This window comes from Uranotaenia lowii, chromosome 2, assembly GCF_029784155.1.
Source record: "Uranotaenia lowii strain MFRU-FL chromosome 2, ASM2978415v1, whole genome shotgun sequence".
Lineage (NCBI taxonomy): Eukaryota > Metazoa > Arthropoda > Insecta > Diptera > Culicidae > Uranotaenia > Uranotaenia lowii.
The window spans coordinates 43,950,025-44,013,278 of record NC_073692.1 but is presented as its reverse complement, the minus strand read 5'-3'; the positions used below and the strand labels follow the sequence as shown (position 1 = coordinate 44,013,278).

Here is a 63,254-nt window from a genome sequence, read left to right as displayed (position 1 = left end):
TGAACCACGAGCTCGCGCGACTTTACGGCGAATCCAGTATCCAGAACGTGGTGAAGGCTGGCCGGATACGCTGGGCAGGACATGTTGCGAGAATGCCGGACGACTGTCCTGCAAAACAGGTGTTCGCTACGAATCCGGTAGGAACAAGACGAGCGGGGGCGCAACGAGCGAGGTGGTTAGACCAAGTGGAGCGTGATCTGGCGAACGTGGGGTGCCCGAGAAATTGGAGAACGGTTGCCATGAATGGAATGGGAATGGAATGGGAATGGAATGGGAATGGAATGGGAATGGAATGGGAATGGAATGGGAATGGAATGGGAATGGAATGGGAATGGAATGGGAGTGGAATGGGAATGGAATGGGAATGGAATGGGAATGGAATGGGAATGGAATGGGAATGGAATGGGAATGGAATGGGAATGGAATGGGAATGGAATGGGAATGGAATGGGATTGGAATGGGAATGGAATGGGAATGGAATGGGAATGGAATGGGAATGGAATGGGAATGGAATGGGAATGGAATGGGAATGGAATGGGAATGGAATGGGAATGGAATGGGAATGGAATGGGAATGGAATGGGAATGGAATGGGAATGGAATGGGAATGGAATGGGAATGGAATGGGAATGGAATGGGAATGGAATGGGAATGGAATGGGAATGGAATGGGAATGGAATGGGAATGGAATGGGAATGGAATGGGAATGGAATGGGAATGGAATGGGAATGGAATGGGAATGGAATGGGAATGGAATGGGAATGGAATGGGAATGGAATGGGAATGGAATGGGAATGGAATGGGAATGGAATGGGAATGGAATGGGAATGGAATGGGAATGGAATGGGAATGGAATGGGAATGGAATGGGAATGGAATGGGAATGGAATGGGAATGGAATGGGAATGGAATGGGAATGGAATGGGAATGGAATGGGAATGGAATGGGAATGGAATGGGAATGGAATGGGAATGGAATGGGAATGGAATGGGAATGGAATGGGAATGGAATGGGAATGGAATGGGAATGGAATGGGAATGGAATGGGAATGGAATGGGAATGGAATGGGAATGGAATGGGAATGGAATGGGAATGGAATGGGAATGGAATGGGAATGGAATGGGAATGGAATGGGAATGGAATGGGAATGGAATGGGAATGGAATGGGAATGGAATGGGAATGGAATGGGAATGGGAATGGAATGGTATGGGAATGAGAAACGAGAAATTGTCCGCAGTCCAATTTAGTGCGGTGCTCATAAGATCATTTTAATTGAATTGAAGCATGACTCCGATTTCAAAATTTTATAAAAAGAAACTAAACTGTCAAAAGTTTCCCGGTTCCCACCGCTAGAAGCTTTATTAATAACCTATACTGAAAAAACATGAAAAGACATTTTTCTCCACAAAACACTATCACCATACTGAAAGAAGTGGACACTTTTTGTAGATACAAAAAAAAAATACACAAAGTTTGCGCTTGATGTAAAAAGTTAAACTGATTTAGATTATATTCTTGGATTGTTTGCAAATCGGTTAATATTACCAGATGCCAAAAACTGAAATGTAAGATCTTATAAACGTATATGGGAAATACTGGATAAGTCGCCTCTAACGGCATGGATCAGTATCCCAGTGGCAGTATTTTCCATGCCGCAGCCACACAGCATGGTGTGGTACAGCTAACATCATAAGAATTGAATTGAAGTTCAAGTTGTAGGAGAAAGATTCAGTGTTCAGAATTCTATCAAAAGAAACTTAACTGTTAAAAGTTTACGACTACCACCACTAGGAGCGCTTCGTTTTTTTCCTAACGCGCACACCGATTGAAAAATGTTTTTTAAAAAATGTTCTTTACTCTCGAATATTCTTCCACTGTTCCCTAATCGACAGATTACTGAGAGCGCTCCATCAACAGTAGTAATAGCTAAGTGTATATTTTTTAATATTCGTACAGCTCGGCCAGGCGAAGCCAAACCCTGCCACACCGGCCGTGCGCCACCTCTAAGTCCAAACAGCACAAACCGGCAGGGGCTTATTACTACAAATTGTTCGGCTGACTAAAATGCACGGTGGCGGCATGGAAGGTGGAACGGTCATTCGGTCTGTCGGTCGGTAGGTCGGTCGGTGAGTTGACCATTGTTGGCGTCGCCGTCATCGCCTCTGCTGCCGCCTGCCGGCCAATTTCGGGCAATCATCGGCGTCCGTCCCGTCGCCCGGTGTAAAACTCTACACACTTGTGTGCGGCGTGGCTTGGCTTGATTTTTCTGATAGAGGTAGACGTACATTCTATAACTCTCCTATCTGCTGAGCTGCCTGCTACTGCTGTTCTGTTCTTGTTGTTGTGTTAGGATTTCTGGTCGGATTTCGACTCGTCATAGTATAAAATTTCTCCGCTGAACTGCTGCTGTCCTGTCCTGAGTCTGAGACTGAACTGCGCGACACGCTACGCCTGACGAACGCGCTCGCGATTGCACTGATGAACTTGGCTTGGCTGGTGTGGTGGTGCTTTTATTTTTTTTAAACACAAATTTTCCAATCTAGCTCTGGTCAGTCTGCGAACAACGCTCGATCGGTACGCATCGGTGCCTTCCCTATTCCTCGGAATCGAATCCGAAGGAACATTTCTGCTGCCTGAGTGAGAGAGAGACAGAGAGGCAGTTTGAATCGAGTATTTTTTTTTCGGGGGTCCTACGAAATCAGTGCCTCCATTCCCCCAAAAAACCGAAAACCTCTCTCCGGGAAAAAGAAATAACAAATAAGTCGGTCGTTGTTTTTCTCTCGGTCGGAAAAATTACGTACCCAAGTGCCATAACGTGAAACGCAAGGATTAATATTACTGTGTTGAAATTACGGTAGCTGTTTTGTTTTTGTTGTTGCTGTTGTTACTTATTTACTTTTCACGAGTGTGCTGGGGAAAATGTGGAAAACGAACGTGGAAAGGACGACGAACGAGTGAACGAACGAAGGATGTCCTTCAGATCGGTGGGGCGAAAGTGAAGAAGAAAAATCCGTCGTCCCGTCCGACGATTTGTGAAGTGAAGCAAGCATCAAAATAAAAACAATGACCAAACATCAACCAACCAAACCAATGAGTCTGGCTTCATCGATCGGTCCACAACGATTTATCATCTGAGAAGAGTGGGGGGAAAAATCACTCTCAGTTTCACCGAGCGGGATGTTTTGATGCGGATAGTTAAGGACATGAGTTGTCTTACTTATTCGAATGACTTGAACTAAAAACGGCGGTAGGATATTGGATGTCAGGACGAAAATTGAACCAACAAGTGGTTGTTCGTTAGTGGGTTTGAAAATTCTAGAGACTTTTCTCATTATGGAATAAAATAAAAATTGGTTGCATCAAGTAAAATGGCTGTTCAAAAACTAAACAAACAGGAAACAGAGAATAAAACATTAAATTGAAAACAATGTTACTGCTGTTTTTTCACAACAAACATTACGAATGAGAGGAATGCAATACACGTTTTGTACATTGATAATCAGAACATGAATGCAATTTAGAAATTGCAATTTTTTTACGCATTTCTTCTCTTACACTATTTAACGAGCTGTCAGGCTAAATTTTTGGAAACATTTTTCCGTTCCTTAAACCTACATCAATGAGTTAGAGTTGATCCAGCAAATTTGAAGGTCGCTGTCCTGATATCTCTTAACATAGACATTTGCTTAAACACATAGTTACATATATTGATTTCCAGCTTAGCTGAAAAAAAATTGGATTTCTAGTTGGAAGAGTCCATACGCCAGATTAAGCTTGCTACATTGCTCGGGTTTACTCGGACTTGCCCAGATACTTGATACAAAATAGAAACAAGTCCGGATAAAACCCGTATTTTACCTGTATTTATTCACTTCCGAAGTTATTCAAGAAAAACAAGCGTGACGTGAAGACGAGCGAGATAAATGATTTTTTATAAAAAAAAATTGCAGGAGTCAAAGTTCTCGTCTTCTTTACATTTTAGCAAAATATTATGTTCTAAAAATTTGTAGCAAATGAATTTTCTCACAAACTTTTCTTATCTTTCTTCTTCTTTTCTACAGAGAAATCAAAAACTAGATTGAAAACGTGGCGTGATGACGCAGGAATGTTTGAAAACAGGGTTTCCGATCCGTCGTCACGTCACGTTTTCATGGCGCTGCCACAGCATGACGAATTGTCAGCTTCCAAAGCCAAAAAAAAATTTTTTTCAACAGTGAATAGTCACGAGGCACTTTCAAAAAAGTTTTGGACTTTTAAATTTTGTGTCTAAATACCATATATATATCCACATAGGCTAATGTCACAAACTTGGCTTATTTTGATTAAAATAGCTATTAAAACCGTTAAGAATTACACTAAATACTTCCTATAGTTCTTCAGAAATTTTAAAATAACTACTAGGCGTTTGTAGATCTTGGCTTGTTCCAACATTGTGTCCAAGACTGTTTGTAGTCGTTTTGTATTTTTTACAACGTTTCAGGTTTTACAAAAAAAGTTTGTTAAGGGGCGTTTTTTTTTTAAATTTTAATATATCTCCTTAGGATGAAGTTGTATAACTTTAACATGTTCAGAAAAGTTGTGTATTTTGTTGAGATTAACAACTTTGTAGAAGATTTTAAAGTTCTAAAATGCTTAACAAAAAAAGTTAGCATTTTGAAAACGGTCTTGTTGGACCCCTACACTTTATATTTTATATCCAAATATGGTTTTTTACTGAACTCAGTACAATAGTTCAACCAAGAAGGCTAACAACACATATTATAACCCAATTTGGAATTATGAGGAGAATCTGAAGACCTCCGGCGCAAACCCAACAAATAATAAAAAAAAATCCCCCTACCTCCTTCTACCCTTAATTACTTTTTGTCAGAACTGGCGATCTTCAAAGGAAATGTGTTAGAGCCAAGTTTCGCAGTTTCGCTAGAACAAATTTTAATGTAGTCAATATTCCATATAAACTTATGGCTCGTTGAGTGACCCTTTAGTGTTAACCTAAGGTTGCCAGAATTTTTCCATCACGTACCCGGGCCGGACAAATCCAGGCTATCTTATATATAAAAATGGAGGCGTTTTCTTTGTAACACCATCACGTATGAATGGTCGATCGTAATGAAGTTAAATTTGGTATTCGAGGGTTTTTCGGGTCAGAGTTAGTTTGTATAATAGTTTCAAGAATCTCACTTTCTATGGAAGGCGGGCTCCTATACAAAAACAACTAGAAACGGGACAAAACTGGAACAGCTTGAAGATGATTTTCACGAAAACAGATTCACGAGCACGAAGTAGTTGAAGAACTGTAAACATTTTCCAACGGTTTATTAAGGAACGGGTAAAACGAAGTTTACCGGGTCAGCTAGTTTTTGTTTCTAAAAACCTGGCAAAATCCGGGCATTTGATTCCAAATTGTCGACTAAAAATCCAGGCAAATTTGGTCAAAACCCAGGGATTACTCAACACAAATCAAGGAAAAAGCTTGAACATTTTTATTTTTCTTCAGCTCTTTCTAAATCGTATATTAGGGTTACAAAAAACTATTCATGATTATTTTTATAAAGCTTGCTCATAAAATTTCGTTTTGGACGCAAAAATAATAAAAAAAACTACAACACAATTAGTTTTATGTTGTCTGAATAAATCCGGGCAATCTGGAAACCTTTAGTTCACCAAATGGACTAAAATTTGGCTTGCGGTCTCCTGCCAGGCTTTCGAACGACTTTAGTTCCAAACATTTTGGTTCCTATGTTTTAGTTACTAATTTTAAAGGATTTTGACATTCTGAATTATAATCAGATGGCGTGTGGAAATTCTTAAATTCATCAGTTTTGAGTAAAATAGTCCTTTGAGAACTGATACACTTATTAGCCTACAAGAAAACTAAGAACAGATTCTGAATTTGGTTATTATGCTTTATTTAATCAAGAGTTAAGAATCATGGGTGGCCAACATTTCCAACAAGCGGACCAATTTTTGGATATGAGATTTGCATGCGGGCCAAACAAGAAATTTTTCTTTGATATTCAAGGAAAAATAGAAAATGTGCTATTAATACTAAAACAGATTCCTCTTAGTAAGACATTTTTGTTCCATGACTTTTTACGAATTCTTTGAAGTGATTTAAAACCTTATTTATTCCATAAATTTCAAATTGCCGCCGATTTCCTTAGTTTCTAAGTTTACCGGTCTCCCTGAAATATTCTGTGGGTGTTTCGAACAAAAATTAAAAACATTACATGGAGTGCAATTGTTAAAAATTGTACCGTTCATGAGCTTTCGGCATTCAAATGGTTATTTACTTAAAGCACTTATAAACACGGACTTCCTGAACTTTTTCGCGATGAATCACAAATTTTTGCATCAAAATTTCTAATTTTCCGAGGTGCAAAGACTTTAAGTGCTAACTATCACTAATATGATTCCAATGCAATTAGTTTTTTTTCTATCAACTCTTGTTTTTAAGATAACTCTTTAAAATAGGTAAAAAATTATTAAATAAATGTGTGCACTTTTCGGCAAAACATAGATCTACTTAAAGATTTTGAAAAACAAATTTTCAATTCAATGAACAACTTTTCAAAAGTCCGTATATAATTTTGTCATCTGAGAAGAAAGTTACAGAAGTTTTCTGTTTGTCAATTTTTCCTATTTCTGCGAATATTCGGTAAACTTGACGGAATTTTAAAAATGATTCAAGTTAATTTGAATCTTTGATATTTTTTTAAGCATTAGTCGAACCGTGTCACAGTCTGCAAAAAGGTTGTTAAATGAGTTAAAATCGTCAATAGAAAATACATACTCAAAAACTTGATGCTGTGATGTTAATCTATTCCAAGTTCTAAAAATAGTTAGATTACATTTTTTAAGCGTGTCTTTGAATCAAAGAGCTAAACAAGATATGAATCCATGATTGAATAAAGCATAATAAACAGCTTCAATATCTGATTTCAGTTCAAGATTTATGTAATTTTTAATAAAATTATATAAACCAAGAAAAACATTCAATTCTGAGGATGGTAATTGAAGAAAAAGCTTCCCGGGCAACAAGAAGCTAGCCGCGAGCCAAATGTGGCCCGAGAGCCATGGTTTGGCCACCCATGGTTTAGATCTTACTTCCTACGTATTCCGTTTTCAGAAATAAATTAAAGAAATAATTAAAGAAATTTGAATAGATAACATTTCATCTGTTTCTGGCATCAATCGAGAAAGTCTTAGAGTATTCATTGTTGAAGATTTTAACCCACTTAACAACTTTGTTGAAGGCGGCAAAACGAGTTGGTTTATGCTTTCAGAAATATTAAAGATTCTTGAAATAAATTATTTAAAAAAAATAGAAAAATTCCAAATTTTGCAAAAAAATCCCGTATTTTGCATAATCCGGAAAAAATGGTGAGAAAAACTGCTAAGTAACTTTTTTCTCAGAATTGAAAATTCTCGCGCTTTTCATTGCATTAAACCTTTATTTCCAAAATCTTTGTAGTTTTCAATAGTTCTGTTAAAAAAGTGCACAACTTTATTTAATGAATTCTCAAACCTATTATCAAAAGTTATCTCGAAAAAAAGGAGCTGAAATCTGAAAGAAATAATTATATATTTGGAATCACCTGCACTACTCAAAAATGTGAATTTTGTTGCCTTATGGTATTAACCGTTAGACTGAGTCGATGTGGGGTCATTTTTTTAATTTCTCAAACCCTGAGGTCTGAAAGCTTTGTCTTGGTTCAAAACTCACCCATGGTTTTTTGCAAAATTTTCAAGTAACGTTTACATGAGTAAATTTTAACTTTTAGGTTTGTATGGGAAAATTAATTTTTTTGTACTTAAAAATCTTTATCATTTTTGCTTCTTCTGTGGAACCTAGCCTGTTCATGAAAAACAATAAATTCAATTCAATCGCTGCTGGTTGCCTAGCGAGGAATTGTATGACTACTATTCTAGCAACACTTCGCAAGGAACCAACAGTGATTTCAATTGAATTAATTGTTTTTCTATGCCAAAAGATACCGCTGTCTAACAGCTTCAAATTTCTAACAGCCTCAAATTTTTTGCCTGATAAGATACGAAATTACTATCTTGGACAAAGTTGTTCAGTGAAAAATTTCCTTTAAAAAATTTATATATTGACACAAAAACCATGAACAGGCCAGGCTTCACAGAAGAAACAAAAATGATGTTGATTTTTCAGTATACATTTTTCCCATACAAACCTCAAAGTTTAATTTTCCTAATGTAAACTTTAAAATACTGCACTCCTGGATGAGTTTTGAACCAAGACGAAGTTTCTAAGACCCCAGAGTTTGAGAAATTAAAAAATGACCCCAAATCGATTCAATCTGTTGACCATTCCTTTAACATTATAAATTAAAGGAGATAGTGAAAAAAAAATTTCCGTTAAGTTAAGTTTAAGTCAACCTAAATACTGTCAAATAGGTCTTTTTCTACAGGGAAATTGTTTGAAAATACGTTTTAAGTGAAGCAACAGCACGAAAAATATGCATAAGGCAACAAAGCATAAGAGATCAAACCAGTACAGGAAGAAAATGGAAGTCTACAGCTAGTAATAATCACCGAATTTCTCAAAAAAAAGGAGTAAAATCGGTTTTAATATCAGCCGAAAGATCCTTCTAATGCTGAATTGTCTATTTTCGAACGTATTACATGAGCTGAGGCTTGTAGAATTTGAGGTAATAGAGTGGATATACCCAACGATGGCCATTTTTTAGGAACGTTCACAGGTTTATTTACTCTGCATTCTGCAAACAACTTAGTTGATGTTGTTTCTGCAACACTTAAAACCTCGAACTTGGTAGGTCCTACATAATCAGTTTGACCTGCCTGGTCTACAAGGTCTAATAATTCACATGGTTGGTTCCTTCATACCACAATATTAAAATAGACCTCACATTTTGTTCGATCAGTATCAACTTCTAAGACATATGTGACATAATGTAAGGTTGAATCAACAATGCAAGATTATTGACTGTTCAATATAATAAAACAGAGTACTGCGAGGTTGATTTAGACATTCGATTTAGAATGATTCAAACAGTTGGATCAGCCATCATGTGAGGTTAAATCAATAATGCCATGTTTCTCAGCTGCTGGGATGCCAGGTGCCCTGATTTGTCGTTCAAACAGAGACTTTTGACCCTTCGTCCAGATATTGCTCAGACACAGATTTTGGGGTACGAACAATCAATCTTAACAGATGCAGATAACTTTTGAGTCCAATACGTGAGCTTTTCCCAGTCAAAATTTGGCGCACAACCCAACGATTCCCGACTTCAATAATCGCCCTACATATGTATGTTGGATTCACATGTCATCATCAATTTTGAAAATTATATAAACATGTTAGATTACCAAGAAATAGTTACCATTAGATATTACTTACCAAAACGACTCTATCTAACAAATTTCTTCTGTATTTTATGATTGATCGGAGTTTTCCGCCCATGTTTTTTATGTTTCGATTAGAAATCGGAAATTCAGATATCGCCATCCGATTTTAATCCAATTTTCTATCCACTTCTTTACACTTTCAAAACGGACTTTTGTTTTGAATAAGTTAAGGGAAAGTAAACAAATATAACACAATAAACATGGCTACCATGATGGAAAATTGAGATTTTAGAAAAAGGGAAGCAGAGCTATCTGGTGGTGACCTTAACTAGCTTCACAGCTAGTTTTGCGAAGATTGAAAAAAAGGGTGTCCTGTCTGTTTGTCTGTGGTAGTAGTTTACTGGGTTTAGGTATTATATTCATGAAGTTCCAAGGTGGCCCAAAGTTTTTGGGCTGCCAAGTATTACAAATTTCTTGAGATAATTTTGAACATGACACATAAATCTCGGAAAAATTCTGACGTAGAAAGGAAGACGCTATCAAGAAAATTAACTCAAAGCGTATTGATTTGCGATGTCACTTTTCACAATCAGCAACTTTTATTATCGACGGGTCTTCCCCCTTTAACAGTTTCAAATGTACGGCACTGTTTTGTCTGCCGTGAATAAACTTTTCACGTTTGGGATTTTCTTTTTGTCTCTCAACCGTCTTTATTTTGTTCGAACAAACCACCAATACTAGCGTCACTGTTCTGCAGACGGCGATTTTCCTTTTATTTTTAGGGGTCATACCAAATTAGACCGAACTTCTGCCGTGCTTCATCGCACGAAGTCACGAAAATTAAAATTGAACAATGAAATACAAAAAAAAAAGAAAAAAAAACTGTCCACTCGACACACTCGGCATTTGAATGGGCAGTATCACTCGTTCGACCTTCCGTTTTTACGATTTGCGAAGATTTTCATCAATTTTACTGGTCGTTTGGTTTCCTGCAACCGTTTTACAACTTCTGAGACTGTTTGTTTTTTATTGCAAATTGCGTCTGGCGTCTAAGAAAGGTGCGTTGATTTGAAATCTTTCAATTATCATCATTGCATTATCAGATGTCGTCAGACGTACGATACATTATTTGATCAAGAAGAGAAGATGTTTTTAATCATGCAAATTTAACACCAATAGATAATCTCTCTATCGAAGTATTTCGCTTCTGGCCAATTCGAGATTGTGGTTCAAATCTCCAAGAAAGTGGTTTTGAGAAATTAAGTAAAGGAACATTTTTCTATTGTTGGTAAGCTTCAGATAGCTCGTTGTATTAAATTTTGGATAAGTAGGTCCTCAAAATCTCAAAAACTCCCCTATGAAAATTTATAATTTTCGGAATGCATGTAGGTATCGGATGTTTAATTCAAGACAACATTTTTCAATGCCAATGGCACCTTTCTTTGACTGTTCTCAGTATCGTAGAAAGTACTCGTACACTTTCTACGACTCAATTCTATCAGCTGACGACGACGCAACCAATGACTGCCAAATGGCTTTACTAGAGCCAATATTATGACAAATGAACTAAAACGTAGAATTTTCGCATTGTCCAAGAGACCGGGACAATGGCGAATCTAGCCAGTCACAATTGGAGCTTTTCTTCCGAACTCACTGAGCAACGACAATAACATTGCCAGTTGTCTAAGATGAGGCGGATTCGGGAGGGAAACTGGTATGTCGTAGAAAAGTTTCTTATGCAGCTACTTCTAGTTTTTGAAGGTTCGTCCCGCTCGTTTTATTATGAAGTAGTTTAGAGCTAGAGCAACAGTTTTGCTTCCAGATCCCGGAGTGTGCCACAATTAGGAGACACAATGACGGCTCGTGTTACCTACTCAAGTAGCTAGAAGAAACAGGTTTAATGGCGAGTTTATTCAAATAGCTAGTCTCTTTACTTACATTAATTATCCAAATTCAGAGCATCTACCTGCATTTGAATTGATTTATTCTGCAATCACTTTAGTTTAGTCTTATTCTTATTCAGTTTAAAGTTTGATTAAAAATATAGTTGAATCAACAATTCGTATGCTTCTTTTTGACATCCGCTTTGTCCGCAATGACATCAATAGAAGAACCCCCTTTTCGAAATCTTTCCCAGACGACATCAATCAAAGCTGATTGATTAAGCGCGTGGCGTTTCAATTTGAGCAGTTTTTTTCAGCTTCATTTCTCTCTGCCCTCAGACAGGTGTATTTAGGAGTAATTAGAAATCTTGTCAATCTACTTTTGATTACGGACACACCTTCATATCGAACTGGGGGGGGTTTAATTGGAATTCACTGTTGTTGCTATCGGGTTCAGGTAGAATCGAACTGTACTGTTATTATTATTATTATTATTTACAGTTCACATGTGGGTAGCTCAGATTTGCTCGCTAATGCAGATAAGATCGATTGATAAAATCAACAAAGAATGTTGTTTGAGAGGCTAAGATTTTAATTCAAACAAAGATCTTAGATTAAAAATTTGAAGTTCAGCTTCATTATACCGATTTGGAATTCATATTGTTGCTGAATCCTCAAACCGGAGTTTTCGTCAACAAAAGACGGAATGGCTTTGGAAGCGCAAGTTTTTAGAACTATTGCAGCTGATTGTTTGATTTGATTTGGCCATCCGGTGTAAAAAGACAAAATTGGCTAAGGAAGTGCAAACTTTTAAGGCTGCTGCTACAGATTGTTCGTTTTGATTTGTCCTTCCGGTGGAAAAAGACGGAATGGCTTAGGAAGCGCAGATCTGCTGATTGTTTGTTTTGATTTTGCCTCCCAGTGAAAAAAGATGGAATTGGCTTAGGAAGTGCAGACTCTTAAGGCTGCTGCTGCTGATTGTTTGTTTTGATTTGTCCTTCCAGTGGAATGGCTAAGGAAGTGCAGATTTTTAAGGCTGCTGCTGACTGTGTATTATGGTTCGGCTATTCAGTGGAAATAAGAACGAAATTGGCTAAGAAAGCGCAGATTTTTACAGCTGCTGCTGCTGATTGTTTGTCATGATTTGCCCTTTCAGTGGAAAAAGACGGAATGGCTTTGGAAGCGCAGATTTTTAGGACTGTTGCAGCTGATTGTTTGATTTTACTTGGCCATCCGGTGTAAAAAGTCAGAAGTGGCCTAGGAAGCGTAGACTTTTAAGGCTGCTGCTGCTGATTGTTTGTTTTGATTTGTTCTCCCGGTGGAAAAAGACGGAGTGGCTTAGGAAGACTGCTGCTGACTGTTTTTTTGTTTGGCCATTCGGTGGAAAAAAAACGGAATTGGCTGAGGAAATGTTTATTTTTAAGGCTGTTTCTGATGATCGTTTGGTTTAATTTGTCTTTCCGGTGGAAATAGACGGAGTTGGCTAAGGAAGCGCAGATTTTAGGGCTACTACCGCTGATTGATTGTTTTAATTTGGCCTTCCGGTGTAAAAAGACGGAATTGGCTTAAGAAGCACAGATTTTTTAGTCAACTTTTGCTGATTGTTTGTTTTAATTTGGCCTCATGGTGGAAAAATACGGGATTGGCTAAGGAAGCGCAGATTTTGAAGGCTGATTGTTTGTTTTGATTTTGCCTTCCAGTGAAAAAAGATGGAATTGGCTTAAGAACTGCAGACTTTTAAGGCTTCTGCTGCTGATTGTTTGTTTTGATTTGTCCTTCCGGAGGCAAAAGACGTAATAGCTTAGGAAGCGCAGATTTTTAAGGCTGCTGCTGATTGTTTTTTATGGTTCGTCCGTTCGGTAGAAAAAAACGGAATTGGCTTAGGAAGCGCTGATTTTTGAAAGACGGAATTGGCTTAGGAAGTGCAGACTTTTTAGGCTATTGCCGCTGATTGTTTGTTTTAATGTGACCTTCTGGTGAAAAAAGACGGAATTAGCAAAGGAAGCGAAGATTTTTGAAGGAACTTTTGCTGATTGTTTCTTTTAATTTGGCCTAAGGGTGGAAAAAGACGGGATTGGCTAACGAAGCGCAGATTTTTAGGGCTGCTACCGCTGATTGTTTGGTTTAATTTGGTCTTCCGGTGGAAATAGACGGAATTGGTTTAAGAGTCACAGATTTTTTAGTCAACTTTTGCTGATTGTTTGTTTTAATTTGGCCTTATGGTGGAAAAAGACGGAATTGGCTAAGGAAGCGCAGATTTTTAGGACTGTTGCAGCTGATGGTTTGATTTGATTTGGCCATCCGGTGAAAAAAGACAAAATTGGCTTAGGAAGTGCAGACTTTAAGGCTGCTGCTGCAGATCGTTTGGTTTAATTTGGCTTTCTGGTAGAAAAAGACGGAATTGGCTTAGGAAGCGCAGATTTTTAGGGCTGCTACCGCTGATTGTTTGTTTTAATTTGGCCTTCCGATGGAAAAAGACGGAGTTGGCTTTAGAAGCACAGATTTTTTAGTCAACTTTTGCTGATTGTTTGTTTTAATTTGGCCTCACGGTGGAAAAAGACGGAATTGGCTAAGGAAGCGCAGATTTTGAAGGCAGCTTCTGCTGATTGTTTGTTTTCATTTTGCCTATCAGTGGAAAAAAGATGGAATTGGCTTAAGAAGTACAGACTTTTAAAGCTGCTGCATCTGATTGTTTGTTGTCATTCCGGTGGAAAAAGACGGAATGGCTTAGTAAGCGCAGATTTTTAAGACTGCTGCTGACTTTTTTTTTTTGTTTCGATTATAGTCGTTTTACCATCTTTATGGCATTCGCGACTGCTGCTGACTGTTTATTTTGGTTCGTCCGTTCGGTGGAATAAAAACGGAATTGGCTTAGGAAGCGCAGATTTTTGAAAGACGGAATTGGCTTAGAAAGTGCAGATTTTTAAGGCTGCTACCACTGATTGTTTGTTTTAATGTGGCCTTTCAGTGAAAAAAGACGGGATTAGCTAAGGAAGCGCAGATTTTAAAGAAACTTTTGCTGATTGCTTGTTTTAATTTGGCCTTCCGGTGTAAAAAGACGGAATTGGCTTAAGAAGCACAGATTTTTTAGTCAACTTTTGCTGATTGTTTGTTTTAATTTGGCCTCATGGTGGAAAAATACGGGATTGGCTAAGGAAGCGCAGATTTTGAAGGCTGATTGTTTTGATTTTGCCTTCCAGTGAAAAAAGATGGAATTGGCTTAAGAACTGCAGACTTTTAAGGCTTCTGCTGCTGATTGTTTGTTTTGATTTGTCCTTCCGGTGGCAAAAGACGGAATAGCTTAGGAAGCGCAGATTTTTAAGGCTGCTGCTGACTGTTGTTATGGTTCGTCCGTTCGGTAGAAAAAAAAAACGGAATTGGCTTAGGAAGCGTAGATTTTTGAAAGACGGAATTGGCTTAGGAAGTGCAGACTTTTTAGGCTATTGCCGCTGATTGTTTGTTTTAATGTGGCCTTCTGGTGAAAAAAGACGGAATTAACGAAAGAAGCGCAGATTTTTGAAGGAACTTTTGCTGATTGTTTCTTTTAATTTGGCCTAAGGGTGGAAAAAGACGGGATTGACTTAGGAAGCGCAGATTTTTAAGGCAGCTTCTGCTGATTGTTGGTTTTGATTTTGCCTCCCAGTGGAAAAGACAGAATTGGCTAAGGAAGCGCAGATTTTGAGGGAACTTTTGCTGATTTTATTATTTTGGCTTAAGGGTGGAAAAAGACGGGATTGGCTTAGGAAGCGCAGATTTTTAAGGCAGCTTCTTCTTATTGTTTATTTTTATTTTGCCTCCCAGTGGATAAGACGGAATTGGCTAAGGAAGCGCAGATTTATGAAGCTGATTGTTTGTTTTGATTTGGCCTTCCGGTGGAAAAAGACGGAATAGCATAGAAAACGCAGATTTTTAAGGCTGCTGCTGACTGTTTATTATGGTTCGACCATTCGGTGGAAAAAATGGAATTGGCTGGAGAAGCGCAGATTTTCGAAAGACGGAATTGGCTTAGGAAGTGCAGATTTTTAAGAATGCTGCCGCTGATTGTTTGTTTTGTTTTGGCCTTCCGGTGGAAAAAGATGGAATTGGCTTAGGAAGCGCAGATTTTTTAGGTAACTTTTGCTGATTGTTTGTTTTAATTTGGCCTTACGGTAGAAAAAGACGGAAATGGCTAAGGAAACGCAGCTTTTTAAGGCAGCTTCTGCTGATTGTTTATTTTGATTTGGCCTTCCGGTGGAAAAGGGCGGAATCGGCTTAGAAAGCGCGGATTTTTAAAGCTACTGTTGCTGATTGTTTGTTTTGATTTTTCCTTCTGGTTGGGAAGGCTGTTTCTAAGAATGCTTCGGGAATTGTTCCGGATCTCGTGAAACAGAGACAAGAAAAGCATAGTTTGGGAAAGCTGATGCCAAGAATGATTTTTGATCCGGCTCAGGTAAACAATAACAGAACGACAGAAAAAACACAGATTGGGAATGCTGTTTTGAAGAATATTTTTGGATTGGATATGCAGAAAACAAAAAAAAATCATATTTGAAAAGCTTTTGCTAAGAATGGAATGTAGAAATAAGATGAGGAATATTTTAAAAATCAAATTTTATATTTGAGAAATACAAAAATAATTAAATTGAAGATTCTATTGGGAATAGAGGTGAGAAGGAATTTAGAGATGAGATAAAGGATTTGCAAAAATTAAATCAAATTTAATAAAAAATAAAATGAAATAACACTTGTATTCGGCAACACTGAAGATAAATAAAATAAAATAAATGCATATGGCAACGTTTGTTATTTTGGCAACACTAGGCAAAAAAAAACAAAACAAAGTCAGTCATTGATCTATTCTTGTGAGAGACAGACGGTCTGAGTGAAACTCTGAATTGGTATTCAGGAACTCATGAAGCTTTTTAAAAACAGATTGAAATAGTCAGATATTGAAAAACAAGTTCAGATATCAGGTTTAAGTCAATTAGATTGTTTGTATTGCAATTCGAAACTCCAGCTGCAGCTTTTATTTCAAAGTAGTTGCTTCTGAATTATTGGAAATTTAATTGAATTTAATTAAAATGATGTCTACAAAAAAATCTAAATTCAAATAATTTTTACAAATTTCATTTATTTTTGAAAGCACACCGGGTCAGCTAGTTTCTAATAGTCAATCACTTTCCTAAACAAACAGAATTGACCTACCGATTTTTATGTTTTTAGATAACCAGTTTATTTTTTGTGAATGGTTTAACAATTCCAAAATAATTCACAACCTCTGTTAAAATTCTTCAAATATTTTAACTTTTGGTAGAAAAAAACCGGGATAAGCCCTCAAAACTCTGAATACCCAACCTCCTTAAAAATTCTATACTAGTTCCGCTGTATCAAATTATCTTCTCATAATCTCTTGGACCAGTGAAGTGAACGTTTAAATATGTTAGCGCGAATGCAAAATATTATTATGTGACAGACAGCACAAGAAATCGTGCTGCGTGAGACCAGATTGCAAATCAACAACACTTAGCATATTTTCCCCAGTTACACAGCACATCGTATAAGAAATTTTCGCGAACAGCTCAACCAACAAGTTTCTCAACATTACTGTTGAAGAAGATTGAATGAATGAATGAATGAAACGAGAAATTGACGCGGCAGTGAAGATAAAACTCTGCGGTGGAAATTTGCCCCAGTTGAATCTCGACCGAAAAATAAAATAAAAAGGAAAAATCGGCGACAGATATTTCCAATGGTGTGATATTTTTTTGTTTTGTTTTTCGGTCTCAAGTTTCTCAGTGTTTCTGTGTGTGGGTTCCAAATAAATTTTTTATCTCAAAATATTTTGTCTGTAGCCTTTGTAAACAGTGTTCTCATAGTGACTTACCAACTTACCGTACCAAAATTGCCAGCCAACTAAAAGATGGATCCGAGGTGATGATCGTATTTTTACTCCCTCACTGAAATTTGCATCTTGAAGTTTGATGTCTACATGTGTGTGTATGCAGTGCATGGTTTGACTACCAACTATTTACATATATCTACCTCTCGATGTGTGATTTTGCTTCTCGCTCTCTCATTTTTCCAACGATCTCGATCTTTTCGGAAAACATTTGTAATCTTTTTTTCTCGTGTGTTTTACAGCCTCTATCACTCTATTCTTACGTTGCATGATCCTGTGATATAACTAACTGTGATTTGACTTGTGTAAAATGAACTAATCCGTTTTGAGCAAATATTCGGAACCGAACGTTTCATTGAATTTAAGACAATCAGTATTACCCGAAACCAATCAAAAAGATTCCTAAATCGAAACAACGATGCTCAATCAGTGAAAATTTAAACGCGATAAAACAAAAAAAAATCTAACGCACAACCGACCAACGCACTCGCCTGACGGATGCAACTCGCAGTACAAAAAACATACCTTCTTGTTTGATTGTCTCGAATCGGCTATCTTACTTAGAAAATAACAAAAAAAAAAGTATCACCCGCTACTGCCGCTGGTGGGATTCGAACTCACGGCGACCGGGCACCATTCACCAGCACCATCAAACAACACCAACCCCCCCAAACAAACGCGAGCCATGTCGTCCGCCAAGTACAGCGACAGCGAACATGGAGGTGGAGGCCTAACGACCAAGTCCTCCTCCAAGAAAGGCCTCAAGCATAAAAATGTCGTGTTCAAACTGCTCAAATTCAATGAAGACGAGGAGAAGAAAGATTTGCATCACCAAGACCAGCAAGGTTACTGCAAGTCGACCCTTTCGCCTAACCACTCTGTTATCTCTCTCAGTCAGGTGACGGAAGCCTCGCTCGAGATATGGCGCACATTGCCGGCGGCCATCCGGCAGGATCCCAGCCTGGCCTCGTTCCGGCAGGAGCACGAGCGGTTACATGGTAAGTCGATTTTCTTTTTTTTTCTGGAATTTTTACTTTATCCCTATAGATATCAGCAAGAGTCTTCACAAATGTTGTTACCCACTTTATACTATTTATATTGAATCAAAAATAATACCTTATATGAAATGCCATCAAAAGCCAGAAAAAGCTGATTTTCTCGCATGCTTGTTTTTGCATATGGGACTGTTATGAAAGTAGGGGCAGCATAGTACTTAGAAATATACAAAGTAGGCTATTCCGCGCCCTATGAACGTATTGGTAACAGGGCCCATAAAAATAATTTTTGAGCTTGCATTCAACTACGGACCATTTACGGCCCCTTCTGGCCAATGGCATAATGGTTGCACTCCGTGATTGGTTCGAAATAATCAACATTGCACAATGAATCAAATGAAAGAGCAATACAATCTCACTGTACAATTTTGAGAATTTCAGACTTTAATAAGAACCAATAACGAAGCCGGCTAAGTCCGTGTTATCGATAGAGGAAAGGGAAGTGCAGCACATGTGGAGATTTGTTTTGCGGAGACTGGCTGTACGCCATACTGGGTTGCCAAGTGCCAAGATTTTTGACCCTTTGTCCAGATATTGATCAGACACAGATTTTGCCCAGATTTTTGCTCAGAGTGCCCAGACTTTACAGACTTTCAAAATTGGGTGATGGAATCAGTATTCATGTATCGGATATGATTCGTAAGAGCCAGATTATACTAGAAAACTTGCTTGTATGAATTGGCATTTCACCAATCATTCATTAAAACTTTTTTTTTTTCAATAAGATCGGCATGGTTCCTGGTAGCACAGTGTTTGGTGTTTGTTATATTTATAGTTCTCAGCTCAAAAATAAGGCAAATACAAAACCACAGCAACATGGCGACATTTCTCATCGTAAATTCCAAGTATGGAGTAGAATTTACGTTCTCTCGCTTTATGAGTGCCAGTTATAAGTCCTTTAAACTTAAATAGGCCAATTTAAAAGGCCTTCAAAATGAAAAACAGTTATAAAAACACATAATTGAGACTAGACTAAATGAACACGATGATAATTCAATTCAGGTTTTGTAGAATGCAACCGTTTAAAAAATAGCATTCATAACTAATGAAGTCAATGAAATTAAATATTTCATCAAAATAAATCGAAACGGACTCACGAATGCAGAATAACAGGCATTAAAATCCAGAAGCCATAAGTCGGAAATGTAAAAGTTCCTTGACCAAATTCATCGAAGGCCCCTACAAGTACTTTTTTTGAAGGTGTGTATTCATAACTTTTTCAATTTTGAAGCCGTTACGTGGTTTGAACAGTTGAATTTAAAATTTAACAAAATCTAACGAGAAAATTTGGCTAGGTACAAAATTTTCTTCTCCAGAAACACGTCCGTCACTTACAGGCACGGCCTACCGAGACCTGGTAAAAGGCCCCGAAAAATAGTTATGGATAAACCTGACATATTTAAGGAATTTTCAGAAGACCACATTTGCATTTCATCATTTCTAATGGTCCAGATCCAAAAATTCAATGGAAAGAATTGTTTTCGATGAATTCAAAGAATCAATGTTTATTCTAATGTGCGTTTCAAAATAATCAAATGGCGAGGGGTAGAGTGGTCTGGAAATTCCTAATTCGTTTTCATCTAATTATTGAACGGATGCAAAGATGAAAAGTACTCATGCAATACCTCGCTAGGCATCCAGCAGTGATGTCAATTGAATTTATTGTTTTTTTTGGCAAAATACATGCCCCCATTCAACACCTAATAAGGTTTTTGTCTAATAAGATACGAAGTTACGGTCTTCAACCAAGTTGGTGAGTAAAAAAAATCCTTTAAAGTGGCACAAAAATCATTAGCAGCCTCGGTTCCACAGAAGAAACAAAAAAATTTTTTTTTTTTCAGTACAAAAATTCAATTTTTCCATACAAACTTAAAAGTTTAAATTTGCTCTTGTAAACGTTACTTAAAATTTCTACAAAAAATCATGGATGAGTTTTGGACCAAAACGAAGCTTTTTAGATCCCAGGGTTTGAGAAATTCAAAATTGACCCCAAATCGACTCAGACTATAGTACACTGATGAGCAATATACTGTTCGAAAGATCTAGAATCTAGATTCCTGACCATGAGTGGCCAAAATATGGCCCGCAGGCCACATGAGGTTCGCGATCGTCTTTTTGTAGCCTGGGAAGCTCTTTCCGAAATAAACATGTTCAATTGAATGTTTGTCTTGGTCTAAAATCGTTTGTACAAAAAACGTACCTACTCCGGCTGCATTTGAAAAACAAATCTGCGCTGAATCAAGATGCAATTAGAATTACAATTTTTAAATTCTTAGAATTGAGGATTTTTTTTTCACACATCATGTGTATTTTCCATTTCATTCTTCATACCATTATTGGTATCGCATGGCACACGTTTGTCGTCAAGCGTCACCCACGTGCAATTTTGAAAAGCCAAAACATTAATTGGAGATATCATTTGGGCATCAAATTTGTGCTAGTGAACATTGCGAGATTTGATAAAAATCTGAGATAATTTTGAATGAACACGATAACTTTGTAGATATTGTTGTTTTGGTTTTGCGAAGTGAGACGTATTATGTCGTGGGTGACGCTTGGTGACGAACGTTTTAAAATCGTTTTACATCGTTGTGGGAGCTTTGAAAGCTTTCAAGCGGACTCTAGTTTTCATTTTGAGGAATATGGAAGGTGTCATGAAGACAGTAAGATCATATATAGCTATCGATTTCAAATCGTAAAAAAAAATCATCGAACCACGTAATAATAAAAATCATATTTTTACAGTTTTACACTTCTATACAAAATATATTGGAATTTCAAACTGTATCAATGTGAGATAAATCACAAATCAAATAGGAGACACAGTAAGCCCTGCTCGAGAACGGACGCGTTTTTTTTTCCGACGTCGCGTTTTTCTTGTTTGTTTTTTCGTTCGTCAATCATTTCATCTGTTTCGGAACTTTCGGTCGATACATATTACAAATGAAAAAAAATGCATCCAAATCACTAGCATTAAAATTTTAAAGTAACTCTCTAAATCTATTTTTGGGTTTTTGTTATACACTGAGGTTTTTTTTTACGCGGTATTTCGTCCCGCGTAAAAAAAACCGCGTAAAAAAAACCGCGTAAATTCGAAAATCCGCGTAAAAAAAACCGCGTTAATTCGAAAATCCGCGTAAAAAAAACCGCGTTAATTCGAAAATCCGCGTAAAAAAAACCGCGTCAATTCGAAAATCCGCGTAAAAAAACCGCGTTAATTCGAAAATCCGCGTAAAAAAAACCTCGTTAATTCGAAAATCCACGTAAAAAAAAACCCGAAATTCGAAAATCCACGTAAAAAATCCATTTGAACTAAAAAATTCGCGCAAAAAAGCACGTTACTAAGAAAACGCGTAAGAACCATGATTATTTAAAAATTTGCGTACAATGATAGTTTATTTTTAAGATAAAAATCAAAATCAATTAGATTAACAGAATAGTAGAATATAGTGAGGCTGATTTGACAGTGTGGAATTCAGATCGTCTCATGTATCAGGTCTCATGTTCCATGTCTCAGGTCTTAGGTCTCATGTCTCAGGTCTCATGTTCCATGTCTCAGGTCTCAGGTCTCATGTCTCATGTCTCAGGTCTGATGTCTCATGTCTCGTGTCTCATGTCTCATGTCTCAGGTCTCATGTCTCATGTCTCATGGCTCATGTCTCATGTCTCATGTCTCAGGTCTCATGTCTCAGGCCTCATGTCTTAGGTCTTATGTCTCATGTCTCATGTCTCAGGTCTCAGGTCTCATGTCTCATGTCTCATGTCTCATGTCTCAGGTCTCAAGTCTCAGGTCTCATGTCTCATGTCTCGTGTCTCAGATCTCGAGTCTTATATTTCAGGTCTCAAATCTCAGGTCTCAGGTCTCAAGTCTCTGGTCTCAGGTCACAGATCTCATGATCACGTTCTTAGTCTCAGAGCTAAGATTTTCCCAACTACAAAAAGATTCTAAGTGTTTTCCTTTGAAAATGTCCGCGTAAAAAAAACCGCGTTAATTCGGAAACCCGCGTAAAAAAAGCCGCGTAAAAAAAACCGTGTAAAAAAAACCGCGTAAAAAAAACCTCAGTGTACTGTGCGGATCGTGCAAAATGAAAATCATCTGTTTATTATACAAAAATGTGTTCTATTGGTGAAAATATAAAAGTGAAAAAAATCGAAGGTAACGGCCTAATAAGCTTTCATAAATATGGTAGTTACAGCTTCATAAAAAAGCTGTTGATACTATGTTGGAAAACAATGGGTAGTGTTCGCGTGTGAATGAATTTTCTTGTCGTAACCTTTTTCTAGCTAAATATCAAATAAGTTTAGTTCCGATTGCGGGATATCAAAAATTTAAAATAATTTAAAGATTTATTTTGTGTGCAGAGTTGAAATGTGAATAACCGTTGTGTTTTAAATAGAATGCCCATTCGGATGGCCCCGGTTAGAAAAAAGGAAAAAAACCAAGTTAAATTCCGGAATGACATTTTTTCGGCTAGTTCCCTCATGTATGTTTTTGTTTATGACAAAGCCTACTAATCAAGTACTAAATATAACGGTAACAATTTCTCCTTGATCCGAAATTTATAAATGTAAAAAGCATAATGCAAGTGGCCCGATGCTGATGAAATGAGAAAAATATGTTCAGGTTTTGTGTTTCCTAAGGGAAAAGTGATTTTAAGAATACTTGAATACAAAGATTTTCACGATGACCGGAAGTTTTGGTCGTCAATATTATAGCCACTGTGCTTTCGTCGCACAAATTTGGTAAAATGGTTTAGTTTAAAACTGTGAAACTATTTTGTGGATGAATCTTTCAACTTTGAGTGTTATCGTCAAGGGTGTCTCTTAGCAAATGGAATGAATATTTTGAGCCTCATTTCGCTTAGATGAAATTTCCGGGAACAGACTGGAGAGAGAAATCGCCGTCAACTAATAGAGGCCAGATGTTTATTTTTTTATTTGGTTAGTTTGTTCGATATTGTTTATTTTACTTACAGTTCGTTAAAATATGGATTGGAGTCAGGGTGTTTTCACTCTGAACTCTCTAGATTTTGTTCTGGCTCAGCAATTTCCAGAATGTTATCCATTTGAACAACTGAACTGATTTAAAGCTTCGAATTATAAGGATAACATTTTTTAAAAAAATCTTTCGGGTTCTAAAGGGACCTCGAAGGGTTTTTTATTTTTTTTTAATATTTTCCGATTCTCTTTTAATTTTCAAGAGCGAGTTAGGGCGCTTTATCCTTGGTCGATGACCAGAAATGATTGTACATGAAATCCAAAACAATTGACGAATCATAATATATCTTAGAAGTTTAAAACCTTAAACATCACCTTCTAAAATATGCCACTTTTCAGAGGTCTTGTGATTTCTGTGTACAAAATAAATTGTTTCCAGCCGCTAAAGAATGGTCCTAGTGAATAGTGATATTACTTTACATAACGTGTGGTTTCCTCATCAAGGAGCATTTTTTCTTAGCATGCAAACGATACTGCCCCTTCGAAACGTATGGTACTGGTTGTCCACGTTTCTTCCTGTTCCTGTGTTCCAGATTTCTCTGCGTTCGCTGCTCAATGGTAGGCCCAACCGGTTTATGTTTTTTGATTATTTCAATGTTTTTATGTTAAAATAATTGAAAACATGAAGAAAGACAAGTAGAATAATAAAACATTTTTATTGTTCTTTGGGACTTTGGGACATAAGTTCTGGCTGTAGAAGTACGATTAGTGATTAGTGAGATAAATTACAAATCAAATAGTTTTCTAGCATTTTTTTTTCATAACACTTAGTACACAAAAAAACTTTGACTTCACTTTATTATTTAATAAAGATTTGTGTGAACACAATTTTGTAAAAAAAAACATATTCCTCTCAGTAGATTGCAAATGAATTGTTACTCATCTCAACGTTCCGAATGGTCACGATAACAGTGCGCTCTGTGTTTACCATCCATCAAGCTCTCAATACGATAATGAGCGGAAGTATACCGGGGCATGATATTTACATGAAACAATTGACGGCTACCGCTCTGCTACTACTAAATAGATTCATCATCTTTGTAGAGATGCGGGTTTACAGCATCCAGAGACCGGGTACAAGTCCGCCAACACTTTGAACTGACCGACGACGGACGCTTCGGAAGTAATGCTTCTCTCATATCGAATGCATCTGTGGCGCGAGAAAAAGTGCTGAACGAAAGAATACCTACGAATTTGTTTGCTGTTAACTTTTCCATTTGAGGGAATTAGAATCGTTGCTGCTTCCTGGATAGAAAATTATCGAATCGAGTCGGGTTAAAGTGAGCCTAATCTACTGAACCCGCTGGTTTTGATGGATTTTGATGAATCAGTTGGAGGTTGCCTTCGTCATTGTTTTGGAAAGGTTGGGACTTTATTCCTCGTGCTGAGGGTAAAATCCATTTGAACCATTTATGACGGTCGCCATGAAAGGAGTAAATGTTTCTAAGAAACATTACGAGTATTTATATTTGAATTCTATTCTATGACGTTACGAATTGCAGGAAAAAAGCATATGCGATCTTCAAATTCTACACCAAGTATCTATAATCATTACAGCTTCCATCGAGAGGGGGACTAATATGACCGACACGCTCTCACCAAACAATTCAACCAAACGACCTAAGTGTTCAATTTCCGTTCAATCCTCGCGGGATCATCTTGTCGTCTTTCGCCACAGAGCTGGAACCTTCGAGGTGATTCCGGCTGAATCAAGCCAGCCAACAGAAGCATCTGGGGGCCTCAATCACGGCCGACCGACATCAATTTGTACGCGTCTAATTTTATGAAACAAAATAAGAGTGCAAAGTTTGTGATAGCAACCGAGAGTTGGACATCCCACAGGCAAGAAACACACAAATCTGTGAGAGCTTCACACTGCCTGCGGATTGCCCGACTCAACGACCATCATCAGCCATCGGCTATAAATCACGACTTATATTTGCCGGCTTATTCCACAGCCACACACAGCAACTTGGTCGCGCGTTCTGATGAGCGAAAATTGATGCTGCGGGATAGGTATCAATTGAGCGAAATTTGCCCACTCGCTGATGTTCCGCTTCGTTCTGGTTTCGGTGCAAAGATCTAGGGATCTCAAATCATGGAACGATAATTAACATAAAATATACATGTACCTTCTATCTCCCGAGTGGAACTTTTCTGATTTCTAGAGTGCTGCTCCTTGGGGCAACCGCTATTAGGTTCCATAAATCACTTAAGAATACTTTTACCCGGAGCTAGATAGAGGAGGCAACATTTCGGAGTCCTGCTTCCGTTAATTTGCATTTGGCATTGTTTATTGAAATGTTGTGTTGCCTTCATCCAAGATTGATACGCGTGTTTCGTAATTCCCAGCTTCCTTTCGAAGTTCGAAACTTCCCGGAAGGTTTCCTAAATACATATGCATCCAGTAAATTTCGATATCATATTTTGCTGATTTGGTTCCTCTCTTATAAATATTGATAAGAATGTATAAAGACCGAATGATGAGTTCTTTCCCACACTCCGCACCAAAACAAACAGAAACGACATTGACCTTCATTCGCTTTTCATCCAACCTTTCTCGGTCGATGGCTTTGCTGCCGTCCCGGAATATAACGAACGTTCGAATTTTCCAGCCTAACCCCATACTACGGGAAAGGAAAAGGAAAAAAGCCTAAAACGACCTTCAGGAAGAAACTACTAGCGCTCGATTTCATTGAACATTGAACTAACCGAGAAAAGGCGCAGAAGAAAGAGAAAGGTTGCGTGAATTTTCCTTCCTCCCATTTAATGTTTGGTAGGCTCAGCACGTCCCAAAACGGCCATCCGTTTTGGGTTTATGAAAACTAATGCATCTAAAAAAAAATGTAAACCTATCTCAAGCTTAAATTGATGCTTCACTTTTTTTTTAAATTTAAAATATAAACATGTTTTTGTATGAAATTTTCACGTGGTGAAAAATATGGCCTATGAAATTTAAGTTTCTGCACTGCATACCTCTTTAGTCTATAGACCAACTTAACCGTCATCCGTCCCAGAAAGTTTTACCCGTTATAGTTGATGGAGTGTCAATTTGACACTCCTGACTAAAAACAATATATCTCTTTTTGTCCCATCAGATTTTTTCAAAATTTATAGTTTTAGAAACTTCGTAATGTTTCTCAGACATTCTTCATCTACAACACTTCAGTTATTCTTTTATAAAAGTCTAAGAAAAAAATCGAAAAAACATGCTTTGGAAAAAAGGTTATAGATTAGCTACGAAACGCTCAAAAAAATTTACTAAGTGAACAAGAAAGCTGTAGTTAGAAGCTATACGTCGCACATAAGTATAAATTTTTTTGAATTTTTTTAAGATCATGATCACAAAAAATGTAAAAAAGTTGGATTGAAGCTGGCAAAGGTGGAGTTCACCTATCGTACTATGGGGAATCTCCATACAATGAGGCGGCAAAATTGCTTTTTATTTACCCCGATTTTTGCTTTTTATTAACTTTTATGAAGATGAAATGAATTGTATACATTGAACAACCAATATACACTATTTTCAGCTTTGGTTTTGCATGTGTCCTCAGAAAGGACGATAAAATTGGAACATTAACTCATCAAAATGCATAGTGTACTTATGAAACAAAACTTGTTTAAATAAAATTATCTCGGAAACGCGTGGATATTTTTGAGTTCTGTGCTCACAAAAATTATTTGACAGATTAAAACAAATTGACTCCAGGTATTTTTGTTCAAAGTTATGAAGTATTTTATGAAGAATTAGAGAATATATGCAAAAAAATCAATTAAAAAGTTCAATAATTTTAGGAAAAAAAATAGTTTTTGGAAAATCTCAGATATTTCTACAGATATCGAAATTCAATCTAAACTTTTGGTCACAATCAATTACAATCATCTTCCTGCACGTTATGGACAATGTTTGCTTAATGATGTTTTACATAAAACATACTTTATTTACAAACTGGTTTAAAATTACCCATTTTTTGTTTTTTTTTTTCATAACTTTGAAGGATGCAAGTATATGCAGCAATTTATTCTTGCATTCGATTTTTAAGACCCTTAGCTGTGTTTAAGAGGCAAAAAAAGTTACGGGAAATGCTGGATTTTTTTCTTTGAGACCAAAATGTATAAACCCTTTGAGAAAATCAAAAAATTACTCACTTTTTATCAATTTTAGTTAACCGTGTAAAAATGAAAAATATTTCAAAAAGAAGCTAAGAAAACAAGCTTTTAAACGATGTATTGGAAATTGATATAGCATTTCTTTTATAGAAGATACATTGATTGGAATATTGGATCTAAAGTATATTTTTCAAAATTTTCTAAGTCTGATATCTGTGAAATGATAAGTGCTTATGAAAATGATCTGAAAAATTGAGGATATCTTAGTTAAATATAAAGCCACAGACATAAAGCTACAAACTGGTATATCACAAATATCATTACGATGAAGTTCATTTTTGACTTTTTGCCGCCTCAAACCCCATAGGCGAATCAATGCGAAAAAGTTATTTTTTTCTGAGACAGGTTAAAATCTTTAAGGATGCAAAATTATTGGTGTTTAAAAAAGTTATTAAAGTGTTTGAAGAATTTAGTTTTTTTGAAAATCTACCGAAAGCTGGATGGAAAAAGATACCAGGAAATCGGAAGAAAAAGGAAACTACTGCTCGCTTCTTAAATTCAAGAGAAATGAGGTTTTTTTCTTCTAAAAAATAACCAAAAAAATACTGATAGTCATAACAATACAGAAATAACATATTTAAAAAATGCTTCACTGAGCTAAATATAATACTAAAAAATAATATGCCCTTTAAAAAAAATATTGCTTGTATATAAAAATCACAATGTTTATACGATCTATCACTTAGGTAATAAATGAGAGAAAAAAATTGTCGCTTTTGGAGAATAAAGAAAGTTTTGCCTAACTTGACACGAGTTGGCATTCTAATATGCATCTTTTAAACGTAGTTTAAATAAAGGTCATTCCTGATGACCTACAATTTGATTTAAAAATTCTAAATATAAGTGTGAGTGGGAGACAAAATTTTTATTTATGTCTTGAAGCGCTAGTATTTTTAACAATGGTCACATAACATTTTTCTGGCTAATTTTTGTTAACTGATGTGGAGATTCTTTTTTATTACTATCGGACTTTCCTAAATTTGAAATTTTGGTTCATTTACACGACTTAAAAACACATAATTTCTAACATTTTTAATTTTTTTAGTTAGATTCGGTTAGATTTTTTTGTAAATATAATGAAAAAATATTTCAAAGCTTAATAACTCTGTTATTTTCCAACGGAAATCATAAAATAACTCGTCAAAACGCTTTGAAATTTTTAAAAGCTTTCCAAATAATATTTAAAAAAAAATAAAGTAATGACCTTCTGAATGAAAAATTGTGAATAAGCCTTAAATGGTGTCTAAAAGTGCCGTCTCCATCATGTGAAAATCCTTCAAAAAATACCATTGTATAGCCCAATTCATGACACAACCTTCATCTGAAGACACTAAAGTTGGCCAAAAACTCCGAGAAAAGATAGAAATAATGATAATAAATCTTTTTTTTTTTGCTTCGGAAACAAACAATGGTGGAACAACTGCACTGACATATGCAGGCAGTGCGCACTTCTCAACAACAGTACTCATCAAAGGTGGTAAAAACACTATTTTTTCGTGCGATATTTTTTTTTTTTTGGAAGGCTGATAAAATTTCAATGCGTTGTGATATGCTATTTTATTATTTTCATTGAAAACTGTCAGAGTTATATAGCTTTGAAATATTGTTTTATTTTATTAACAAAAAAAAAACTAACTCGAAAATTAAAATGTTAGAAATCTGAAAAAAAAAGTATTGTGAAAATTAACAAAATTTCAATTTTTGTGAAGACCAAGGCCAAGGCCCCCGGAGCAAATTGTCATATATTAAAAAAAAACCCCAGGAGTCTTTTTTTGCTTTTGCTCGATATGTGGTCTAATCAATTTACTACTAAAACTTGTTATCGTTAGAACCAAAAGAAAGGCAATTTTATCGAGCAATACCGAAATTCACCAAAATATCTCAAACCTCGACACTAGCCTCTAATCGATAAACGTCTTGAGAAACATGGTACAGAAGCCGGGTGAATTTAGTCAAAAGAAGCTCTTAAGATCACAATCTACGTTGTGAAAAATTCAACAAAATCTATTTTTGAAAAAAAAACTTAATGAACGCTGTTGAAATGTAGATACACTTTTGTACCATATTTCAAACTGAATTTTTATTTTTATTTTTTTCAAGAATTTGATTTTTACCTCCACAAACAGGTCTTCACTTTCTTTCGTGTACACCTTACTGTAAATAAACTTCATAAAACAAAATAGACACAAATATCATTTGAATACTAAAAACATTCGAGGTAAAGCATTCACTAAAATAATAGGTTAGTTTAACGTTAAATTAACGTTAGTTATAGGTGACTTTCATACAGCTTCAATTTTTATGGGGGTGCGTTTACAAATTCATTTCGTAGCATCTACGTGAAAATCAATTCGATACAAATTATGTTGTTTTTCACGTAGCAATGACGTGCAGTTTATTTTGCGTGTCGTCCATGGTAGGTAAGGTTGCAATCACCAGCGCGCAAACATCGGATTTCAACTGCATTGACAAAACATCATTATATCAACTGCAGAAGAAACCCTCTTATCCTCGGATACGAAATACAGGCCCCTTCGTTTTTGCCAACATGCTCGAAAACTTTTCGTTGCCAAAAACGAACGGTTTTTTTTATCAAGTTTTTTTTACTTGTTTTTTTAAATACACAATGCATTGTTATTATTAACGCCATTTGTCATCAATTTTTGATAATTTTTAATCAGTTTTTGTTTTAGTACGAAAACTTTTTATAAGACCGTCAAGATTCAAATGGAATCCAATCTGACGACGGCACCTTTTGAAGGGGATCGTACAGTCAATCGCAAAATTGATCGTACACACAAGATCAATTCGTAAAATCCAACCTCTAGAGATAAAACCCACAAAAATAAAAAAAAATCCTCAGTTATTGTAAAAATCAATCTTTTTATTCTCAACAAACACTGAACAATTTTTCTCCACATTAAAAAAAAAACAATTAATTAATAATAATAAATATTAAATCCCAAACTCAGAGGTAGCAAAATTGAGCGTAGAATTTAGTTTTTTTTTTCTATAAACCGGTATGCCACCAACAAAAATTCAATCAAATCAGCTATATCATTAATTTAGTACTTTGTATAACCGCCTTTGGCATCTAGAACTGCCTGCAAACGTCGAGGCATAGAGTTCACTGGGTTTTTGGTGACGGATGCTGGAATATTTTCCCAGATTTCTTGAATTGCCTTACTAAGCTCTGCTATATTCTTTGGGTGGCTATTTTTCAATCGATGTTTTATTTACCACAACACAGTTTCAACCGTGAAAATAACTTTGTTCCAGAGCTTTGGAGGTTATCAACATCCTTAACAAAATCCGATCTCGACCTCGTGAATGATTTTTGTGAACCAACCGCCGAAGAGTATCTGCGCCCGATGCTTTTTCCAACCTCGATTGCCAATTTAGGAATACTTGTTCTAAGATCCTTTACAGTTTCCGCACTTTTACTCGTGCATCAGCTGGAGTCATAAGTCATAATGCGTCTTCGTCCTCTGCCACTGAGGTTTTTCAATGTACCTTCGTTTTTTCAATAGCAGCTGCTATTTTCCGCAATGATTTTTCACGGTAGCTCATATTTACTTATTAACAATGTTGTTGTAGCAATACCTGTTTCCGACCTTTTACTTGTCATTTTGAAAATAACACACTCAATACTCAACTTTAAACGAATGTAAACATTGCATGCGCATCTGATGACGTTTTAGACACTGACAAAAAAGAGCAATTAAATTGCTGTGATAAAACATCTACAACAGGAAAATTTGGAAATAGAAAAGTGCACGCTCAATTTTGCAATGCACAAATCGTTACATTTTGTATTTTTTCAATTCACATAATTAACAGATTTGTGTTATAATTGTAACGTTTGAAAATTTAAAGTTTTCCATATACTTGTGATGTCATAAAGCACAAAGAATCAATTGCAGTTATTTTTGTTTTTATTCGAAATAAATTTTATACTTTTTCTGTCAAAAATGTTTTAAAAAAAAGCATAAGGCGGATGTACACATTCAGGGGTAAAAAATACTACAAAAAATTAACTAGCTAAAATTATATAAAATTAATGTTTGTATGGATGAAATTTTGAAATTCACAAACGCGTGATGCGAAACAATAATATGCCAGCATACGGAAACGCGATTTAAGAGACGAATCTTTGATTTGCATATGAATGCATATGAGCCCAGACTGGTAGGTAAATGATTTATAATTTTTTTTTTTAATTGGTGAGTATCCGAAAAATATTTTAACACCAGCAGTGTTGGTATAAGATAATGAAACAATATAAAGTGTGTAGGTGGTATCATTAAGCCAATCCTCATACTTGTTAAAGTTTTTAAGGCATCGAAAAAAGATAAAAATATGTACATCTATTGGTCGAGTTTTGAAATGTTCTATGTGAATCTAAAACTTTGAAAACTGTTTGACGGTTATAAGGAAATTGGAATTTCGAAAACAAAATTCAATGATATGTATAACAAAAACGCACCGAAATTGCAAGCATTGGAAAAATGATACATTGTTATAAATGTCATTTTGCCAATTTTGTCATTTTGGTCATTTTTGTTATTTTGTCATTGCTGTTATTTTTGTCATTTTTGTCATTTTTGTCATTTTTGTCATTTTTTGTCATTTTTTGTCATTTTTGTCATTTTTGTCATTTTTGTCATTTTTGTCATTTTTTGTCATTTTTTGTCATTTTTTGTCATTTTTGTCATTTTTGTCATTTTTGTCATTTTTGTCATTTTTGTCATTTTTGTCATTTTTGTCATTTTTGTCATTTTTGTCATTTTTGTCATTTTTGTCATTTTTGTAATTTTTGTAATTTTTGTCATTATTGTCATTATTGTCATTTTTGTCATTTTTGTCATTTTTGTCATTTTTGTCATTTTTGTCATTTTTGTCATTTTTGTCATTTTTGTCACTAATAACACTAGTTTACAAAATTTTAAAAAAATCGTGAACTTGATTAACAGACCAACATTTTTAATGTAAAATCGGGCGCTGAATCCGAAAATGAAATTCAAAAAAATCTCAGTAGAACCGTTTTTGAGTTATGGTCCAAATATGAAATTTCGAAATAATTAAAAAAGTTCTTGTACTAAGATTAAAATATCTCGGACGGCATAACAGTAATTTGAAATCCTTCTTTTGCATATTGAAGGTGAATAAGTTTTCTATCGATCATCTGAATACTGTTTTTGCGTTTGACCAACAGTATTGTTGATATTAGTGACTTTATGAGAAAAAAAATTATAAAAAACGTATTTTTTTAGAGAAAATTTTGTTTTCACGAAAGTTTTAGACTCGATGATAGCATTTAAAAAATCTGATTTTCTTTTGCGCTTAAATGTCAATGTAAGACAAAGATTTTAAGTGGTTATTTATCAAAATCGGTTGAAAATTGAAGAAGTTATGGCTACTTTACCATAACTGAAATTTTTGGAGTTTTTAATAATTTAACGAACCGCAGTACACTTATCATAGTATAGGAAGAATGAAACATGATAAATCTCACTCGCTCCAAGTCAAAATTATTTATTAGTTTACCAGAAGGTCACATGCCAAGTTTCAGGAAGATCTGACCATAGGGAAGGGTTGCTTAAGTCTCAAACGTGAATAAAATATTCAGGTATTTTGCCAGGAAGGAACGAAAAATACTGGTTTTTCATCAATAACTTTTTTCATCACTAGCTGATTGTTTTTTAAGGTTGATTTTATTAAAGCCTAAGTTGAGACAAATATTTCACCCGAAGACTGTAACTCGATTGGATTTGAAACAGAAAAGTTATTGCGGTTCACAGGCCGCAAATTTTGTCCAACACGCAATGAGTACTTTTTACGCATTGCGTTTTATACGACAATTTTCGACCAAAATATAATCTTTGAACCGCAATAACTTTTCTGTTTCAAATCCGATCGAGTTACAGTCTTCGGGTGAAATACTTGTCTCAACTTAAGCTTTAATAAAATCAACCAAAAAAAACAATCAGCTAGTGATGAAAAAAGTTATTGATGAAAAACCAGTATTTTACGTTCCTTCCGGGCATAATACCTCAAAATTTTATTCACTTTTGAGACTTAAGCAACCCCTCCCTATGGTCAGATCTTCCTGAAACTTGGCATGTGACCTTCTGGTAAGCTTATAAATAACTTTGCCTTGGAGCGAGTGAGATTAATCATGTTTCATTCTTCCTATACTATGATAAGTGTACTGCGGTTCGTTAAATTATGAAAAACTACAAAAAATACTATTATGGTAAAGTAGCCATAACTTCTTCAATTTTCAACCGATTTTGATAAATAACCACTTAAAATCTTTGTCTTAAATTGACATTTAAGCGCAAAAGAAAAAAAGATTTTTTAAATGCTATCATCGAGTCTAAAACTTTCGTTAAAACAAAATTTTCTCTAAAAAAATACGTTTTTTATAATTTTTTTTATCATAAAGTCACTAATATCAACAATACTGTTGGTCAAACGCAAAAACAGTGTTCAGATGATCGATAGAAAACTTATTCACCTTCAATATACAAAAGAGGGATTTCAAATTACTGTTATGCCGTCCGAGATATTTTAATCTTAGTACAAGAACTTTTTTAATTTTTTCGAAATTTCATATTTGGACCATAACTCAAAAACGGTTCTACTGAGATTTTTTTGAATTTCATTTTCGGATTCAGCGCCCGATTTCACATTAGAAATGACCTTCAGTTTACTGAGTTCAAAAATGGTGTAAACTAGTGTAATCAAAGGTTTGAAGAACCTCTTAGCTGAATGAAACTATTATTTCAAAGTAGTCGAAGATTCCTTTGAATTCAGCTACAGTATTTGAAAGACCCAAATACTAGTTGAAAGACCCAAAGCACAAAGAATCAATTGCAGTTATTTTTGTTTTTATTCGAAATAAATTTTATACTTTTTCTGTCAAAAATGTTTTAAAAAAAAGCATAAGGCGGATGTACACATTCAGGGGTAAAAAATACTACAAAAAATTAACTAGCTAAAATTATATAAAATTAATGTTTGTATGGATGAAATTTTGAAATTCACAAACGCGTGATGCAAAACAATAATATGCCAGCATACGGAAACGCGATTTAAGAGACGAATCTTTGATTTGCATATGAATGCATATGAGCCCAGACTGGTAGGTAAATGATTTATATTTTTTTTTTTAAATTGGTGAGTATCCGAAAAATATTTTAACACCAGCAGTGTTGGTATAAGATAATGAAACAATATAAAGTGTGTAGGTGGTATCATTAAGCCAATCCTCATACTTGTTAAAGTTTTTAAGGCATCGAAAAAAGATAAAAATATGTAACACTCCAGAGTTTTAGAATTCAACTGGGCATACATCTTTTGGATGCTGTCCCTGATGAACTCACACTGTAACTTTTTCACTAACTTATTTGGCACTTGAACACTCACTTTTACTTTATGGCTAACAGGAGTTAACCATTAGACAAACAAAAAGGAAGTTAATAGAGAGATTCGAAGAACATTTGGCAATTGCCAAATCAGATTCGAAGAAAAAAGTTCTCCCTTCACAGAATCCTAGATCTTCAGTAGCATTACACATCTGTGAAACATGCCATTTGATCGATCCAGAAAATATTTCTTTACTTCGATCGTTGAACAGTAATTCGCTGAAGTTAGATGTAGCGGAAAGTATTGAAATTTTCAATCAAAATTCAGCTAATCTGTTGAACGGAGACAACGGACCAGGTCATAGTTGGCTGTTCAAGTTCTTAGGTAAGAAGAAATATAATTTACCTGACAACGCCCAAAATAGGGCGGGTAACAATAATAATCTACCTGACAACACCCAGAAAAGGGTAGGTAGGCCCAAGAAACTGACAACGGCACATTTGCCGAGCATTCGAAGGTTCTTTTTACCTACAAATAATTCAGAGCTACCTAGCTTGGACATTTTAAGGGAGGGAAATGATACACTTTCTTCAGTCGATAACCCACTGAGGATGCTAGCAAGTAGCTAGTGAAATACTAGTATTTGGGTCTTTCAAATACTGTAGCTGAATTCAAAGGAATCTTCGACTACTTTGAAATAATAGTCATTTTTGTCATTTTTGTCACTTTTGTCATTTTTGTCATTACATAAAGTAGACCTACACAATTCTTGAAAATCTAATTGTCCAACTTTTCCATATTCAGTTTAGCTATCGTTGTTCATTTGCAAAGAGAGACAGAATCCACGGTACATGATTCTCGGCAAACCAAACAACTTGATAGCCAAAAACCGCCACAATATATCGGATGTATCTGTACATATTTGATCGACTATTTTTAGTATCCATTCAAATGTTCTCTTCGCCGTAGATTCGAATCACGGCACGTGGTGGGGAAAGAGGAAAAATGGACACCAGATGGCAAATTAGTGTTCTTGTGGCAAGTGGTATAAATGAAAATCGGTTCTATTTCCGAACCCGTTTTTATTCGTCGAACTCGACAGAAAATTCGCTCTCTGTTTTGCATGGTTTCCAAATGTCTGCAACCAGAGTCAACAGAGCAAAACAATACTTTTAACTTCATATCTGTAGTTCAAATTTTTTATTACATTCGCTAGAATTGAATACAGCAATTGCAAATTGAAATTTTAATGATAAGAAAAATTGTCACCAATTCATGCAGCGGAGCCTTAACATCAACTGCGCTCTAATAAATATTAATTAAACCGAGCATAAAGCCAAAGATCGTAAACGGTGTGTGTCGTCTTCAATCGTTAGTCACACGAAAACTATTATTTTTATTGGCGCTACCGCGCGTGAGCAATCTGGGGTACATTACCTTGAACGCCAAATAATTGATAAAGTAAACTTTTGATAGGAAAGAAAAATTTCTTTTTTTTACCTTACAAAATCTTATAGAAAAGAAATTTACTGACTACTTATAGAGACGATAGAGAGTATATTGCGCCAAAATACCCCATTAATTTTTATGAATGAAAAATTTCATGCAACCTTCGCTAATTAACACTGGCACTTGGGATGATGTCAGTTGATGTACGCTGCCTGTTGTGAATATTTTATTGAAAAATGCAAATCCTAGCCTGTTGCCCGTTGCCAATCAAGTTTTAAGAAGTGCCCTGTCAATAAATTTTCGATCATCTCAATCATAAAGAGAGGAAAAGAATGACAAAAATAATAAAAGTCACGGATGACTTTTAAGAACGATTTGACATAAAACTGAAGACTGTTCTCTATCTAAGGCAAATGGGACGTCTTATGAATTTCTCCCCAACTTGCTGCTTGAATGCAACTATTTGCTTTAATATTTGCTAAAATTCTGGACAAATTCTAAAAAAACAACCAAAACTTTCACAGTTATAACTTAACTTGAAAGAATTCGCGAATTCGTTGAAATTTTCGAATCAAATATTTTCACCAAACTATTGGCGTTTGGCGCAAAACTGTAGTGTATGAGCTTAAGAGCAATCTGTTAAAACTTTTTCCAGATCTTTCAATTTAGAGAGAAATCACTACGAGTTGAAAGACGTTGAAGTACTCGTCATAATTTCAAACAAGTACCTCATTATGTTTTGAAAAACAGTTGCTAGAAATTAAAACTTTTTATAGCATTTTTTTCATTAGGAATTTCATAGTCAAAAACCTGTAAACATATAATAAAAACCAGGAAAAATTATAATTTTCAACCGGGAAAACCAGAAGAAAACTTGTGAATTTCAATACGAAAAATCTCTAGCAACCCTGATTTAATTTCTAAATGTTGAATTATAAGTTTTTTTTGGGGAGGTTCGAGTAGGCGTTGACTCGCGCGGACGTCAGAAATTTTCGCTCTGCGAAAAAGTCGTTCTAACTAAGAAAGAAAAATGTTTAAATACGGAAGAACCAGTTTCTTATCCAGTATAGAATACCGCTTCGGTGTACAAAATTGTGAAGTGTCCTGTAGCGAAAAAAAAAACTACAGGATGTGAGACGATAATCATCAGCTTCAGAAACTTCGATTGCAGTATTTAGGTTCCAACATCAAAACAGCATCAGGTCAGCTCCTGCTAATTTTAAAAACAAACTCTTAGTCCGCACAAAATAAAAAAAAGATATTCAAGACCCTTCGATGGATTTTTTGGTGAATAGTTCGTTTACTCTATGTGAATAGTTCGTCTACTCTATGTGACTAATTTTCAGAGATACCGAAGACACGCTGAAGTCTTAGAAATTTAAAAGTTTTTTTTTTGTGTTAAGTAGATGCGTTCGGCTTTCATACTTCCGCATTTCCGAACTGAAAAATAAAAACCGATAAGTACCATTTGTGTTATTCCATAACGCACTTGTCTACGCATAAAATCACATGACAATGGCTCTTCCTACAAATTTTATCTCCTTTCCCTAATTGAACTTTCCGTTTCCTCTTTAAAACAACCTCGAAAACAAGTACAACTCTCTGCCGATCGGCACTGTTTGTCTAATATCCGTTTGTACCTAATTTGTCTGATTGCCGACAGCATGTAAGCATTCTCATCGATCCATCAAATCTCACAATCGGTACGAGAGCACACTCGTGATTGATAAGTTTTCCCACGACTCGTGACTTCAAACCAGACGTCAGTCATCATGTCTGGGATCTGCCTATTTGTGACGACAGTGCCTTGTGAAGACGCTTGCGTAAATTATTTCGTGAATAGGCTTATCTAACTTTTTCTCAATTTCATCTCCGCCAGGTACCGAAGACGATCCGCTGCCTAACGAGGACGTTTCGGCAGACGATGGAGATGACACAAGCAAGGAATTCATCACAATCAAGGTAACCAACCCGGGAGATTCCAGTGTGGACGGAACCGATGGAAGGACGACGGGCGAAGATTCGAAACTGGCCACAAGTGGAGTGGCAATCCAGCGCACCACCAAACAGCAGAATGGAGAGAAGAACGGAACCAACAACAACACCACGACCGGAGAAGGAGATGCAGAGGAGCATGAAATCACCATGCACGGGATGCATGGGCACTCGCACGTGCAGCACGGCAAGGTCTTCAACATGGTCAAAATCGGAGCCCTGCTGGTGGTGTGGCTCCTTTTCACCGGATTCCTGATGTCTAAGAACGAAAAGGAGCTGGAACCTCGTCAGATGTCGATACCGGAGGGGAAGGTCAGAAGTAAGTAACTGGAAACTAACGAAGACGGATAAAACTCTAACCAATACGTCATTCCTTGCAGCGTACATATTACCAGACGCACCACCCGGATCGAGGGTGGGGATATACCTAAGAGGTTCCTTCTTGAACGACCAGCAGCACAACATGACGAGTAACTACGTATCGGTCAATCTACAGCTGGTCTACACCGGGAGCAACAGTTCCAACGTTTCGTACGTGCAGGATCACGATGTGAAACACATAGAGGTGAGTGAATCTACTGATCGAATACAGTCTGAATCAGTCTGTTAAAAGATGAATAACTAATGCGTCAAGTTTTAGTTTGAAATTAGCAAAATTGAAAAACGGGTCGTATTTGTAAGTCTATTATTTTATTTTGACCCATAAAAAATGCGAAAATCAATCATCAAGGTTTGAAAACAGTTTTCTTAGTGTTAACACGATTTAAAAACCTTTTTATTCAAACAGACATGTAGATAAACATATTGAGAAACAATTTTCAACTACGTTCTCATCAGGCGAAATCTGAATCGCGAGCACACCTTTGCAATACATATAAACCTCTGACATTGAAGCCCACGTCTCAGAGGTTGAAGCCTTCAGAGAATTGACACTTGGGTGAGGGGATTCTCAGGCCTTTGCTTGAACATGCGTCCTTATCAAAATGGCGAGGGGGTTCAAATCCGGACCCTTCGCCTCCGAGTAGGAGGCTAAAGATTATTCGGCCGAAACGTCATATTCTCCTCCAACCAGATTTGGATCCGTTTCGAGGTATGGCATGTGCTCCATCTCCATCACCGAAGTTTGCCCGAATCCACTGTAGCACCTTATTCTACATATTTTGCGAAGCATTTTGAAAGTCAAATCTTAAATACTATACTCGAATTTTTCAAAATTTGTAATCATTAGAAAGTTGATTTTCGAGTAGAATTTTGAAGAATACTTGTCAAAAGTCCTGTTACCCCACTCCCAATCAATTTTTTTAAAGGATTCAGAGGTAACGGCACAAAATTCTCTTATTTTCAATCCATCCATTGACTACTAGGACGTGGCCAGCGCCGTTATGGACGTTCAAAGAGTCATCAGTTTTGTGCAGTGTGAATGAGCTGCTAATCCCAAGCACAATTCATTTGTTCTACTTAGCCAAACCAGCGATCGTGGAACTCGAAGTGATTGTTATCATAATTTTGATTTGGAACAAGTAATGCATACATTTTCTATAACCATGCATTTCGGGTTTAACGATTTAAGGAGGACGTGAGTAGTTAATCAAGCTAAGCTAGGCTAATTTTGTATAATACTTGTCAAAATTCATGTGTCTCTTAAATGATAGACCAAGGTGCCTAAATCCCAGAAAAATCGGTAATCTCACAGGGTTTTTAACAAATTCTCACCACAGAATCTGTGTCACAGAACACAGAATTTTGGGGAGATTCACAGAATACACAGATTTTTTTTGCACGCTTTTTAGAGGGTATAAGTTTTCTCTCAATATCCTTGTAGTTTTCAAGATATTTTTCCTTTCCTTTCTGCTTTTGACGTCCGTCCATTTCCCTGACGTAGATTTTATTTTTCGAAGTGCTGTTTCCTGTTCATTTCCCCAGTTCTGTTCATGTGATCTCCACAGTATTTGTCGAACCCACTATTGCGCGTCCGCTTTGGGCAAGGTTTTAAGAAACATAAGGTTCTCCGACTTTCACTGTAAGAAGGCGAGGAGTGCGCAGGGCGCTCAAAAAGTTTGATTACAAAAATAAGAATATTTTCTCAGCTGATCAGTGAATTGTTGGTTAAAAAACTCCATGAGTTCCGCAGTAGCAAAACCAAAATGGCCAAAATGGCTGAATCGAGAATTTGGCATATGGTAACACCTCCTATATATACACACCCTGGCTTTGGGTATTTTAATCTGGACCATTTCACCGTCTCTGCCAAGATTAGTAAGTCGGTCTTCTTGTTCGTTTCCAAACTATTCCAATATGGCTCGGAGTTCAAACCAGTGTTTTTTTTTTTTGATAATCTTGTTTATTTTGAACGGCTCGGACCTTTAGTTTCACGGAGCCAAAATCAAGTTGTTTTGTTTTTACAATCAAATTCTTAGAACTAAGAGTTGGTAAAAAAACAAAAGAGGAAAGGGGTAGTTAATGCAAAGATCGATAGACTTAAGAAAAAGATCGAGCAGGGAAGCAAATCGAGGAGAACTGATAATAATAACTGATTTTATCACTTGTTTAAGACTTAGCGATTAATATGAGAACGCGATGACTTCTTATCCATTTCCAGTGAGGATCAAGATAACACGTTCGAAATCTCTCCGTCAGTTCAAGTTGTGAGAATATTCTCCGACAAAACTGGAATCGAGCAAGAGGGCAAACGCACAGATAGTGCTTTTTCCAGCTAGTTGCGTTGATTATAAGTTATAACTTTCCGCGCCCTCGGATTTATGTAAAGTAGTGAGAAATTTTCTTTGGTCCGTGAGCGAGAACGTATCCTTAACGTTTGAAGAGAAGATGAACTTAAATCGGAATGCACAACTTATCGAGAGCAAAATTGAAAATGATAAGTGCTAGTATAGTGTGCTTGCGTGTGAAAATCTTTCTCACGGGTGTTTTGATCATCAATTCTATCGGGAGATAACAATTTTCTTGATTCCCTGATCTCGAGCATATAGCTTAAGTCTTTCGCAGCCAACACATTTCTCATTGGAACGTTAGGTGATTTCCCTCAGGCTCTTAAGAAGACGACTAAGTTTCGTCTGGCGACAAGATGAACCTCAGCCTCACACGACCAAACAAGATGCTCGATGTCGTGATAACCTTTGCCACAACCTCATAGATTGCTGCTAGCAAGATTCACACGATAAAGTTGCGCGTTTATCGGACAATGATTGGACATGAGACGAGAAAATAAACGAATAAAATCTTCACTAAGGTCCAACCTATTGAACCATGGGATAATTGAGTGGAACCATCGACCCAACTCATCCTCGTTCCATTTGCGCTACCAGTTGACAAAAGTGTTTCTTCTGACCAAAAAACAGAAATCATTGAACGCGATTCGGCGCTGATAAATGTCATCAACAATCGTGCACACCTTTGCTAGCGAGTCTGCATTTTCATTGCCCTGTATTGAGCACTGTTCAGGAAATCTAAGAAAAATTGTCCGCAGTTGACCCAACGAAGGGTGCTGGTCCAGATAACATACCTCCCGAATTTTTAAAACTCTGTGCTGCACCTTTAGCTGCCCAGATTTGCAAAGTTCTAAACCGGTCCATCACAGAAAGATCGTTCCCTAGATGTTCGATTTGGAACTCCATCTCGAACGTTTTTAAAGTCTTGATGCATGAACGGATATGATCTTGATGCCAAGTAAACGTAATGCAGGCCAATTCTAAAAAGTGTAAAATAATCAACTTTACCCATTCACGAAACATGATCAGCTTTGATTACCAACTATCAGGATTTGCTGCAATCGGGTTTCTGCGCCGGAACACCAAAAGTTTCGACGACGTAAAGGGTGATACGGTCAAAATTTGGTCAATATCAACTTGACGTATTTCTTTCAATTTTGCATTTAAAAAACCTGAATACCCCTCATTTTGAAGGTGTGTGTAGAATTTTGCTCCTATTTTGATTTTGGAATTCACTCTTTAGTTGTCAAAATGCCGTCCAAGGAAGAAGAGCAGCGTCTCAAAATTTTGCTCGCGCATCGCGAATATCCGAGCTACTCGCACGCAAAGCTGGCAAATTCGCTAAAAGTTGCCAAATCAACCGTTACAAATGTATTTAAAGTATTTGGGGAACGTTTGTCGACAGCCAGGAAGTCTGGATCGGGGGGAAATCGAAAACCGGAAGCCGAAAAGACGACAAAGAGAGTTGCCGGTAGTTTCAAGCGAAACCCTAACCTCTCTCTCCGAGATGCCGCAAATAAGCTGGGTGTATCGTCTACAACCGTGCATCGAGTCAAAAAACGAGCCGGAATATCGACTTACAAGAAGATAGTGACTCCAAATCGCGATGATAAACAAAATACGACGGCCGAAGCGCGATGCCGGAGGCTGTACACGACGATGCTGACGAAGTTTGACTGCGTCGTAATGGACGGCGAAACCTACGTCAAAGCCGACTACAAGCAGCTTCCGGGACAGGAATTGTATACGGCAAAAGGAAGGAGAACGGTAGCAGATATTTTCAAGCACATGAAACTGTCAAAGTTCGCGAAGAAATATCTGGTTTGGCAAGCCATCTGTACCTGTGGCTTGAAAAGCTGCATTTTCGTAGCTTTCGGGACTGTCAACCAAGAAATTTACATGAAAGAGTGTTTGAATAAACGTCTGCTGCCTTTCCTGAAGAAACACGGTTGTTCCGTACTGTTTTGGCTTGATTTGGTATCTTGCCATTACGGTAAAAAGGCCATGGAGTGGTACGCCGCCAACAACGTGCAGGTGGTTCCCAAGGACAAGAACCCTCCCAACACGCCAGAGCTCCGCCCAATTGAGAAATACTGGGCTATTGTCAAGCGGATCCTAAAGAAGACCAAAAAAACTACCAAGGACGAGCAGCAATTCAAGGCAAACTGGCTTTCTGCGGCGAAGAAGGTGGACAAGGTGGCTGTACAAAATCTGATGGCAGAGGTTAAGCGTAAGGCCTGGCAATTCGGATTTGGAAAAGCGGAAGCCTAACTGAATATTTTTTCCTGAGTTTTATACTAATTAAACGTGAAAAAGAAATTTAATTTGATTTTTTGCATAAACGATTTCACTGATTTACACGCGTTTTCCCTTACCCAAATTTTGACCGTATCACCCTTTAATGAGGTGAGTTTTAGCAATTGTTGTTCTATACCATTTTTACAATATTCTGGGTGAGCTTCCCACCAGGTGCAAGAGATGGATCGGAGAAAATTGATTCTTTTTTGGCATTTTTCTTTCAGATACTCAATGTGAGCTCTCCAGGTACACTCGGAATCAAACCAAACCCTAAGATACTTAAAACACCTCAATTGAGTGAACGTTCTGCCTAAGGTTGAGTAGGTCTATGTTTCTTAGAGAAAACAACCATCTCCATTTTCTGTGGAGAAAAATCAATCCCAAGCTCCAAAGTCCAGGTTGACAATCTGTCTAAAATGTCTTGTAAAGGTCTGTGCAGATGAGACTCTGTAGATCCTGTGACAGACACCATGCCGTCATCTGCAAGTTGTCTAAGTGTGCTAACTTCAGAGAGACAACTGTCGATGTCACTAACGTAAAAGTTGTACAAAAGTGGACTCAAACATGAACCTTGCGGGAGGTCCATGTAAGAGGTTCTTCTAACTGTAATATCTTCGTGAACAAAGTTCACAGTGTTTCTCACAAAGCAAGCTGTACAAGATATTGTTCAATGGGCGATGGAAGCAAAAGGTTATTCTTTCTCTCCTTAAGAAAAATCGCAAGATCTGTCCAAAATTGGGTAAAATTTTAGCTGCATCCCCCTTGCACTAATGGAAAACCATCACCCAAATTTGGTAGCGTTTCCATCGCCTATAGAGGAGACAGACTCTTATGTCAATATGAATTTCGGATTCTAAGTTTAGATTGAAAAAATATGATAAGGTTAGTCAGTTTAATTGATTTTGCTCGAAAAAAATGTAAATAAGACTCGATTTTTCATTAATTTTCAATGAAACAAGTGCGAAAGGGGCCCCGGAAAATCACCACAAAATTTTTAGGTAAAATCACAAAAAGTCAAAAATTTTTTTCGTCGAAATACAGATTTTTTTCGGCAACCTTAATATAGACGCCTGTTTTCCGAATACTATGATTTGATCAATCCCTATCACAGTCCCACTGTGCAATTGATTGTTCATTGTGGTGCAATTAAAACCTCTTGTTCTCTATCGGATTTTAGCATTGATCTCGATTCAGTTTAATGCTAATTCTAATTATTCTTGAGTCCGGAAAGTGTCGAGAACGCTAAGTATATCGGGTTTTCACAAAAAGGAGACTATAAAGTGAAATATTGTCGAAACTTTTTCCGAATAAGAAATCTATATTCCACATTCGAAGACGCCATATTGCCTTGTTGACGCCACATAAACTTGCATGCAAGTTGAAGGCGCGATTGGTGCTGATAACGATTACAGCACAATACATGCACCTTTTGGGGTAGGTAGCAGGTGACTGCTATCACTTAGCTTAGCTCCAGTTTAATAGCTAAGCGGTGCGAAACTTAGGATCTCAATATATTGAATCACTAAGAAGAAATGGCCTCCGCCAGTGGAGGGCCTCGAGATGGACCTATTGGTAGAAGATTCCCATCGTTCATGGACCAAAACAAAGAATTCGGTCGAATCATAATCCTTCAGATGACTGGAATCGACGGTCATATCTTACCTAAAAACCCGTTTATTATAGGCGAATCAATAGAGAAGGCAGTAGGTAGTGTCGAATCGGCCTATAGTGAAGCCCAAGGTACGAAATACACTATAAAGACCAGGAAACAGGAACAGGTTGACAAATTGCTGGCTCTTCAATGTCTACTCGATGGCACAAAAATAACAATCAAGTACCACCCAACTTTAAACTCCTGCAAGTGCGTCATCTCATCGTATGACTTGATCGAAATGAACGTAACGGAAATTCAAGAACAACTCGCCAACCAAAATGTCTCAGAAGTACGCAGGATCATTCGTAAGCAAGACAATTTAAAAGTTAACACTTCTACACTCATTCTCACCTTCAAACAAACAACGTACCCCGAATACGTGAAGGTAGGACTACTACGAGTCGCCACCAGAACGTACTATCCCAACCCCATGTTGTGCTACGAATGCTTCGAGTATGGGCACTCATCGAAACATTGTAAAGGGCCGAAACGTTGTTTCAACTGTTCTGCAGAACATCCGATGACAAATCCTGATGAAACTGATAGCACCGAACAACCCGAATGCAAAAAGCCTCAATTTTGTCGCAATTGTGAAGGAGAACATAGACCAGGAAACAAAAAGTGTGAAGTCTATCAAAAAGAAGCCAAAATAGTCAAAGTGAGAATCGATTCCAACATCACCTATGCAGAAGCTCGAAAGCGAGTCGAAAGCGGACAGAACAGTTATGCTCAAGCTACAGCCCAAAATCGAATAGATTCGATTAAATTTGACGAACTAATCAAGGAAAACAGAAGAAAGGACGAACTGATCGCAAATTTGACAAACAACAACAAACAACAGTCAATGCAAATCGAAAGGCTTCTCAATGAAATTCAAAATCTTAGAGAGGACTTGAGTGTACGATACGTTAACAGCAATATACAAACTACGCCAAACAACGATACTATGGACAGAACTAGGAGCCGATCACGAACTGTGAACCCCGACAAATTTGAGCAAAGAAACGAGATTAAGCGGAACAGAGGAATTTCACAAAGACGTGTAGCTACCTCTATCAGCCCTCCAATGAAGAAGACCACCCACATGACCAACAAAGATCAAGAAAACACTGAAACGGTTTCTCGGCAAATGGATATGTATACATCTGATACGGAAACTCCTGAACAAACTCCTCGAACTCCTCATGGCGGACCAAACGAAAAAAACAAACAAAGATCAACATAAAAATAAACTCTGTCAAACCGTTTCCGATAATACCCTTACCTTTAGCAATTCACCCACCTACATGCCTATAAAAGCCCAACAACTGCATACGGAAGTGCTTTTGGAAAGAAAATCCATCCGGGACGTCATACCCCAACCCGTAGATGGTGAATCTTCCGAAAAAGCCAACCGATCCCAACAACCTGTATCACCAAAGCGTAGCCCAATTCAGACCCCGACCAGAGAAGTACCAGAAGCTGAAGATCCTCTGGCGGTTGTCCGTTTAGGGCAACCTGCCAATACACAGGCAAGTACCCTATCACATTCTTCTCAAGAACAATATACCAGTGCACTTAATCTTTTAGACGCATCAACCATCGACGAAGATCCATCGGAAATCAATTGTATTCCCACGCCGAACCCAACTGATGATGTCCTAGTACAGAACGAATCCAACCAACAAAATGCTAAGCGCCGACTCTGCCTTCAATGGAATATTAACGGTTTGGCGAACAACCTCAACGACCTGTTACTTCTCACTGCTCAAAATTCTCCAATAGTCCTTGCACTCCAGGAAACTCATACCAAACCCAACACAAATTTAAACTCCTGGTTAGGAGGCCGCTACTGCTGGTACTCTAAGCACGGCTCGAACAACTGGCAAAATGTCAGCATTGCCGTTCTAAAAACTGTCCCTCATTCAGTACTGAGACTAGAAACAACTTTATTAGCAACGGCAGTAAAATTGACCGGTAATAACATTACAATCGTCTCAGTTTACGTCCCGTCATCAACCCATCTAACCAACTTCGAGCAAACATTTCGTGGTTTGATATCACAACTCTCTAGACCGTACCTCATACTCGGTGATTTTAATGCCCATCATTCGGAATGGGGCTCCCCCAAAAATGACAGCAGAGGTATTTCAATAATCCAAACCATTGAGGAAGAAAATGCGGTTGTTCTTAATGATGGGACAACAACTTTTCGCCGGGGCAACCAAACAAGTCATATCGACCTTTCCATCGCATCTTTTGATCTTCTGAACCAAATCCGATGGGAAATCGGTTGGGACTCGCTGGGCAGCGACCATCACCCGATTGAAATTAAAACTCACCATTCTATCCCTACAACCACTCGACGCCAAAGGTGGATCTACGGAGAAGCAGACTGGGAAAATTTCGAGTATGCCATCATGGATTCCCTAGATCCTGACCAGAACTATTCCATATCGGATTTTGCCGAACGAATCCAAGAAGCAGCAGCAGCGAACATCCCCCGCACCAGTAATAAACCTGGAAGAAAAGCTGTACATTGGTGGAATAAGGAAGTAGAACAGGCCATCAAGACACGTCGGAAGGCTCTACGAAAATTACAAAAAACACCCAAAGACGACCCAAGACGTACAGAAATTTTCGAACATTTCAAAAAAGCTAGGAACGCTGCCCGTAAGTGTATGCAGGAATCCAAACGCATTTCGTGGGAGGAATTCTTAGATGGCATCAGTCCAGACAGTTCTATTTCTGAGTTGTGGCGACGTGTCAACTGCCTAAGCGGTAAAAAAAGATCTCGAGGGATAACTTTGCAAATTAATGATCAGTTAACTGACGACGCACCAACGATCGCGAACGAATTCGGCAAGTTTTTCGAATCCCTTTCCGCCAACAAGAATTATAGCGAACAATTCTTAAAAACTAAAAACAAGATCGAGTTTCAAATCAGTCCATTCCAAATAAGTAACAGCGTTACCAAAGAATTTAATCAACCGTTTACCATACAGGAACTATATTATGCATTAGATCACGTTAAAGGCTCCTCAACAGGCTCAGATTACATAGGATACCCGATGCTCAAACGGTTACCTTACATCGGGAAAAAAGTTTTCCATAAATGCATCAACGAAATATGAACAACTGGCATATTTCCTGACGAATGGCGTAAAAGCATTGTTATCCCTATCCCGAAAAATGGACAAGATCACGGTACAGTAGAGGGTTATCGACCTATTAGCCTCACTAGTTGCATTGGTAAAATAGCTGAACGCATGGTTAATAGGAGGCTAACTACCGTTTTAGAAGAAAATAGTTTGCTCGATGATCGTCAATTCGCATTTCGCAGGGGCCGTGGATGTGGTACCTACCTCGCTTGTCTAGGGGAAGTGCTAGACGATGCACGAGAATCGGGTCATCATGTCGATATGGGAATTTTGGATTTATCAAAAGCATACAACCGTGTATGGAGGGATGCCATTCTAAAGCAACTTTTGAAGTGGGGGCTCAATGGACGCTTGTGTGTGTTCATTGAAAATTTTTTATCAAATCGCTCGTTCCAAGTAGCAATCGGTGACTCACTCTCGCAATCATTTTGCGAAGAAACTGGAGTCCCACAAGGGTCTGTGCTTTCAGTCACTATCTTTTTGATCGCCATGAACAATGTCTTCAATAACTTACCCAAGGACATGTATGCATTTGCATACGCCGACGATATACTACTTTTAACAGTTGGTAAATCTTATGTTAAAACCCGTAGGAAACAGCAGAATGCAATCCGTATCGTATCAAAGTGGGCAGATGAAATCGGTTTTATGATCTCTGCAGAAAAAAGTTGCATATTTCACTGTTGTAATTCAAATCACAGAGCAAATGACCGTGTAGTTAAGATCAGACACAATTCGATACCTTTTAAAAAAAATGTAAAAGTCCTGGGTGTTACTTTCGATAGAAGTTTGAACTTCAAGCGACACTTTGAAATAGTGAAAAACGAGTGCGATAGTCGACTGAGATTGTTGTCAGCCATAAGCAGCAGACATCAAAATAATAACCGCCACACAATAATCCGCGTTGGCAATAGTATACTGACCTCTAAATTGCTCTACGGTATCGAAATTACATGCCGCAATCTAGATCTACTAGTCTCAACATTAGCACCCATCTATAATAAGATTATTAAAAAGGCATCAGGTCATATGCCAAGTTCACCTACTAACTCCTGTATGATCGAATCTGGATGCATACCTTTTCACCTAAAGACAGTGCAAATCCTAACAAACAGAACTGTTGGATTTCTAGAGAAAACAAGCGGAGAAGAAACACACCTACAACGCCATATCAATAGTATACTCACAAAAAACTTTGCAGAAGTTCTGCCCGAAGTGGCCGAGACACCCAGTGTACGAGATCGACGTTGGAATCACCCAACGCCTAAAATTGATTGGAGCATCAAAGAAAAAGTTCGCGCTGGAGATAATCCCTTCAAAATAAAAATGATATTCAATGAGCTTGTAAACCGGAAATTTAAAAACCACGAACAAATTTTTACTGACGGATCAAAATCTGCAAATGGAGTTGGCGCAGGAGTTTTTTCATCAAATAATTCAATATCTCTCAAGCTTGATAATGCATGCTCTGTATTTTCAGCTGAAATTGCAGCCTTGAATATCGCTGTGAATTCGATTCCGAGTGATGAAGTCAAAGAATATGCTATATTCACTGACTCAGCAAGCGCATTGAAAGCTTTCGAAACCGGCCGATCAAAACATCCTTGGTTAAAAGAACTCGAGTTGAAGGACCTTTCTAAGATGACATTCATCTGGATTCCGGGACACAGTGGGATCGAGGGCAACGAAGAAGCCGATAAACTGGCTGGAATCGGGCATAGTATGAGTTTCTGGAGAACTAATATCCCCGGAGAAGACCTGAAACTATGGATCGAAAAAATGGTAAAACTTTCTTGGGAATCCTGCTGGAACCGGGAGAGAAATTTGTTCACTAGAAAAATCAAAGGAACTTCTTCAATATGGAAAGACCGAGACAAACGAAATGAACAGCGTGTGCTTTCCAGGATTCGTGTCGGCCATACAAGAATAACCCACAGTCACTATACAGGCGGAGGACCAAACCAACGACCCGAGTGTGATAATTGTGGAACTTATCTAACAATCGAGCACATTCTAACGGAATGTCCAATCTACGAACATCAGCGTATAGCGAACGACTTACCCAACGGAGTGCGAAATATCCTGGCAAATGAAAAAGCAACTGAAGACAAATTATTAGACTTCTTAAGAGTAACGGAACTTTTTAACCAGATTTAAGTAACTTGAATTGTATTATATCCTATCTCTTCTTTTTCTTTTATCTAAAAGAGGCGAATGAATTGTAAATTTAATGCCTCTATAAACTCAATAAAACAAACAACAAACAATCCCTATCAATCTGCTTGACGAAAGTTTAACCATCTTCTGTTTGTTTCAGAACGTAACCGAGTCCTGGGAAGTACCGATACCGCTGGCAACCGAAACGATGGACCAGATGGACGAGATCACCCGGAAACACGTGTTCGACATCGGCTCGACGAGTCACCGGAAGGTCACCAGCGGAAAGGCCGTCATTCGGGTCCGCATGACGACGAATGCCGACACCGATGTTCCGGTGAAGTTCACGTACGATTCGACACCGATGGACAAAGAGACGGGCGTGATATATGCCGCAATCGTTCTGCTCGGTCTGTATGTTCTAATCATCTGGGAAATCGTGCACCGAACCTTTGCGGCCATTGTGGCGTCAACGTTGGCGATCGGTGTCCTAGCTGCGATGAACGAACGACCCAGTATGCCGAAGTTGATCTCGTGGATCGATGTCGAAACACTGCTTCTGCTGTTCGGAATGATGATTATGGTAGCGATCCTGTCGGAGACCGGTATTTTCGATTTCCTGGCCGTGTACGCCTACCAGGTGACCAACGGACGGGTGTGGTCTTTGATCAACTGTTTATGCATTTTTACGGCCGTGCTGTCGTCGTTCCTGGACAACGTCACCACGGTACTCCTCATGACCCCGGTCACTATAAGGCTGTGCGAGGTGATGGAGTTAAATCCGGTGCCGGTGCTGATGTCGATGGTTATTTACTCGAACATCGGAGGCACACTGACACCGGTCGGCGATCCGCCAAATGTCATCATCGCCTCCAATAGTTACATATCCAAAAATGTTAGTATCTTGCTGAGCCATTGTATCATCTGAGAATGAGATAACTATGGTCTGCTTTTTTCTACTCTTTAAAGGGAGTCAATTTTGCCGTATTCACCCTGCACATGGCGATCCCGATTGCCATCGTTACGGTGACCACGTACTTCCAGCTGCGAATGAAGTTCAAGACGATCAGCGATCTGCGCTTCAGTGAGCCACAGGATGTGCAGGAAGTTCGCCACGAAATCGCCGTTTGGCAGCGGGCCGCCGCATCGCTGTCCTCGTACTCCAAGGATGAGGACCTGGTGCGGGAGACGCTGCTCAAGAAGGTCAACCGGTTGAGGCGCTCGCTGAAGAAGAAGCTGGTCAGCGGTTCGGTTCCGGCCGATTGCTACAAGGCCACCCTGGAGGATCTTAAGAAAAAGGTAACGCGTGCTTTTTTTTGCTAATTTATTAATAAGACTTTTGTTGAAACCAATTTCTCTCCCTAACAGTACCCGATCAGAAGCAAATCCCTGCTGGTCAAGTCCGCCATCACCCTGCTGTTTGTGATCACATTCTTCTTCCTGCATTCGGCTCCGGATATACAGAAGCTGTCGCTTGGCTGGACCGCTTTGCTGGGTGCTGTGTTGCTGTTGATCCTAGCCGACAGGTTTGTACCTTTACAATCGTTATTACAAGCTTTAGACCTATGTACCTAATCATATGATCCTCAACAGGGAAGACATCGAATCCGTGATCGCTCGCGTCGAGTGGTCCACCCTGCTATTCTTTGCTGCCTTATTTATCCTGATGGAGGCCCTGGCCGAGCTCGGACTAATCGAATGGATCGGAAAGCAGACGGAGAATGTTATTTTATCCGTATCGGAGGAATCTCGTTTAGCTGTTGCCATATTACTCATTCTCTGGGTAGGTTGAATTGTGATTGTGACAGAGCCGGCCTGTTTTACTAGATGCATCCCTTTTTTTTTTTTTCTATCCGTTTCCCTTTAGGTATCTGCATTCGCATCCGCCTTCGTGGACAATATCCCCCTGACCACCATGATGGTGAAGATCGCAATCGGGCTGGCCGAGAATGAAGCTCTCGGTCTGCCGCTGAAGCCACTTGTATGGGCGCTCGCCCTAGGAGCTTGTTTAGGAGGTAAGTTTCGGTTTAGCTTCCTTCATCTCATCCCTTTACGATCCTTTATACACATAATCGTTAGTTAATTTTTTTATTGTTTGGGTTTTCTTTAATTTGTACATTAAACCGCTGCAAGCTTTATGTATGGGAATTTCAAAATTATAAGTTTTTATATCTCCCATGACTTTGTTGGTTGTTTTACTGCCAAAGATAGCAATACATTTTTTGGAAGCGATTCATTGAGTCCTGATATAGCGCAACAAGTTTCGATTTGGTATTGACATTTGTAAGGGAAAACGCCTTAGCCGAAAAGATAAAAAAGCAGTGTTTTTAGCAGAGCCTGTTTAATTCCTGCCATTCCGTTTTGTTCATCGGAGCCGGAACAATTTTCAACCAAAGCAGAGCCTTGAAAATCTTGAAATTTTGTCAAAAATGACAAAAATGACCAAAATTACAAAAATTACAAAAATTACAAAAATTACAAAAATTACAAAAATTACAAAAATTACAAAAATTACAAAAATTACAAAAATTACAAAAATTACAAAAATTACAAAAATTACAAAAATTACAAAAATGACAAAAATGACAAAAATGACAAAAATGACAAAAATGACAAATATGACAAACATGACAAAAATGACAAAAATGACAAACATGCCAAAAATGACAAAAATGACAAAAATGGCAAAAATGACAAAAAGTACAAAAATTTCAAAAATGTCAAAAATAACGAAAATGACAAAAATGACAAAAATGACAAACATAACAAAAATGACAAAAATGACAGAAAATTGCAAAAATGACAAAAATGACAAAAATGACAAAAATGACAAAAATGACAAAAATGACAAAAATGACAAAAATGACAAAAATGACAAAAATGACAAAAATGACAAAAATGACAAAAATGACAAAAATGACAAAAATGACAAAAATGACAAAAATGACAAAAATGACAAAAAATGACAAAAATGGCAAAAATGGCAAAAATGACAAAAATGACAAAAATGACAAAAATGACAAAAATGACAAAAATGACAAAAATGACAAAAATGACAAAAATGACAAAAATGACAAAAATGACAAAAATGACAAAAATGACAAAAATGACAAAAATGACAAAAATGACAAAAATGACAAAAATGACAAAAATGACAAAAATGACAAAAATGACAAAAATGACAAAAATGACAAAAATGACAAAAATGACAAAAATGACAAAAATGACAAAAATGACAAAAATGACAAAAATGACAAAAATGACAAAAATGACAAAAATGACAAAAATGACAAAAATGACAAAAATGACAAAAATGACAAAAATGACAAAAATGACAAAAATGACAAAAATGACAAAAATGACAAAAATGACAAAAATGACAAAAATGACAAAAATGACAAAAATGACAAAAATGACAAAAATGATAAAAATGACAAAAATGACAAAAATGACAAAAATGACAAAAATGACAAAAATCACAAAAATGACAAAAATGACAAAAATGACAAAAATGACAAAAATGACAAAAATGACAAAAATGACAAAAATGACAAAAATGACTGTTCGGGCTCGGCCGATGGGGGGGTTCGTATTTCGGGGTATTTCTTCCCGTCTCTCGTCGACGGCATCTACCAGCAGCAAGAATGTCCAGGTAAGTCTTCGGCACTTCACTAGTCAGCTGTTCACCCGCTGGGGGAAGAATTTTGTTTGCACTTTCGGCGTTTATTGTACGGAGTGCCACTGCGCGATTCGATTGCGCTTTCCTCAACAACACTTAATTAGCCGTTTTGATTGTACCAACTGATTATTCCCGATTTCGGAGATAGTAAAAAGTCGCTTGATTGGACTTAACTTTGATTTATTTCGAAGAAGTGAAAATCCGTGCGATTCGTTTAACTCTTTGATCTATTCTAACTTAACTAAAATGGCTTACATACTATTGTGTGAGAACTCTCTCGGCGTTATGTTTAATGTTGCGAGAGAGTTAATGCTATTTTAGGGTACATGGACAGATATTGGTGTTTTCGAACAAATTGATTACAGTGTCAAGTGAACATAGAGGACACAAACAGAAAACAATTCCGAATTCCTGATCGGTGTAGTACCGATCATTCCGGCCACCTTGAAACTGCTGTTTCAACGAATTTCGGACCAATTGATTGCGGCCTCTTCAGTCGGTTGGACCATGCGACACGGTTGGGCAGGGTACACGGGTGGACCAGGAGACACGGCGGTTGGATCAAGACACAGCTGGCACGTCGCACATCGAGGAATCTGCTTCGGCACTGGTGCAGAATCTGTGAATACAAAAGAGACCCGGTAGACCGAACGGCGTAGGGTAAGGTTATAGGAACGCTAATCACCTGTTAGCGCCCCATTAGCGCGTTGAGCAACGTTCGGCGTGCTCTACCGATCTTTGAAGATTCTGCTACCATGTGGATGTATGTGGGCGATCTCGCTGGTAAACGAAGCGAATCGGTCTTAGAAGATTCGGCTTCTGACGTGGCTCGGTGCATGGCGATGAATGCTCGGTGACGATATAGAAATAATATAGGAAAGAATCTGCAATCGACAAAGAACCGGTAGATCGAACGAGAAAATGTGACAGTTTGGAACGCTAATCACCTATTAGCGCTCGACATGCGCAGTGAGTCACATTCGGCGTGCTCTGCCGGTCTTTGTAGAAGGATCTCGATGATGGCGGGGTACAATAGGACGTCTAGGGAACTGTAAGCAACAAAGACCCGGTAGATCGAACGATATGGATGGAATGATAGGAACGCTAATCACCTGTTAGCGCTCCATTAGCGCGTTGAGCACGTTCGGCGTGCTCTACCGGTCTTTGTAGCTTTCTAGTTGTCGGGGTTGTCGCGTTGAACTGTTGACTGCTGGCGGTGAGTAAGATGACAATCTCGGATGGCTGGCTGAATGACTCCATCTCGACCTAGATGAAGCCTTGTACAGCGACCGAATGGTAGCGAGGTGGTGGAATAAGGCCAGCTTTCCAAGGATGAGGATTGCCATGCGTGGTCGTAATACCAACTAGGGTTTCGGGGAAGTTGGAGGAATGTAGATTCCTGGACAGTTCGCTAGCTGCGATGTGCACTTCCGGAACGCGTCTCCTACTGAGCCCATCAGTATCCTTCTGGATAGCAGTTAAACGTTTAGCAGCAACAGTTCTCCAACGATGTGGTGGCGGCTTTAACCATTGACGGAACGATACCTCTGGCAGAATAGGTGCGCATAGCTCCAGACGGCTGCGCATAACTACAGACGGCTGTTTGGCCAAAGGGACAACGTAGCAGCAGGCTCCACAGGCAGCGTCTTCTCCTTCGTCGTTGACCTTAGCGGCGTTTGGAGGCGTGTTGGACAGCAGACTTTGTTGAGCGACGGGACCGACGAGCAGCGTATCGTTGAGCGCGTACCCTGAATTGGGCTCACAGGATGCGTCGAATACCACGCGTTCTTTGGTGGTTTTGCTGGCTTCCTTGAGCACCGGTGATGTGGCAGATAGCAGTGTGGTTTGTCGTCAACAGGATCAATGTGGTGCCTTTTTCCGGGTTGAGCGTGACTTCCAGGGATTTTGTGGTGTGTATTTCTGGTGGAGTTTCGATGTGTGGCTTTCGTTCGAGAATCTCCAAGGGTGGTTTTTGGATTATTGGGCCGGGAATGGCGGGCGGAGCATCCTTCTTTGTGGATTTGAGTGGTGGAGGGTTGAAATTCTGTTTTCTGACTCCCATCGGGGGTTTCCATTGGCCGGAACTCCCCAGGGATCGTTTCTCGGGTTTGATCAACGGTGGAGAGGAAGCACGCTCGCGGTGCGGTGGTGGAGCTGGAATCAACTTTGCCAGAAACTGTCCAGCCGAAGAGGGTGTCCACCAAAAACGGGAGACCGTTACCAAGGGAGTGGCGTACGCCTGTGTGAAACTCATGGTAACATTCTCCACCGATGATCATGTCGATTGTTGCTGGAACGTTGAACTGAGGATCCGCCAATGGAACCTTCGGCATTCTCCAGGCAGTTGAATCGATCGGGGATGTGGGAAGATGGGAGGTTGGCTTCTTCATGACGAGGAAATCGAGTGTGGTGGAGAAGTCGCTGTTCTTGGATATGATCTTGGCAGCTAACTTGTGTTTGATGCGCTTCACGGACTCTCCGATTCCGGCAACTGAGATGTCCACGGGGCTTTGACGGGTGGCGAGTTCGTTCGCCAGCTTCTTGGTGATGAAGTTGGACATCGCTGCAGAATCTAGCAGAGCTCTAGCAGGAATCTTTCTGCCGTATCGGTCGACAACTAACAGCGCAACTGTCTCCAATAGAACCGTCGAATTTGAATGCACGGGAAGATTTACTGTTGGTGGGCTAAGCAATCTACTGGGGCCTGGATTCGCTTGTGTGGCTTGTGATCCCTCGGATGAAGACTCGTTCGGTAGTGCTGCTTGGTCGTGCAACATAGTATGGTGCTTCGCTTGGCAAATCCTACACAGGAACTTGGATTTACAGGATCTTGCCTGGTGGTTCGCGCGGAAGCAATTCCAGCAAAGGCTGTGCTGTGTCACAAGCTCTCGCCGTTGGGAGCTTGACAGATTCGAAAATGCTGGACATTGGTGAAGTGGATGTGTTCTCAAACAACAGTGGCATGGCGAAGTACTGGATTGAGTTTCGGACGTAGCTGTGTTCACGACAGATCGGATGGGAACTGGTTTCTTCGGGATTTGTCCGGCCACCTTGGAAACGGTGGGCACTGAGGAACGATGCTGGAGATCGCTGTCCACGGATTTCAACATCCGGACCTGGTGGATAAGAAACTCGATGAGCTCGTCGTATTTCACCTCATCCTTCTGTCGAGTATCTTGCTCCCATGCACGAATTGTCGCCGAATCTAACTTATTCGTCAGGATAAAGATGAGTGGAGTGTCCCAATGCTCGATAGGTTCACCCAATTTCCCCAGTGCCTTAACGTGTCGCTGGAAATCATCAACCAGTGTGTTGAGGTCTTGTGCTGACTCATGCTGGATCGGTGGAAGGTTGTACAGGCCTCGAAACAGCTCCTTTCTTAGGAATCGCTTGTTGTCGTAGCGCTTTTTCAATGCGTCCCACGTCGACGCATAGTTATCGGCTTGAATATCCACAGACTCGAACGGTTTTCTTGCCTCTCCCTCCAGCGACTGCAACAGGTACTGCAGCTTGTTGACGATCGGTATGTCCTCGTTGCAGTGGATCATCGAAATGAAATTGTCGCGAAATGATATCCATCGCGATTCATCCCCGCTAAACTTCGGTAGATCGATTTTAGGCAGCCGATGATGGAAACTGGAAGACATGCTATGAGAAGTCGATGCGTGCATGATCGTCGAACTCAGAAGATGCTCCCTGCTTTCCAGCTTTGACAGCAAAAAACCTTTCGCTTTGCAAAACCGATCCTCGAAATCCGCCCGGAACTCCAAATGCGCCTCGAACCGTTCTTCGATGTCACCCATCTCGATGTCGTTCTGCACGTTCAAAAACAACTCGTTGCATTTGTTAAGAGTCTCCAAACGTACCGAAACCTGGCAGCAATCCCGTTCATAGGTGTAGTCCGAGATGAACTTCTCCACCACATCTCGCTCGGCACACGCTCGTCGTCTCGTCAGAAGGTCCGCAGCTAACTTTTTCTCCGCCTTGCTAGCCATCACTCAACACCACTCAAATCACACTTAAAACACCAAAACGACCGTAAATGCCACCAACGATTGACTTTTCGGATGCGATTTGCAAATAAAAATCTCCAAAGTATTCTTATTTTATTCGAGTTGCTATCCTTTTGGACGGTACTGTTGTCAGCAACTTGTATTAACGCCACCCAGCAATGCTACAATCGCCTCAAAATTAACAGGTAAAGCGATTTTGAATTTTTCAAAAAATCCAATTTTTAAAGTGTTGCTTTACTTTTGTACGGTACTGTTGTCTAGCCACTTGCCCAAATGCGTCTAAGCAATGCTTCAGTGTCTCAGTGTCCACTGGAAGTAAATTTCAATTTGTTCAAAAACTTTTAATTTTTCAAGTGTCGATATATTTTTGAACGACACTGTAGAGTGCACCACCCTCAATGCACTTGCACTTGCGCCTTGAACTGACTTTTGGCCACAAAAAATGCAATTTGGTTAAAAAAGTTATTTAATTTTTCCTTGTTGCAAAACTTTTGCGCTGCACTGTGTTTCAAAACATTTGAACGGCACTGTAAAAGTTTCCCGTTTGTTTTGATTCTACGAATTCATTATCGACTGTTTGGCTATAATTGCGGTGTCGGTTAATTTTTTGCGCCCAATTTACAAAATTATCCGTTGGCCAAGTGAATAATTGGGCCGTAATAGTTTGTCCGCGGTGTGAAAATCACAAGTTGGCCTACCTTGGGTGTGGATTTCTACAAACCACAACTGCTTTGGCGCTCGGAAGATGGCGAATGCTGATTCCTCTGCTGGTTCCTGATGAGATGATGTCCTCGAATCCGGTTCGAAGGACCAAATGTTCGGGCACGGCCGATGGGGGGTTCGGATTTCGGGGTATTTCTTCCCGTCTCTCGTCGACGGCATCCACCAGCAGCAGGAAGGTACGGTCAGTCGACACTTAGCAAACAAAATCTCCCCCGAACGGGTGAACAGCTGTTGTGTGCTAAGTGTCGACTGACCGTACCTTCCTGCTGCTGGTGGATGCCGTCGACGAGAGACGGAAGAAATACCCCGAAATCCGAACCCCCCATCGGCCGTGCCCGAACAATGACAAAAATGACAAAAATTACAAAAATTACAAAAGTGACAAAAATGACAAAAATGACAAAAATGACAAAAATGACAAAAATGACAAAAATGACAAAAATGACAAAAATGACAAAAATGACAAAAATGACAAAAATGACAAAAATGTCAAAAATGACAAAAATGACAAAAATGACAAAAATGACAAAAATGACAAAAATGACAAACATGACAAAAATGACAAAAATGGCAAAAATGACAAAAATTTTAAAAATGACAAAAATGACAAACATGACTGAAATGACAAAAATTACAGAAAATTACAAAAAAACGGAAATTACAAAAATGACAAAAATTACAGAAAATTACAAAAAAACGGAAATTACAAAAATGACAAAATTGACAAAAATGACAAAAATGACAAAAACGACAAAAATGACAAAGATGACAAAAATGACAAAAATGACAAAAATGACAAAAATGACAAAAATGACAAAAATGACAAAAATGACAAAAATGACAAAAATGACAAAAATGACAAAAATGACAAAAATGACAAAAATGACAAAAATGACAAAAATGACAAAAATGACAAAAATGACAAAAATGACAAAAATGACAAAAATTACAAAAATTACAAAAATTACAAAAATGACAAAAATGACAAAAATGACAAAAATGACAAAAATGACAAAAATGACAAAAATGACAAAAATGACAAAAATGACAAAAATGACAAAAATGACAAAAATGACAAAAATGACAAAAATGACAAAAATGACAAAAATGACAAAAATGACAAAAATGACAAAAATGACAAAAATGACAAAAATGACAAAAATGACAAAAATGACAAAAATGACAAAAATGACAAAAATGACAAAAATGACAAAAATGACAAAAATGACAAAAATGACAAAAATGACAAAAATGACAAAAATGACAAAAATGACAAAAATGACAAAAATGACAAAAATGACAAAAATGACAAAAATGACAAAAATGACAAAATGACAAAAATGACAAAAATGATAAAAATGACAAAAATGACAAAAATGACAAAAATGACAAAAATGACAAAAATGACAAAAATGACAAAAATGACAAAAATGACAAAAATGACAAAAATGACAAAAATGACAAAAATGACAAAAATGACAAAAATGACAAAAATGACAAAAATGACAAAAATGACAAAAATGACAAAAATGACAAAATGACAAAAATGACAAAATGACAAAAATGACAAAAATGACAAAAATGACAAAAATGACAAAAATGACAAAAATGACAAAAATGACAAAAATGACAAAAATGACAAAATGACAAAAATGACAAAAATGACAAAAATGACAAAAATGACAAAAATGACAAAAATGACAAAAATGACAAAAATGACAAAAATGACAAAAATGACAAAAATGACAAAATGACAAAAATGACAAAAATGACAAAAATGACAAAAATGACAAAAATGACAAAAATGACAAAAATGACAAAAATGACAAAAATGACAAAAATGACAAAATGACAAAATGACAAAAATGACAAAAATGACAAAAATGACAAAAATGACAAAAATGACAAAATGACAAAAATGACAAAAATGACAAAAATGACAAAAATGACAAAAATGACAAAAATGACAAAAATGACAAAAAATGACAAAAATGACAAAAATGACAAAAATGACAAAAATGACAAAAATGACAAAAATGACAAAAATGACAAAAATGACAAAAATGACAAAAATGACAAAAATGACAAAAATGACAAAATGACAAAAATGACAAAAATGACAAAAATGACAAAAATGACAAAAATGACAAAAATGACAAAAATGACAAAAATGACAAAAATGACAAAAATGACAAAAATGACAAAAATGACAAAAATGACAAAAATGACAAAAATGACAAAAATGACAAAAATGACAAAAATGACAAAAATGACAAAAATGACAAAAATGACAAAAATGACAAAAATGACAAAAATGACAAAAATGACAAAAATGACAAAAATGACAAAAATGACAAAAATGACAAAAATGACAAAAATGACAAAAATGACAAAATGACAAAAATGACAAAAATGACAAAAATGACAAAAATGACAAAAATGACAAAATAAAAAATGACAAAAATGACAAAAATGACAAAAATGACAAAAATGACAAAAATGACAAAAATGACAAAATGACAAAAATGACAAAATGACAAAAATGACAAAAATGACAAAAATGACAAAAATGACAAAAATGACAAAAATGACAAAAATGACAAAAATGACAAAAATGACAAAAATGACAAAAATGACAAAAATGACAAAAATGACAAAAATGACAAAAATGACAAAAATGACAAAAATGACAAAATGACAAAAATGACAAAAATGACAAAAATGACAAAAATGACAAAAATGACAAAAATGACAAAATGACAAAAATGACAAAAATGACAAAATGACAAAAATGACAAAAATGACAAAAATGACAAAAATGACAAAAATGACAAAAATGACAAAAATGACAAAAATGACAAAAATGACAAAAATGACAAAAATGACAAAAATGACAAAAATGACAAAAATGACAAAAATGACAAAAATGACAAAAATGACAAAAATGACAAAAATGACAAAAATGACAAAAATGACAAAAATGACAAAAATGACAAAAATGACAAAAATGACAAAAATGACAAAAATGACAAAAATGACAAAAATGACAAAAATGACAAAAATGACAAAAATGACAAAAATGACAAAATGACAAAAATGACAAAAATGACAAAAATGACAAAAATGACAAAAATGACAAAAATGACAAAAATGACAAAAATGACAAAAATGACAAAATGACAAAATGACAAAAATGACAAAAATGACAAAAATGACAAAAATGACAAAAATGACAAAAATGACAAAAATGACAAAAATGACAAAAATGACAAAAATGACAAAAATGACAAAAATGACAAAAATGACAAAAATGACAAAAATGACAAAAATGACAAAAATGACAAAAATGACAAAAATGACAAAAATGACAAAAATGACAAAAATGACAAAAATGACAAAAATGACAAAAATGACAAAAATGACAAAAATGACAAAAATGACAAAAATGACAAAAATGACAAAAATGACAAAAATGACAAAAATGACAAAATGACAAAAATGACAAAAATGACAAAAATGACAAAAATGACAAAAATGACAAAAATGACAAAAATGACAAAAATGACAAAAATGACAAAAATGACAAAAATGACAAAAATGACAAAATGACAAAAATGACAAAAATGACAAAAATGACAAAAATGACAAAAATGACAAAAATGACAAAAATGACAAAAATGACAAAAATGACAAAAATGACAAAAATGACAAAAATGACAAAAATGACAAAAATGACAAAAATGACAAAAAATGACAAAAATGACAAAATGACAAAAATGACAAAAATGACAAAAATGACAAAAATGACAAAAATGACAAAAATGACAAAAATGACAAAAATGACAAAAATGACAAAAATGACAAAAATGACAAAAATGACAAAAATGACAAAAATGACAAAAAATGACAAAAATGACAAAAATGACAAAAATGACAAAAATGACAAAAATGACAAAAATGACAAAAATGACAAAAATGACAAAAATGACAAAAATGACAAAAATGACAAAAATGACAAAAATGACAAAAATGACAAAAATGACAAAAATGACAAAATGACAAAATGACAAAAATGACAAAAATGACAAAAATGACAAAAATGACAAAAATGACAAAAATGACAAAAATGACAAAAATGACAAAAATGACAAAAATGACAAAAATGACAAAAATGACAAAATGACAAAAATGACAAAAATGACAAAAATGACAAAAATGACAAAAATGACAAAAATGACAAAAATGACAAAAATGACAAAAATGACAAAAATGACAAAAATGACAAAAATGACAAAAATGACAAAAATGACAAAAATGACAAAAATGACAAAAATGACAAAAATGACAAAATGACAAAAATGACAAAAATGACAAAAATGACAAAAATGACAAAAATGACAAAAATGACAAAAATGACAAAATGACAAAAATGACAAAAATGACAAAAATGACAAAAAAATGACAAAAATGACAAAAATGACAAAAATGACAAAAATGACAAAAATGACAAAAATGACAAAAATGACAAAAATGACAAAAATGACAAAAATGACAAAATGACAAAAATGACAAAAATGACAAAAATGACAAAAATGACAAAATGACAAAAATGACAAAAATGACAAAAATGACAAAAATGACAAAAATGACAAAAATGACAAAAATGACAAAAATGACAAAAATGACAAAAATGACAAAAATGACAAAAATGACAAAAATGACAAAAATGA

At 37.2% G+C, this 63,254-nt stretch overlaps 1 protein-coding gene across 2 annotated transcripts; it reads left to right on the top strand.

Moving 5' to 3' along the window:
* Positions 1 to 2,542: 2,542 nt before the first annotated feature.
* LOC129748615 (P protein-like) lies at positions 2,543 to 52,207 on the top strand. Of its 2 annotated transcripts, none has more exons than XM_055743278.1 (10): positions 2,543 to 2,853; positions 17,050 to 17,128; positions 17,991 to 18,094; positions 38,019 to 38,453; positions 38,515 to 38,699; positions 50,270 to 51,004; positions 51,079 to 51,408; positions 51,478 to 51,635; positions 51,703 to 51,892; positions 51,977 to 52,207. In XM_055743278.1, the coding sequence occupies exons 2-10, from the start codon at positions 17,118 to 17,120 to the stop codon at positions 52,190 to 52,192; spliced, it is 2,364 nt and encodes a 787-aa protein (XP_055599253.1). In that variant the 5' UTR covers positions 2,543 to 2,853; positions 17,050 to 17,117; the 3' UTR covers positions 52,193 to 52,207. The 2 variants fall into 2 exon arrangements, with proteins under 2 accessions (XP_055599253.1, XP_055599254.1); XM_055743279.1 differs by having other exon boundaries at positions 16,986 to 17,128.
* The last annotated feature ends 11,047 nt before the right edge of the window (positions 52,208 to 63,254 follow it).

Coding starts and splice junctions, on each gene's coding strand:
- LOC129748615 (XM_055743278.1), top strand. Junction 18,095..38,018: donor GGAGCACGAGCGGTTACATG/GTAAGTCGATTT, acceptor CATCTCCGCCAG/GTACCGAAGACGATCCGCTG. Junction 51,893..51,976: donor CCATATTACTCATTCTCTGG/GTAGGTTGAATT, acceptor GTTTCCCTTTAG/GTATCTGCATTCGCATCCGC.